The sequence below is a fragment of the Bidens hawaiensis genome, unplaced genomic scaffold, assembly GCF_021521415.1.
Source record: "Bidens hawaiensis isolate Kalapana, Puna unplaced genomic scaffold, B.hawaiensis_p1.1 tig00008877_1, whole genome shotgun sequence".
NCBI lineage: Eukaryota > Viridiplantae > Streptophyta > Magnoliopsida > Asterales > Asteraceae > Bidens > Bidens hawaiensis.
In genome coordinates, this window is record NW_027491642.1 from 57622 (window position 1) to 129710 (window position 72089).

The window sequence follows — 72089 nt, forward strand, 5'->3', positions numbered from 1 at the left end:
AGACAGGAGAGAGAAATGGCTTAGGAGAGAGAAATAAACATGACTGACGGAAACATAGAGTACTTTTGTAAAATGACACTACTACCATTTTCAACCTTTATCATGATATTTGAAATAACTTAAAATTTAATTAATTAATCTTTCAATCTCAACCACTAATCAAACAAGATCAATGGTTGATATAGGGTTTTAATGATTTTCGCAACTAGAGTGGGTTTTTATTTTAATCATGCACTATATGTGTGTGTGTGTGTATACGTATACACGGAAAATTTAACGTACAAATGAAATTAGCATGCTAATTGTGAGAATCAAGTAGAATTAATTATATATACAAGTAGAGTAGTTATGTAATTACATCTGACTATCCTCTATTGGGGGGGGGGGCATTGATACCCCACCCAATGATGCCTCTCTATAGTGATGGGGTATCGATGGCCCTTTAAACTTTTGTTTTTTTATAACACAAAACAACCAACAAAATATATAAAATACAATAATAATAATAATAATAAACTAAATTAAATTTAAAACATAAAATTAAAAAAAATGTGCAAATAAAAAAAATAAAAATAAAAACCAAAAAAAATATTGCTAATATTCATCATCCTCGTCCTCATTTGCGCATTTGGCCATTACCCTTGCTTTTTTTCTCTCCAAAAACGCCCGCGTAAACGAATATAGATGCGAGAAATCCTTTGCGAGGAGATTGAAATCCTTTTCTCGTTGCCGCTCTGAGTTAGCGTTCTTTCTTTCTTCATGCGTGGCTTTTTATTCCGCATGCATCACTTTTCTTTCTTCATGCATGCCTTTGTATTCCTGATGTGCTGTGCGTGGGGTGTATAATTTGTAGATGAAATGATTTGCTTTTGCACAAGATCGTGTTTTAAATTTATAAAAATGATTTCTACAAAGACTAAACACACACAAAATAGGCAAGTGTACCTATCGTATATGTAGAATAGTATTGGTAAGAACCAAGTATCGATCCGTGGACACAAATGTTTCTAATGATAAATCGTTGTTTTACTTTAATCGGAGGTTTTACTCATTTTGGGGTTAATTTTTTTGAACTTTTAATAAAATATAAATACTTATATTTAATATATAGGTGACCAAGACGAGAGATTCTAAACGAGTTGTCAATTATGTGAAGGTTACCATCTAAGATCAAGAATCCACTCCATTTTAGCATTGATAAATAATATTCAAACATGTGGTAAACTTGACATAACAATATATGATAGATAGCTCCTTAAACCTTAAGTAAGCATCTTTGGCACTAAGGAGGTAACGTGCGCATTTTAAAGTCCACCATTTCCTAATGTCATGCCACCTCAATGATGTCAATTTAAGTTGGCAAGTAGTTTCGTAAAGTAGAAAGATTAGGATTGACTCCGATTTCTCAAATAACAATTCTAACAACTTCGAGTGGTTGTATTTTAGTCACACAACCTCCCCTTGGTTGATTTACGTAGGTTATGATTACACATTCAATTAACATATGATTTCTTTAACTAGCATGATATCCTAAGCAAAGCCATTTTGGATTACCAAGACTTAAAAAAATACACCATAACTTATATCTCATCATTTCTAAGTACAATATAAGGATCCGTGTTTCGATAATATATCAAAGTATTTCTATCTTTCAAGAACATGAATCGATCATGAACGATTGCCAATAGAATTGACAACCACCAACTTTGAATTAGTGATTTAAGATGGTGAAACATTTCTCATCAAGAGATAATTGTAATATAACCATGAACTTTACTAGACTACACCACATGTTTTATATAATTATCAAGTAAAACAAAGCTTCTTCATAGATTTTAGATGGTAAAAGGAGTTTAGCTCATAATGAGCATGATGATAAACATTAAGATGAATGATGATAACAAATACATGATTAAACTTGGAACAATCTAACCAAATGTAGATGAATCTTCTTTCTTAATGATGATGATGATGGTTGATGGTGATAACCTCCAAGCCTTTAAACTCTTCACTAAATCTTTTATGTGAGTGTTAGTGTGTGTTTTTATATGAGAAAACCGGATAGAATTCTTTTCAAGGAACACCAAATGAGTGCAACATTAGCCACTATTTATAGGCAATCTAGAGTAAGAAACACGGCCCCGTGCTTACTTGGGCATGCCCCCGTGTTTTATAGTGACATGTGCTAAATTCATTTTGTCTTTTCTGGCAGATATCCACGGCCCCGTGCTTTTGTTTCCAGATTTTGTCTTTTCTGGTGTTCAGAAGCATGAGGGCATGTTTCTTGAGGCATGGGGATGTGTTTCTTTGTTTTTCTTGTGTTTTCTTCTGTTTTTCTTTGTCTTTTCGTTTGTTTCTCCGTTTGGGGCTTGATTTTACCTGAAATTACATTTTATTATGATAAGTAGCTTTTTATACTATGTTATTTGAAAGAAATTGCAGTTTTTAGAGATTATTTGATGTCGAAAGGATGTATATTTTTATGTACATCAAACATCCCCACACTTGAACATTGCTTGTCCTCAAGCAATCTTCTTATAAATATTCTCTAAAAACAGCAAGCTTAGATTATAATCATCCTTAAGTGAGCTCCAAGAAGATGGAAACAAAATAACCAATCTTAAATTGTATTAGTGATAGATAAAAAGGAACTTTTGTTTTTATGAGCTTCCGTTTATGCAAAACGTCACATTCTCACAATGTTCACTCACACTCGGTTTTATATCTGATCATACCTATGATGTATGTACGTGAACGCTCTTAGTCATAATGCAACAAGTGATAAATAAGCTTGTAACAAGTTCAAATCCTCCACCTTTGTGAAGGGTTGCATAGATCAGAAGGTAATACGGGTTGGTTTTGTGTGAGTTGGGATTTTTGGTATTTTGTAGTGGATAGGGGCTCTTGATTGAGGATGGTGAATACAACTTCTCTGGTCATCGGGGATTATGAGATGTCTGCGATTTTTAGCTTTTCATCCCGAGATATAAACATTTTTTTATTTTTTTATAAACCTAGTGACTCTTTTAAGGTCAGATCGTCAAGACCAGTTTTATCGAGGATGTGGATGAGTTCGAATCCTGTTCTGAACATAACTTCCAATTCTAATGGATCGTTCGGCTTTGAGCCTAATAGCCCCCATCCTCATTAGTTCGGTATATTCATGCTGAGACTGAGTTTGACTTTTTCTACATCTTCCTTCGTGGGACCAGTTTCCGCAACCTAAGCATCGTTCGTATCTTCTTGCTCTTCTCTTCATTGCGTTTTTGGAAATTCCACAAAATGGTGGCTTTTGTTCGTCTTGATGCCACTTTTTCCTCACCTCATTGCTGAAAAAAGATTCTCTCCCTAAATTTTAGAGGCAACCTAGGTTTTGTGAAGTGTATCCAGCAAAGGAAATTGAAATCGAAAGAATGCATTTTTAGTTCTTTAGGGCCTGCCGGTAAAAGACCAGTGTTGTATTTTACCGGTGAGATGGATAAAGTGATAGGGTTTTTTGGTTAAGGTTTTTGGTTTTTGTAATTTGGCAAATGGTTTGATGGAATTGTGACAACATTACCTTCTTCCTTATACAACGCTTCGTGCGGTCTTGAAATGAATAATTGCGACAAGTTCTAAATAATATGAAACATATGACTCACTCAAAGCTTCCGAAAAATATTTATATGGCATGAGGTTTATCTCACACTAACAGAGGAATTGGGTATTAACACCATATTTTGCATAAATTTATTCTCAATATTACAACACTTCTTTTTCCTTTTTCACTTTCCATTAGTAATGATTGGTTATTTGCGAAAATATTTTCTTGGATTTCTCTTTAGGTTTTAAAATAATCTTTGTTTGCTGCAAAAATATTTGTTGATTTAGAGAATTTTTATAATTATTTGAACAATCAATTGGTCAAGTAATTCCTCTCCCCACACTTGAATCTCACATTGTCCTCAATGTGAAAAGATTCATAAAAAGATAAAAATTCTAATTGAGTATTATGGGTTAAAATGGAGAGTTACTTCCCTACGGGTTAACAAAATTTCGACAGAGCGTCCCCTGTTTATCGTCCGTTTTCCTGTTTTTGTACCTGTATAATATAAAACTGCAAACAACCACAAACAACTAAGCATAAACTGCTGAAAATTGGGTATGGAATCATCCATCCCTTGCCCTATCGGGCTAAATTAGTTCCTACTATAATGTCTTTGGCACCCACGGCCATAAAATCATTCAAACCAACCAATAAACAAACAAACAAGTACGAAAAAAAGTAGATTGTTTAAAACACACATAATAATGTCATAAATTACTACCAACCCATGCCCATGCCCATGGCCGACTTACCAGTCCCACCAGTCATCAGTTCCCCGTATCCTGGTCAAATGGTCCCCACTGCATGTCCATGCGATAGCCCAATCGATCAATCTCTCGCCTCGTTTCTTCATACTCGGCTGCTCGCTGTGCATCTGAGGCAGCCATCTGCTCTGTGATCATGTTAAATGAGGTGGTAGTGTTAGCTGAGAATTGATCAATAAGTCCATATATACCCTCGAAAGAGTATCGGCTGTCGTGTGACAAGCTGGGGCCGGCCCTTGATGAAGATGGGCCTCCTCGCTGATGGTAGGTGCGGCGGCACGACTGTCTGGGTGGTGACTCTCGTCTCTCAGGCACATCCTGGAGCATCATCTCTGCAGGGTCTTCTGGATCCCAAACCTAGTTATTCTTGTCACAAAATCTCCACACATCGGGGTTTCATCCTATTCGCTGAATCATTTTGCATGCTTTCACAATAGTCAAGGCTGAGGGCTATCGGATCTGGGCTTCAGGTCCCTTCTGTATCCACATAATAAGCTACATAGAGGTTGTAGATCCATGGTCCGCCGAAGATCGGTGTGTTTCCTCTGGTTTTTGCATTTGTTGTGAACAGCTTGCAGAATAGATACGTGATGTTGAACGGGACGTCATTCTTTATGTAGTAAAGTGCCCAAAGATCCCTTAAATTAACAACCCCCTCGTTGACCTCTGGCAGTGACACTGTGACTGAGCAATGGGTGAATTTATCTCATCAGTGGGTCTCGTAGTGCAGTGCTCTTTGAAACACTCACATTGTAGTTATTGGTTCCGTAGCTTAGCTGTTCCCAAGCCTCTAAACGTGTGTTTCCAGCCTCATCATCGTCATCCTCGTCTTCATCTACAAAAGTTGTTCCAGCCTTAAACCAAATATCTTGGTCCGTTTATTCTTCTGTGTAAATGCCCAGATCGATTCCGAGTTGAGTGAAAGAAGTAGTATACCACTCACCCCCACATCTAAATTCAATGGCGTCCTCATCCCACATGTCCGGTTTCTTGGTCTTAATTTGGAACTAAGCTAAAAATTCTTTTGTTAGTTCCGTTACTACTTCTCCCCTTTGACCCAGAACCCGTCTCCATGGTCCTCTCACAATGTTTTCGTAACGGTTCCATTGGTTGACGTGTCTCAGAGTGTCTTCGCATGCATAGAAGTTGGCTTCTAGATGTCTTCGGATAAGATAAGTTAGCCTTGCCTGGGCCCTTCTGTTTCTTGCATCGCGTCCGGTGAAGACTAGAAATGCATGAATATCTTCTCCATACTCGGTTATCTGCAATTTATACCCAAATTAGTCAAAAGCCATCCAAAATTTTCAATTTGCTGGAACAGAGAGCAAAGCACGGTGGCGTGCTTTCAAAAGCACGGTGCCGTGCTGTTGCTACTGCTCAGTTTCTTTTGATTTTGCCTTTTTGGTTAACCACGATTCGTGTTGTTTTATACACGACCGTTTTTTTTTTTTGTTTTTTTTATACTAATTTCAACCCTACTTAGATTCGAACCCTCGTTATCAACTAGTTATAAGAATCGGGTTTATTTAGTTTGTCGGGTGTTCATCTCAAAATCCAAAACCCGATTTGTTTCTTTCAATTGAACCTTAACAACCAAACTTTCCACAATCCATTCGTCCTATACTAGAATAACCCATATTATTTTCGGGTTTAGACCCGATTTGGTCAATTCGAGAGATTTTAGGGTTAAACTAGACCTAGAATGATGAATTTGAACAAAACAATTGTTAAATTAACATACCTTTGGTTCAAAATTGGAGAATAGATGAAGGAATTAGTGAAATTAGGTTTGTTCGGTGGTTTTATCGTCAAAAACGATGTGGGTGTAGGGTTGGTGTTTGGGAAAGTTGTTTTTATGTTTTAAAATTGTAACTGTTATGGGTTAAAAAGCACGGTACCGTGCTGCTTTGTGCAGACAGTATTTCTTTTGATTTTTGTTTATTTGTTGAGCTGGTTTGTTTATAACTGGTTTTATTTGCTGGTTAGTTTTAAGATAGTAATTAAAAGTCCAAAATTTCATTAAACATAAAACATAAAAGCATGGTTAAACATAATAGAAATAAAAGGTACAACAACAATCCTAGATTCTAAAACACAACACTAGCGGTAGCAACTTCAACGCGAAACAAAGTCGGGACTTTAACGACCACCATTTCCGAACAAGTCCTGGATGTGTGGTGGTGCTCGTTTGGCTTCCAAGAGCTCGTCAAGCTTTTTGTCGAGCTTAGCGATTTCTCGGTTGAGAAAGTTGATCTTGGAAGCCACATCTTTGTGGTGGCCATCCACAACATAGGAATTTTCGAACCTAAGCTGTTCGACTTTGTTAATTAACTCGAATACGCGAGCTTCGGTTTGAATGTTGCTTTCAACTTGATCTCTTATGATGCATTGGAGCCTCATATCCTCCTCCTCAAGGTATGAGGAGGATTCATGTTGCTTTCCCTTACTTACTGGCCTCCATTCAACCTTTTTGCCTTCCATTTCCGTAATGTTGTTTTTGGTGTGAATGGAATAGTGAGTTTATACATGCATTATATAGAGACTGGAAAGTTGAACACAGCCCCGTGGTGCTAGGGGAATAAATGTTTCTGAGTCAGAGAATTATACGGAGTCAGCGTGTATCATGCTGAAGATTCTAGGGTGACCACGGCCTCGTGCTTAGGGAAGCACGACTCGTGCTTTTTGTCCCGGGTAATTTTCTTGTAATTTTCAGCAAGATGCGAGAGCTGAAATTCTTCGAATGACGTTTAGTATGATAATTTAGGAGTTTGGTCATCTAAAAATTACTTTTCATTAAAATTAAAAGGTCCTAAGACAAATACGGGATAAGCTCGTTTTTCCTAAAAATAAGAAAATATTCGGGTAAGCTCGAAATCCTAACACATTGTAAGTAACGCACTTGTTAACACATAAAAGCAGAAAATTAAGTTTCCTAGATTTCCCCGAAAGGCTCTCCTCCTCCGAATGGTCCTGGTAGTGGAAAGTACGTGAAACTGAGAACTTGAAACTGAAGTTGTTCATTGATGTCTCGGAGTTCCATATTCATATTTTCCACTGATTCGGTGAGTTGAACGAGACGCATCTCAGCAAGGAGATTCATTTCGGTGAGTTCTTTGACGAGTACTTGAAGTTTCAAGAGAAGCTCGGTTTTGGATACATGACGGGCATCGTTTCTCGGGTGTCGGAAAATGGGGATTGCTTCACTCATCTCAGTTGGCATGTTGAATTTTCAGAGACTATTGGTTTGGTTTTAGTTGGTGCAAGGAATGCAATGACACAATGTGCCTTTTACAGCCAACCAGTAACCTAAGCACGGCCCCATGCTTTTGGAAGCACGGCCCGTGTTTTTGTTCTGGCAATTCTGTTACAAACCAGTCTGACTGAGATTTTTGCAGCGAAGATTCCGGTCCGCTATTTTTGGCACGGGACCGTGCTTTTGGAAGCACGCCCCCGTGTTTTTAGCTTTTTAGTTTTATTATTATTATTATTATTATTATTATTATTATTATTATTATTATTATTATTATTATTATTATTATTATTTATTAATTATTAGAAGGCCTAGTTTTGTGAAGGTCTTGGCTAGACCTTGGTTTCTTTGATTTCTTATTCAGTGAGTTGGAGGGTTAATACCTCCAGAATTTCTTCAAATGGTCCATCGATATATGGCTTTAATCGATGTCCATTTACTTTGAACTTTTAGCCATTTGCATTTAAGATCTCAACTGTCCCATAGTCAAAAACTTATTCAACTACGTATGGACCTGTCCATCGAGATTTCAATTTTCCTGGAAAAAGACGTAAACGAGCGTTGTATAACAGTACACGGTCGACAGTTTGAAATTTTTTGTTTCCTTTCAAATGGGCGTCGTGCAGGCGTTTAGTCTTTTCCTTGTAAGACCAGGAATTTTCATAGGCCAATGTGTTGGTTCCCGGATTAACAGTCGATAACAATAAACAGATCTCAGATCTGTGAATATCCGATTACCACTATTAAAGATCTAGCTCATAGTTTACCTTGATTTAACGTTATGTATGTATATATATTGTCAATAGATTAAACGAATAATGTTAAGGTGAAGCTTGAGAGAGAGCAATTACTCAAAATTCCTTTTGAAAACTTTTCTCCAAAAACTTACATTAAAGTGAACAGTAGTACACTATATATAGAAGGCGACCTGGTTCGCTAACATCCCCTAGCGAACCAGCTTCCCCTTCGTTACATAATTTAACATAGCGAACCACCCCCTGATTCGTTAACATCCCCTAACGAATCAGGAGGGAATACATTATAATGTCTTAGTTCGCTAACATCCCTAGCGAACTAGACTTAACTTTAACGAACTAGTCAATAATAAACATTAAATATTACATTAATTAATAAATAAAACATTAACGATAAATACAAAGACTCTAGACGTAAAACCGTGCACTAACAGACACCCCCTCGTCTTGAGCTCTTTGTGTTTAACTTATTTAAAGCGCTTGGACTGCCAGTCTCTGCAACTATGAATTCCATGTTCGTGACACACACGAACGACTCGTTGGAATTTCATAGCCAGGTCGTAATCTTCTTGGCGTTGAAACAAAATCTGCTTCCTGTGTAGCACGTCGTTGTCTGTCTCTGATAAATTAACCAACCACATCGGGTCGATTATCTTGATGAGCTCGGTCTGCAGTCCTCGACCACGAACAATAACGGCCTCGCCAGTACGATTGTCATAGTACCAACGGTTGAAAGACAGATAAATATCTTGAGGCATTGTCTTCACAGGAACCTTTTTCATTGTCTTTGGCGGCTTCACTTTCAAGACAAGTTTCTTCCAGCCGGTCCTTGGATCAATCTCATCAATGCGCTACGTCTTAGGACCTGGGGCTTGAAGAATTTGAAGCCATGATTGACCTCGAACAGTAAGTGTTGATGAAACCACTCAGCCGTTCGGTGACCCCCACGATTGATAAATGGACGTATCGCGAGGGCACGTACATCCCAACGCGGTAGAGTTAAAACATCCATTATCCTCTCGTAATATTGGACACCCTTTTCCCACTTGACTATACATACTTTAAGGTCAGAGTCATAAGCCCATGAAACAATATCACCATGTACCTTTGAAACAGTCTTGAAGGTAGTCACCTGATTAGTCTCAATCCAAGCAGCAGCAGTATCTTTTCTTTCTTGATCTACATAACGATAAGCACTGATAATTTTACCCACTTTATGACGTTTGAACCATCTTTCTACATCATCATCAGTCACTTCTTTAAGTGAAGGAACTGTTCGCTGCACAACCTTTTCCAGTTCATCCTCAGTCTCTTTAATTACATCTTTATGAAATACCGGAGCACCATGATCAACGTTTGCGTGTTGATACAAGTTCGGGTACTCTTTAGCTGTCACATCCTCCATCTCAATCTCTTCATCCTCATAAATAAAATCCGTATCCATATACAACGGATCAACTTTCAATTATTCCTCAGTGATCACTTCGACATCAGGCTCAGTCTCTAAAGAAGTCAACTGATCGTCATTCAGCCTAAGCAGAATCGAAATCTGCTCCCGTGTCAAGGAACTAAACACAAACTCACCAACCTCTATCTCATCTCTGTTTACCACACTACGAACCACCCCTGATCCATCAACAAAAATCACTGTGTTGCAATCATTTCAATTGGCTTGGCAACTGTTGGATCTTGATAGGTAATTATCTACTTGCTCGAATCCTCACCGCCACTAACACCAGCACCAGAGGATGAACCATGCGATTGTTTAGGCTCACCTCCTGCATCAGATTCGTCACGATCATCATCGTCATTCTTAAGTTTCTTGTGGGCATCTTCTTTACAAGTTAATTGTAAAATCAACTCTTCTTGTTCCTTTAATTTCACCCCTGAGACTCAACAATCGTACGCAACGATTTAGTACCCCTAACCAATGTCCTGTCAAATTCACTCGGGTTATCCTCATTATCGTCAAATTGAAGTACCCGACGAATGACCTCAACATCAATCGTAATTGGAATCTGATTAATTGTTGCTCGAACCCAATTATCTTCCTCAACATATTCCGCCGTGTTCCAAAACTGCCTGATTATACTAAGATGCACTTTAGGTTTAGCAGTGATTGCATAGTGTATCTTTGAACGTCGTAAGAAAGTCAACATAGCTCCAAACGTTCTCAAATCAGTCACATCTTGATCAACATAAGCACAAATGTTGTGCTTCTTATCGAACGGCAATAAGATCACTTCAGCTTGTTGATCTTGTTGTTGTGGTTGTCCTTGTGGAGGTTGTTCTTGTGGCGGTTGATTTTTTTGTTCTTGATCAGCCATGTTTTACTGTATAAATAAAACCGAATATGAGAATAGATATCAGAATATATAATCAAAAGATATGTGTAATTAATCTATTTACGTATTAGACGATTTAAATCCTATAATTAAAATAAATGAATATTGAAATTAATTTAGATTAATTAATTTAATTTTTTTTTTAAATTGTCATTCGTTGGGAATCACACTAATTCGTTATAATAAGATAACGAATCAGGCGATTCGCTATCAAGTAAATGTTTTAACGAACTGAACATAGCGAATTACTATTTAATTTTAACGAACTACACGCTAGTTCGTTATATTTTAAGCGAATTCAAATCTGATTCGTGTAACATCTTATTCGCTTAGCTAGTTCGTGTAAAATCTTAACGAATTGGACACGAAACAGTTCCAATTCGCTAAGACTAACGAATGGTCATAATTAAGATTTGTTCTTTGACTTCACAAAGTCAATGTCAAAATTAGGATGAACACAGATAGTCAACAATATGAACCCGGGGACGATTAGGCCATAACTATCGTCGAATCATCACAATAATGAGCTCGTTGTACTCGGAATTACATACATAATCGAAGATGTATGAGATTAAGACTCAAAATCTCTAAGTACATAGGTTAGACGAACCCACAGTAAACACCAATAACACGAAACAATAATTAACCCGGCAAACAACAATCAAAACATGATTGAAGCCCACCAAGGGTATTGGAATATGATTCCGATCACAATGACATCAAAAACATACAATTATTAATATAAATTACACACAAATAGGTTTCAAAACTTCGGAAACCATTAAACTCTTAAAAGTTTATAATTTAACTATCAACTCTTAGCCATTTTTGACGAAAATTATATCGCCAGGATCGGCTATACCTTAGATACCCAAATATATCTTTGAAATATCCAAACAAGAAAGTCAAGATTTCAGAGAAAATTTGAACAGGGTTTCTTAAAAATGAAGGAAGAAGGCGAACAGTGAACGCCTGTTCATTTTCTTGTCTTATATAACATAGCACGCAACCCAAGGTACAACTTGGACGAATCAGACGATTCGTTTAAATTAAAGTTAACGAATTGGCCCATTCGCTAACTCAATTCGTTACCTTATGTTGGCGAATCGCTACTTGATTCGTTAAATTAAAGTAGCGAATCAAGTCTTGATTCGTGACACGATTCGTTAAATATACATAACGAAGGGATGATTCTTTACAGAGTGCGGAAGCGAATTAGGTTAGCTAACCAGAAGCTAGTTCGCTAAAGAATCACCTAGTTCGTTATCCATAAATAACGAATTGGATTTTAATGAAATAAACTCTTTTATTTAATTTTAAATTAAATAATTAAATGAATTAATTAAAGAATTAAATAAATAAATAAATTAGGTTATCGGGAAACCCTTTTATCCCGACAATCAAATACGTTAAGAATGTTTCAGATTTCCGAAACATAACTTAAAATTATTTATGTATTTTGTACAAAGAAGACGAAAATATTTTTGGTATTTTGCAAAAAATTAAAGAATGTATTTTAAAAAAAATATCAGGTCCGCTAAAAAATAGATAATCTTTTTGTATTTTTCAATGATTTTATCAAAAACAGTACATATTTTTGTATTTTTGTTGAGTTTGAGCAGAGAATCATATTGACCAAATTGCCCCTCCATCACAGTTTTATATTTCAGCGATATTATGACTGGCGATAAGTCGGTCATTGGTATTGTTATCCACATAAATCTAATAACACACATTCAAGTATTTTTGTGATATGATTAAATAGTTCAATTAAAGCACAGAATATCAGAAACTATCAGCCTCTAATCTCGGTTCAAGCTTAATTTGATTTTTGCCAAATCACCCCAACTTGACTTAAACCATTATATTTTTTATCAAAATTTTGATACCTATTTTGAAATTTTGAGCAATGCATCAAGTTTCCTTTACTGTAAGTGAGTATGCACGAGTCCATCTGTCGGCTTACATACATTGTATCCCCTGGGGTCCATTTCTTAATGGTATTAAGACGCACGCAAGAGAGGAAAAATTGTATGACTAACAGCGGATTTTGATCAAGTCAGTAATTTAAATTGTACGAAGTACAGCGGTGATCAAGTTTAATGACTTTGGGTTTGCTCTAGAAGGCGAGTGAAATATTCATGCTTATGAATACCCAGATGGTTAAGCCGCATAAAGACTCACAGTGTCCAGAATCTTAACGCTTGTTATTTGCTTTATTTTATTTTTGGGTGATCAACAAATATAAGGCTTGAGTATGACTGGTTATTACATTTCTGCCATCCTCACCGAGACTTTTGCTAGAGACTAACACCCCTTTCAATTTGTCGTTTCTTTATGTTTATATCACATACTTTACTCTACTAGGTTGTTTTAAGAGCTACCAATGCACCAATGCAATTAAGCACACAGTCTTTTAAGCTTACTTTTTGCTGAATTTGGGGTCAAGGTAATCAATGTACTATCATGTTCTCTTTTTGCTTCAAAAACTCAAAATTTTGAGGAGCATAAAATAAAGAAAAGATAAATTTAATCGCCCCAGTTAACTTAAGTTTATAAATAAATGGCTAACCATCAATTCACAAGTGAATCATAGGACAAAGACATGCAAGCATGCTTCACAAACTTAAATAAACGACGTAATTTTCAGCGAGAAAATAATCTAAAAACGTCAGCAAAAATCTTTTTGGTTTTTCTCTGTACAAACTTTAAAAACACAAAATAATTTTTTTTTTGTTTTCCAAATTTTAAAATGTTTTTGGGTTTTCTAAATATTTGAAGAGAAAAACATTAAAGAACAAAAATCACAATATTTTTAAATTTTGGAATTTTTTAATGTTTTAGGATTTTATCTAAACAAACGAAAACACACTCTTTTTGTATTTTCTAGATTTTCACCCCCTAAAACCAAAATAAATTTTAAAAGAAAGATATGACAGAAAATAAAGATAGTCATCCTTGTTTAAGGATATCAGCGAGGGTCTTCAATCCGTTTAAATCAAGCAAAAATTTAAAACGCGTTTTGTCAAAAGCTTTAGTAAACAGATCAGCTTTCTGAAAATCAATATGTACTTTCTCAAGATCGATTAGTTTCTTTTCATAGCAATCCCGTATAAAATGATATCGAATTTCGATATGTTTCGTTTTAGAATGTTGTACGAGATTCTTGGTGATACTAATAGCAGCAGAATTATCAATCAAAATAGGAGTAGTAAGAAACTTCAACCCGTAGTCGCGAAGATGTTGTTGTATCCACAAAACCTGGGAACAGCAACTCGAGGCTGAAACATACTCAGCTTCGGCGGTTGAAGTGGAGACCGTTGTCTGCTTCTTACACTGCCAGGAAACAAGTCGGTTTCCTAAAAATTGACATCCTGCAGTCATTGATTTGAAGTTGATCTTGCATCCTCCATAATCTGAGTCTGAGTAGGCAGTAAGAACGAAAGTATCATCCTTGGGGTACCACAACCCGATGTCTGGATTTCCCCTCAAATACTGAAGAATTCTCTTGACTGCAGCTAGGTGAGTCACTCGTAGACTTGCTTGATACCTAGCACAAAGACAAACAGCAAACATAATATCAGGGCGAGAAGCCGTTAAATACATTAAAGAACCAATCATGGCACGATAGAGGGTAGGATCAACGGAATCCTCCAATTCATCCGGTGATAAATTGTGCCCTACTGGAAGAGGAGTTGAAGGGATTTTTCCGGCAGAAATCTTGAATCGGCTCAAGACGTCATTCACATATTTAGTCTGGTGAATAAAAATTCCATGAGCAGACTGGTGAACCTGCAACCCTAAAAAGAAATTCATCTCTCGCATCGAGCTCATCTCGAACTTTGTTTGCATGGACTTCTCGAACTCCTTACACAATGTGTCGTTTGTAGACCCAAAAATAATATCGTCAACATAAATCTGGACTAGAAGAAGATCATCACCAACAGTTTTATGAAATAAAGTGCAGTCAACAGTTCCTCGTTTGAAGCCATTATCAGTCAGATGGTCGGCGAGCATGCCATACCAAGCTCTCGGGGCTTGATGTAGACCATACAGGGCCTTGTTTAATCGGTAAACACAGTCTGGATAATCAGGATCTTCAAAACCAGGTGGTTGTTGGACAAACACTTCCTCGTGTAATTCACCATTGAGAAAAGCACTTTTAACATCCATTTGATAGACCTTGATATTCTTATAAGCTGCATAAGCCAGGAAGATTCGAATCGACTCTAATCTTGCAACTGGAGCATATACCTCTGTGTAATCAATACCCTCTTGCTGATGAAAACCTTGCACCACTAGACGTGCTTTGTTTCTGACAATCACCCCTCGATCATCCTTCTTACACTTAAATACCCACTTAGTCGGAATGGCTTTCTTGACTCTAGCAGGTTTGCCTATTAAATCCCAAACACCCAAACGTGCAAACTGCTGTAATTCTTCTTGCATAGCTTCTACCCAAGAAGGATCTTCAAGTGCCTTATGAGGTGTCGTTGGCTCAACTTGAGATAGAAAGCAATTGAATTTAACAATATTCACAATTCCCGAAGAATGTAAGTTAGTGTAAGCACACAATATGTTATTATCACTTGACGAAGCAACTTGATGACGTGTACGAACGCCCACATCAAGTTCTTCAATGATATTTTCCTGTGGATGATATCCATGAATCCGAAGAGTGGGATTCTCAGGAACAACAACATTATCAAATAAGTTAGTGTAATGTTCACCCAACTCGGGAGATGAAACATTATCACTGTCAAGATCAATAACTTGAATTTCAGCTTGATCATCATTAGAAAAAGTAGAAACATTATCAATAGCAACTGGAGTAACAACTTGAGATTCTTCAGTTGGAGCATCTGGTTGAGCTTCAACTTCATTAGAACTTGAAGATCTTGGAGTGGTCAAATGATCTTCAAAGTATGCTCGAACCAGATCTTCATCGATGTGTTCAGTCGAAGGAGTAAAAGAATTAAATAAACTATCGTAGTCAAACATCCAGTTTGGACCTTTCTCTTGAGGAGGAGTTGTGTACTTTTGACAGTCCACATGGTACCATTCTTCAACACAACCAGATGTGAAATTAAAAACCCTTTTCTTTGGAGATGCATATCCCAAGAAATACCCTTCGATAGCTTTTTCTTCAAATTTACCCGAATCTTTCTTCAACATTGTACACGGACACCCAAATGGTTCCAGGTACTTTAAATTAGGTTTTCTATTATTTAAGATCTCGTAGCTTGTCTTCTTGAGTCGTTTCACTGTTAGAACTCGATTAAGCGTATAACAAGCTGTATTCACTGCCTCATTCCAAAATTGGACAAGAAGCTTTGAATCAGCGAGCATTGTGCGTGCAGCTTCAATCAGAGTTCTATTTTTCCTTTCAGCAACACCATTTTGTTGAGGTACATAAGGTGCACTATATTCTCGGTGAATTCCCTTTTGAATACAAAAGAAATCCAATATAGTGTTTTTAAATTCAGTACCATTATCACTACGAATTCTCCTCACCTTTTGTTTATACAGTGATTCGATCTTAGTAATAAGATTTTGTACCAAAACCGGTGTTTGATCTTTTGAACTCATAAATAACACCCATGAATATCTTGAATAATCATCTGTCACTACAAGACAATACCAGTCTCCAGAAATACTCGCACGATTCACTGGACCAATTAAATCCATATGAAGTCGTTCAAGAGGAGTAGCAATGGAATTCAATAACTTAGAGGGATGTGTCTTCTTCTTCTGCTTGCCCTTTTTTCATGCAATGCAGTGATCAGATAACTTAAAATTCCTGAACGAGACACCCTCAACTAAGTCATTTGCCATTAAATAATTCATCTTTCTGACATGTATGTGACCCATTCTACGATGCCATAGAATCGAGTCTTTCTCGGTTGCTTTCGAGACAAAACATGTTTTGATCGATGTGGATACCTTAGATCTCATATTTAAGACATAAATATCATTTGATCGTGGTGATCGCATGACAACCATGTCCTCGGGGATAACATAACCCGGTTTCAAGATAAGACATTCTTTGTCAGTAATATCGTAGTGTATTTTTTGTCACAAATCTGCGATACACTCAATAAATTATGATCAACCTTGTCGCAATAATTCACTTTCTCAAACATAATGTGACCATTTGAAACTTCACCCTCTTGTGTGATCATGCCCCCGGAATTCCCAGCAAACGCTACATAACCCCCTTGAATATTTCTTACGTTGGTTAATAGGTCGAAATTCCTAGTGATATGACGAGAACATCTGCTATCCATGATCCAGTTTTCACCAGAAATGGTCTTGGATGAACCCTACACACAAACAAAAGTGATTAGTTCAAAAGGGCAGCCCAGGCCTCAGTCTTGGGCACCTTTTGGTTTTCTCTTTGATCATTAACTTTAACAGATTTCAATTGTTGTTCAACCACTTGTGAATAAGTTACCGACTTCCTAGACTTTCGTCTTAAGTAAGCTACCTGAACAATGTTTGAATTCTTGTTTTGACATATAGGTTCAGTTGGAATGAATTTTGGTTTCACTTGACCGTGTGTCTCATTGACATGAAGAACCTTCCGAGGATTCACATCAGAGAACAAAATATGAGTATCATCAGCATACGACACAGGTCGTTTCATGATCTCGTTGGCCAATGGAATTGGCTTAGATTTGTCCTTGATAAAAGGATGAAGATTCTGATAGTTCTGCTGACTACAAGTTCTCACAACATGACCTTGTTGACCGCATAAAAAACAAGTTCGCATGTCTACATGATGATGTTTAGATGTAATTGGAATAAATGATGCAGATGGTTGATGATGACTCACATTTTTAGTCATGCTCTTAGCAAACTCATCAGATAATTCAGATTTATTCTTTAAATAAAAATCTAAATTAGAACAGTTCGAAAAGCTTTTTAGTGTATCTGTCCCAGTTGACTTCACAAAGTTAATCTTCTTAGCTTGTTTTAAAAATTGTTTTGCCTTATTCAATGGATCAGATTGAACTGATGTTTTTGTTTGAGCATACACACGTTCAAGTTCTTGAATTTTTGAAGCTTCTTTGACAAAAACACTCTCAATAAGTTCAGGTTTGATAATACTTATTGGAATATCTTTTTTAGTGAACATCGTATCCATTCCCTTTAACTTAAAAACTCTAGCCAATGAATACTTAGAACTCGGAGGATTAATGAAACGCATTAAGTCCTCGTCAGAAATCTTTGGTTTAACTGACTTCTTTGTCCTCACTAGTTTGGTTTTCACAGTTTCTTCCTTGTTCATTTGAGATTTGAATGAACCATACACAGCTTCCTCAAACTCTTGAGGTTCGCAAAAAAAATGATTAGAACTAGGAATGTTCTTATTCTTGTGTATTATCTCAGGTTCAAACACATCTTCAATAATCACTTTATCAACATTTTCAACAAAGACCTTTTTACTTTCCACATGAGGTTTTTGAGGAGCAACTTGGGGTCTGACAATTTCAGGTTTAACCAATTTAGGTTTTTCAGAAATCACAGATTCTTTTTGAATCAAATCCTCTTCTTTTCATGCAAAAGAATTAATTTTATAATCATTATGAAAAGGTGGTGGAATTTCAACAAAACCAATACCTTTCTTAGAATCATTTTGTTTTCTAGATACTTCAATAATTTCATTCAACGGAAAAGATGAATTCCTAAATTTTCCCAATTTGTTCTTCAATTCAAGAACCTCATTCTCAAGCTCAGTTATCTTAGAACGATGTTTCAAAATTTCCTGAAACTTTTGGTCATTAATGGTCATTTTCACAGATAACTCAGCTTTGAGATCGTGGTTACTTGTCGACAATGCTTCAATCTTTTCTCGAGATCTCCTTTGAGATTCAAGAGATTGTCAATAAGTATCCTTAAGAGAAGCAATTTCTCTTATAAGATTATCATTTTGATTTTTCAATGCTTCTAACTTAGATTTGTTAGATTCACAGTTAACACATGATGCTTTAACAAATGAAGTAGTAGAAATAGAATTACTAACCTCATTGATCTTGGCCATGCAAGCAAACATTGATTCAGAAGGCTTGTCGCAAGAGTCGTCAGAATCAGATCCAGAATCATTATCGGAAGACATCTCACTACCAGTAGCATCTTGACAATCTTTATGTAACCCAAACATAGCCAAATTTGCTTGAACATCATTGCATAGTAACCGTTGTGACCAATCAGTTCCATCTGCTAACATTGCTTGTGTTGTAGAAGAAGATGGTTTCTTTTCAGCATCACTTCCTCGTGGTGTAGAAGCATTTTGACTTTGACCACGAGGTCCAGTGTATTCTTTCCTTGGTTTGTCACATTCCTTCGCGAAATGCCCAAATTCTTGACAATTATAACACTTTACTTTTAATTTGTCAAAACCCAACTTCTTGTTTAAAGCTGGAAGATCTTTTCCAGTTCTCTGCATGAATCTTTTAACTTTACGAACGATCATAGCCATGTTCCATTTCAAATCCATGATTTCTAGATCATCTGGATCTATCTGATCATAGTCCTCATCTGTTAAATCACTTGTGGCAATTTTACTACTCACTAAGTTTTCATATGAAGACATAAAAGCCGTCAGAAAAGCAAAGTTTTGCTCAGCTTCCTTCATATTAACACTAGGTGGTGTAGCAATTGGATTGGTATTAGTTGAATTTTCAGAACCTCCCGAATTACCAGCAGAGTAAAAACAAACTTTTGGATCATTAAACATAGTTGATTCTTTTTCACTTGCCGCATGAGTAAGAAAAGCAGTGATTGGAGAGATTGTTGAACTAAGAGGCATACTTCCACCATAGAAAGCTGAATCTTGATTTTCTTTGGAGGATTTTTGACACTTAAGATCATATTCTCTAGCTTCGATATTTTGTAGAAATTCAAGTGCCGTCAAGTCTTCATTCAGAAAATAATCATTCTCTTTCAAAACCATTAGAAATGTTGAGTAGGAACTTGGAAGCACACTTTTAATAGTGTCAATTTTATCTCTTTCAGAAATTTCCATTTTCATCTTGTCCATTTCAGCAATTAAATGACTAAATCTTGTAGTCATCTCTTCAACTGTTTCTCCTTTCAATAAATTAAAGTTTCGAAACTGAAACTTGAGCATCATTTTCTTACTCTCAGTTGTGTTTCCCATGCTTCTCATACGCAGATGTTGAAATAAAGACGCACATCTCTTGATACTATCAACTTTGATGAAAGATATTTTCTGGTAATGCCATAGTCAAGGTAGAATATGCTTTTATCTCAATTTCTAAAGCTTTCTTCTCTTCTTGTGAGTATTGAGAAACAGCTTTAGGAGTATATCCAATAGTATCATCACCAATCATTGGTGCAACATAAACTTCATCAAGACAATATGAGCAGTCAGTATGAACAGATCCCAAATGTGCACGAAACCGAGGTTCCCACTTGGCAAAGTCACTGAACTTCATCAATCTTGGACATTTAGAATGTGAACCTATCTCGGTATCAAGTTGCAACATCTGTTGTATCAACATGTTTTGAGACGCTAATGCATACATACCAGCCATTTTTTGAAAATTTAAGAATTTAACGAATCAAAGAGTGAAATAGCTTAACGAATCAGTGAACAGTTATAGCAAATTATGAACAGTTATAGCAAACTATAAACAGTTATAGCGAACTATGAACAGTTATAGCGAATCAACTCTTAACGAAGTTAAGACTGATCAGCAACGAAGTACCTTAACGAATGAGATGAGTGTTTTAGCGAATCAACAGTCAACCTAACGAATTAACCAAACGAAGCACAAATGATTAGTTTAGCGAAGCACAAAGATAATCAGTAACGAATCACTAAGAAATGCTTAGCGAATTAATATAACGAATCAGCTACAGTTGATTAGCGAATCACACTATAGCGAATCAGGTTGTTACAACCGTTTGTAACAAACTCTGACACCTTATGCCACGTGGCAAAGGTTGTTATGACACAAATCCCAAGAAGAACACGTGTCACACGAATCGGTTAATCTAGTTAACGAACTAGATAACACAAACCAATAACTCACACAAATTGATTAAAGAACTAGGTAGCGAAGTAACACTGTTGATAACGAATCACCAAGAAACATATAGCGAATCACCAGGAAGAAGATAACGAATTACATTTATCTTCAAATCTTCAAAACATCAAACGATTTTTCCAGAAATTTTGAAGATCAAACCCAGAAACTCAACAATACCAGATTTGTAATACAACCTCGTTACTCAAATCCGAATCCAATACTCAAAACCTCGTAACCAATTAACACCTTAAACCAAATCAATTTGACCAACAACACACCCCTGTTTCGGACTTCAACCGAATCCAAATCCAAAACACACAAATCCAATCCACACCTCAATTCCTTTAATCCACACCTATCCAATACCTTAACCAACACAACCTCAATTCAAATTATCCATAATTCAATCAATTCAAATCAAAATTGATTCAAAACCAAACAAAACTGAAAAACTTAATAAACATAACAATTAAAACACCAAATCAAGTGTAAAGAGCACCAACAGCTCTGATACCACTTGTTGGTTCCCGGATTAACAGTCGATAACAATAAACAGATCTCAGATCTGTGAATATCCGATTACCACTATTAAAGATCTAGCTCATAGTTTACCTTGATTTAATGTTATGTATGTATATATATTGTCAATAGATTAAACGAATAATGTTAAGGTGAAGCTTGAGAGAGAGCAATTACTCAAAATTCCTTTTGAAAACTTTTCTCCAAAAACTTACATTAAAGTGAACAGTAGTTCACTATATATTGAAGGCGACCTGGTTCGCTAACATCCCCTAGCGAACCAGCTTCCCCTTCGTTGCATAATTTAACATAGCGAACCACCCCCTGATTCGTTAACATCCCCTAACGAATCAGGAGGGAATACATTATAATGTCTTAGTTCGCTAACATCCCTAGCGAACTAGACTTAACTTTAACGAACTAGTCAATAATAAATATTAAATATTACATTAATTAATAAATAAAACATTAACGATAAATACAAAGACTCTAGACGCAAAATCGTGCACTAACACAATGTTCTCAGTTCCTCGAGCTCATGAATTTGATCTTCCCGGTTTACGCCAGCGGACGTTATATCAAAGTTTACTGCTCTAAGAGCCCAGTAGGCTTTGTGTTTTAATTCTACTGGTAAATGACATGCTTTCCCGTAAACTAGTTTGAAGGGTGTCGTTCCTATGGGGGTTTTGTAAGCCGTCCTGAGGGCCCACAAGGCGTCATCTAACTTTTCCGCCCAATTCTTGCGGTTCATTCCGACAGTTCTTTCTAAAATTCTTTTAATTCCTCGATTTGAGACCTCCACTTGCCCACTAGTCTGAGGGTAATATGGTGTTGCCAGTCGGTGGTGAACCCCATATCGTGCTAAGACTTTGTTCATTAGAGTGTTACACAAGTGGGTACCTCTGTCGCTAATTAGGGTCTTTGGAGTGCCAAATCGTGAAAATAACCTTTTTCAGAAATCTTACAACTACTCGAGCATCGTTAGTGGGAAGGGCTTGTGCCTCTACCCATTTAGATACGTAATCGACTTCTACAATGATGTATTTATTTCCGAATGAGTTAGGAAATGGGCCCATGAAATCTATTCCCCATACATCAAAGATTTCACAAATTTGAATGCCCTTTTGAGCCATCTCATTTTTGGATGAGATGTTCCCGGCTCTTTAACAAGCATCGCATGCTTGGATCAAAGTATGTGTATCTTTATATATGGTGGGCCAAAAAATCCTGCATCAAACACTTTTCTAAGGCTTCCTTGCCTGCTACGCACCTACGAATAACTTGATTAGCGCCTATCCTAAACAAGTATGGATCTTTCCTGAAGTAAAACTTAAGGTCGGAGAAGAATTTCTTCCGCTGTTGATGAGTAAGTCCTTTTCTTAGTATTCTACAAGCTAGGTAGTTTGCGAAGTCGGTATACCAAGGACTTTCGTCTCTCTCTTCTATGACGGCTTGAATGCACATGAGAATTTCATGTGGGAAATTATCGTTGATAATTTCTTTGTGAAGTGCTTCAAGAGCTGGGCATTTTAAGCGTGAAAGGAGGTATGCGGCGAAATTCTCTGCTCCCTTTTTGTCTTTAACTTCTATGTCAAATTCTTGGAGTAGTAAGATCCATCGGATAAGTCGGGGTTTGGCATCTTGTTTGTTAAAGAGGTAACGTATTGTGGCATGGTCGGTGTAGACTATGGTTTTGGAAAGAACTAGGTAGGATCTAAACTTTTCAAAAGCAAAAACTACTCCTAGTAACTCTTTTTCAGTCGTGGTGTAATTTTCGTGTGCATCAATCAGAGTTGTACTGCATAGTAAATTGGGTGAAAGTGTTTTTCTTTGCGTTGTCCGAGTACGGCTCCGACTACATAGTCATTTGCATCGCACATGATTTCGAATGGAAGGGTCCAATCGGGTGTAGTCATGATTGGTGCGTTGACAAGTCTGTCTTTTAATGTGTTAAATGATTCAACACATTCTTCAGAGAAGATGAATGGTGCATCTTTCTCCAGAAGTTTGGTCATAGGTCTAGCAATTTTTGAGAAGTCTTTTATGAAGCGGCGGTAGAAACCTACGTGACCTAAAAAACTTCTGATGGATTTGAATGAATTTTGCGGTGGAAGTTTGGATATGGTTTCTATTTTGGCCCTATCAACTTCTAGTCCTTCTTGAGAAATCTTGTGACCGAAAAAAATGCCTTCCTTCACCATAAAGTAGCATTTTTCCTAGTTGAGTACTAACTTCACTTCTTCACACCTAGCTAACATTTTGTCTAGGTTTTTCAGAAAATGATCGAAGGAGTCTCCAAAAGAAGTTGTCCATGAAGACTTCCATAGAGTTTTCGATCATTTCATGAAATATGGCCACCATACAACGTTGGAAGGTGGCTGGAGCATTACATAATCCAAATGACATTCTTCGGTAGGCGAGGGTTCCATACGGACATGTAAAGGTGGTTTTCTCCTGATCTTCAGGAGAAATGGGAATTTGGAAATATCCGGAAAATCCGTCAAGAAAACAGTAGAACATTTTTCCAGATAATCGCTCAAGCATTTGATCGATGAAAGGAAGTGGAAAGTGATCTTTTCTTGTGGCGTCATTAAGTTTCCGGTAATCAATGCAAACTCGCCAACCTGTAATGGTCCTCATTGGTATTAGTTCGTCCTTCTCATTCATACGACCGTCATTCCTCCCTTCTTGGGTACTACTTGAACGGGGCTTACCCAAGGTGATTCCGAGATCGGGTTGATTAATCCGGCATCAAGTAGTTTGATTACTTCCTTCTTCACCACATCTTGCATGTTGGGATTGAGACGTCTTTGATGTTGGACCACGGGTTTATATTCTTCTTCCATGAGAATTTTGTGAGTACAAAAGGAGGGACTGATGCCCTTGATATCCATGATCTTCCATGCGATGGCCTTCTCATGGTCCTTGAGGACCTTAAGAAGTTCTTCTTTCTCTTCTTTAGAAAGGTGAGATGAAATAATCACTGGGAGTTGAGAGTCTTTTTCTAGAAAGGCGTATTCGAGATGTTTTGGTAGTTCTTTTAACTCTAAGGCTGGTGATTCTTCGATTGATGGTTTTGATTTTTCATTACGTTCGGTGATTTCACATACTACTTCTGATGCTTCCTGATGATAATTGAAATTTTCGTTCTCTAACATGGGTATGTTGAGTGTTTTGTCTAAGACTTGTGTTTCTAGCGGTGTATTAATGGAGGAATCTCGCATATAGCAACTTACGATGGATCTATGATGTCAACACAATATAATGTGTCATCGTGCTATTGCGGATATTGCATATATTTTCCTATGTCAAAAGTGATTACCTCGTCATTGACCCTGAGAGTGAGCTTGCCGGTGCAAACGTCAATAATAGCATTTGCGGTGGCTAAAAAGGGTCTTCCTAAAATCAGAGGTACACTTTTGTCTTCCTCCATGTCAAGAATCACAAAATCTACTCGGAAAACAAATTTGTCAATTTTGACATGCATGCTTTCAACAATGTCCCGAGGATATTTAACAGATCGGTCAGCTAATTGAATGCTCATGCGGGTGGGCTTTGGTTCTCCTATCCCTAGTTTTGCAAAAACCGCATAAGGCATTAAATTAATACTAGCTCCTAGCTCAGCCAGGGCATTGCTAACAGACAAATTTCCTATAAGACAAGGGATAGTAAAGCTCCCTGGATCGGTCATTTTTGTTGGTAGCTTGCTTTGGAGGACTGCTGAACATTCCTCACTTAAGGTGACATGTGAGAGTTCCTCCAACTTCCTTTTGTTTGTCAGCACTTCTTTGAGAAACTTGGCATATTTTGGCATCTGAGCGATGGCTTCGACAAAAGGGATGTTGTTATGGAGTTGTTTGAAGAGTTCTAAAAACTTCCCGTACTGAGCTTCCAATCGTTCCTGCTTCAGCCTTCCAGGGTATGGAATAGGTGGAACATAAGTTCGGACTGGCTTCTTGGGCTGTACGGTGCTTGTTGGGGCCAGTCTTTCCTGTGTTTCATTAGGAGACTTCTTCTCAATAACTGGTTCTGAAGTTGGTGAGACAACAGTGGTCGTACCGCTTCTGAGTGTAACAGCGTTGGCTGTTGCATTCGGGTTAGTGATCGTGTTGCTTGGAAGAGTGTCAGGTGGTCTTTCGGATAATTGTCAGGCAATTTTTCCGATTTGAGTTTCTAGATTCTGAAGTGATGCTTGTTGACTTTTGAGATCGGCTTCATGTTTTAATAATACTCCGCTGATATCAACGGCTCTTGAGTCGGCCTTCTTTTCTGCTTCATTTGTTTTAGTCATGAGTTGGATTAACATTTCTTCGATCTTTGAGTAGCTTGGGTTTTGATGGCTACTAGAACTTTGATCTTGAAATTGAGTTTTAGGCTGGAAGGGTTGATTTATCGGTCTTTTTTCGAATCCTGGTAAGGGTTGAGTGTTACCTCCGTCTTTTCAGCTGAAATTCGGGTGGTTTCTCCATCCTGGATTGTAGTTATTGCTGAAAGCGTTGTTCTGTCGAGCGATGAAATCGACTTCTTTCATGGCCATGATGACTTGTTTACAGTCACTCGTCTTATGATTTCCTCCACAAGTGTCAAATGTGAGTCTGGTTTTTGATACCTCGACTTGAAGTTGTTCGAATTTTTTAGAAAGGGCTTCAAGCTGTGCTGTGACAAGAGTGTTGGAATCGACGTGGTGTATTCCTTTATGGGTAGGTGTAGATCTTGGTGGGTTGTAAGCGAAACTCTTCTTTGCGGCTTTCTCTAGGACTTCAAATGCTTCATTGGGCGATTTGGATCCCAAGTCTCCACCAGCGATCTGGTCGATGACCTGTTTGTTTTGACTGAATTGTGCGTCAAAGAAAGTTTGTACTTGTAACCATACGCTTAGTCCATGGTGTGGGCATTTTCTTAGAAGACTTTTGTATCTTTCCCATGCTGCGTGTAACGACTCATCATCATCGGTCCAGAATCCGGTAATGCTGGCTCGGTATTTGGCAGTTTTATCGGGCGGAAAATATTGAGGAGACACTGTTCAACCATCTGATCCCAAGTGGTAATGGAACCAGAGGAAATAGATTCTATCCATCCTAGGGCTTGGCCTCTTAGAGAGAAAGGAAAGAGTTTAAGCTTGATTTGATCGTCTGAACAGTTTTGAATTTTAAAGGTTCCGCAGATTCATAGGAATCGAGATATGTGAGAAAGAGGGTCTTCGTCGAGGAGACCATGAAATTGAATTGAATTTTCCACCATATGAATGGTTCTTGATTTGATTTCGAAATTTTTGGTGATTTCGGGTGGAGCCACTCCATTGCCGTAGCCTTCAAGAGTTGGCTTGGCATACTGGCTCATGTTCAGCTCATTGTTTTGGTCCGCCATCATTTCTTCTGTTTGATTTTCTCTTGATGTGGTGGCGTCTACTGATTCGTCTTTGATTGCTTCGGCGGTTTCTGCTGTCCGTTTACGTGCTCGTCGACGAAAGAGTCGTTCCGGTTCAGAAATTGGAGAAACAAGCTCAGGCTTAAAAGTAGAGGACATACATGGGACTAAATCAAAATTAAACACTAAAGTAAAAGTTAGCTAAAGTTAGTAGAAGTTAAACTCGAGTTAGGCTAAGCTATTTAAAACCTAAACTACGGTCTTAATTAATTAAGCTAAAGTAAAGGTAAGGTAAATAAAAGTTAAAATTAGGCTAGCCGTAAAACTATATAATTAGTAATTAATAAAAACAAAATAAAATGAAAGTTAAAATTTTTTTTTACAATTATAAACAATGATTAAATTAAAACTTGGATCGTTCTTAGAAACGTACCGTGTCCCCGGCAATGACGCCAAAAACTTGATGTGCTGTGCGTGGGGTGTATAATTTGATAGAGGAAAGGATTTGCTTTTGCACAAGATCGTGTTTTAAATTTATAAAAATGATTTCTAGAAAGACTAAACACACACAAAATAGGCAAGTGTACCTATCGTATATGTAGAATAGTATTGGTAAGAACCAAGTATCGATCCGTGGACACAAATGTTTCTAATGATAACTCGTTGTTTTACTTTAATCGGAGGTTTTAATCATTTTGGGGTTAATTTTTTTGAACTTTTAATAAAATATAAATACTTATATTTAATATCTAGGTGACCAAGACAAGAGATTCTAAACGAGTTGTCAATTATGCGAAGGTTACCATCTAAGATCAAGAATCCACTCCATTTTAGCATTGATAAATAATATTCAAACATGTGGTAAACTTTCCATAGCAATATATGATAGATATCTCCTTAAACCTTAAGTGAGCATATTTGGCACTAAGGAGGTAACGTGCGAATTTTAAAATCCACCCTTTCCTAATGTCATGGCACCTCAATGATGTCAATTTAAGTTGGCAAGTAGTTTCGTAAAGTAGAAAGATTAGGATTGACTCCGATTTCTCAAATACCAATTCTAACAACTTCGAGTGGTTGTAGTTTAGTCACACAACCTCCCCTTGGTTGATTTATGTAGGTTATGATTACACATTCAATTAACATATGATTTCTTTAACTAGCATGATATCCTAAGCAAAGCCATTTTCGGATTACCAAGACTTAGAAAAATACATTATAACTTATATCTCATCATTTCTAAGTACAATATAAGGATCCGTGTTTCGATAATATATCAAAGTATTTCTATCTTTCAGGAACTTGGGTTTTGGGTATTTGGTTTTGGGGTGTTTGGGTTTGGTGTGTTTGCATTTCAGTTACTTGCGGAGGCATAAACGGCATTGGCATTCGATAGATGCTGGTAAACGGTTGCATGGTTGGAGGCATTACGGGAAGAAGTTGGTTGGCAGAAATGATTGTTAGGGTCATTGTTGTTTGCGAGCACACTAGCCCACCACTTTTGAACCAGATCCCACGGGTTCAGGTTTGGGTTCGGCTTTGAGCTCGAGCTTGTGTTCAGGTTTGAGGTCGAGCTTGTGTTCGGGTTTGGGTTTGAGAAAGGATCCATAGTTGTAGAAAGTTGAGAGAATTTAGAGTGAAATTTGAGAGTTGTTTGAGTGAAATTTGAGATTTGTTTGAGTAAAAATTGGAAATATTGTTTGTATTATACAGAAAAAAAATTAAATTAATTTTTTTAAAGTTTATGTTAAACTAGCCATTGAGAGGGGACCCACCTCCACACCCCTAACGTGCCCATTGTTGGAACGGTCTTAGCATCAGCGCCCTACCACCAAGGGCGCCACTTGGTGGTGTTCCGCGCCCAACGGCGCCCTGTTATCCTCTCTTCCGCGCCCATATTATCAAGTCTCATAGAGTAATTATATGTAATTAAATAATTACTCTACTTGTATATTTACTCTACTTGATTCTCACAATTAGCATGTTACATTCATTTGTATTTGATCAAAACCCTATATATATATATATGTATATATATATATATATGTATGTATATATTATTAGGGTCTGATCCCTTCTTTCCATACAACCATACATACATTTCTTTACATATACATTTTATTATATGCTCTCATTCATACTCTTAACCTCATACATATATAATTCATACGCATTCATATAGCATACATTTACCACTTAAGGTAAGTTTATTAACTAATCACATTGAGTATGCACACAGCATCAAAAACATAACAAACAAATGGGGCTAGAAACTCACATGTGTCATGTACTTCTCAGAGTTAATTGTAATACACCTCCGTAGCTGTGCACGGCTAACTATGTAATAATTATAAGTAAATTGGCTATCTCTAAATATATCATACTTTGATGCTTGTGTAACCCCTAGCTAATAGGGTTCCGAGGGCAGCGGGATCTTGGGGCAGCAACCCATAGCAAGGTACAAGGAGCAGAGCCCCTGGCTGGGGTCGAATGCTGAAGTTTGAACCAATCTAATCGAATCACAATTCTAATTGAATGACCATTCCAATCAAATGACCATTCTAATCGAATGACAGATTCTAATCAAATGGCATATTTTAATCCAATGGCAAATTCTAATCTGATTCGATTACTTTGTCCATTCGATTCGATTACTTTGCCCATTCGATTTGATTACTTTTCTCATTAGATTCGATTACTTTTCCCACTCAATTCGATTACTTTATCCATTCGATTCGATTACTTTACCCACTCGATTGAATTATTTGTCCATTCGATTAGATTACTTTTCGTTTGAATCTGATTTTATTCTCATCATTTTCCAGCCTTTCTTTTTTACTCGTTTTGCCCGACTTGCATAATAAATGAGTCTAGGACTTTAACCATATTGTTTCCTTGAACTAACTTGATTCAAATGTTACCCGTTTGTCTAGTTTCATTTAAAACATCTCGTTTACATTCAAGTTTACATTTTTCTTACATAATGAGGCCCGATTTTCCTTAATATCAATTCCTAGGGCAAAACAACCTAAAAAACGTAACCATTACTCTAAAACGTACCTTTGGGGTTTGGTTTTGCTTTGGCTCGGATTCAACTCGTGAATCTGGACGTGTTTCTCTTGTTGTTTAGTGATGTTGAACACGAAACCCAACCTTTCTTCAGCTCGGATCTAGGTCCGAAACGATGAGAGTGTGTGTTTTTGAGTGGGTTATGGAGGCTAGAAGATGGAAATTAGGGTTTTAGGGAGGTTTAAGTCGGTTTATACACCCTTAAACCCATGGACCTAAGGCCCATCACCATCCTTTATTCTATCTTTTATTGTCCATGCCCACACTCTATTATTTTTATCTAACTAAAATAAATAATAAGACACTATAAGTAAATGAAATTCTTTTATTCGTTATTATCAAAAGTAGGATGTTACAGTAAACTAAATGTGGTGTTAAGCGTTTTATAATTCCGGTTGCTATTCCTCACACCTTGTTTTGTTGTATGTATGTGATTCAGTTGTTGAAAACAACAAGCCTGATAAAGATAAGGATCCATATGAGAAGAGAAATCAAGTTAAAGGTAACAAGCCAGGTGAGAAAAAGAATGATGTTAAAAGAAAGACTATTGATATGAAAACTAAACAACTTTAGGAATAATATCATTCCTTTAACAGGTTTGTAAGAATAAGAAACTTCAACAATAATATCATTTCCTTGATGTTCTGCTAAAATACTTGCATCATCTGCAAAATAAAAAAATACTTCTAGACGCTCATTAAATGCTCATACAAATACTATCATGTTAACTACGCTCGTAAAACGCTCATAAACTAAACCAAAATTACTTCGTGTTAAATACGCTCGTAAAACGCTCAGAAACTAAGCTAAATATACTATCATGTTATATACGCTCATAAATGCTCAATAATCTAAACTCACAAATAATCAAAATTAACATGTTATAATCTAAACTAGAACACTAACATGTACAAGCATGTCCGATTATTTATGAAAACAAAAACATGATTAACAAGAAAAAGGAGCATCAATAATCGAAACTAAATTATCATACTGTACAAATAAAATCAATTATTTCAAACAGAACAAACTTACGTTCACGATCGTCCTCTATTTCAAAACCCTAGGTCAAAAATAGTTAAAAACTGGTTCGTAAACTCAATTGATTTCATTAAGATATAAATCGCTTGGCTCGTAAAAATAAATTGATTCGATTTAGATATAAATCATGATATGTGTAACCGCTTATACACAAATAACTTAATTTTGATTACGTATCAAAAGACACTCGTACCCTTCTCGCTTGAAATAAAACTGAATCTGATCAACTAAAATGTAACATTGAAATCGACGCTTTATATAGTCCCGTACGTTTTGTATAATATGTTATATTGTATTCTATATTTTCTATATATATATATATATATATATATATATATAGTTAGGTTTAAAAGGGAATTTAAAAAATTGGGAACTTGGGAACACCCTTCTCAACCCTTGATCAATGTCCCAAAGTCTTATGTTGCAATCTCAATAACCTACATCAACTTATTTTTGTAAGGGAAAAAAACCTAAAAAAATAAATAAAAAATAATTAAAAAAATTATAGAAGAAAAAAATATAAAACCAAAATGTTCATCTAGCATCCCCAGTAAAAAAACCCCTTCAAAAAAAATTGAAAAATTAATTAAAAAAATGAAAAACTAAACAAAGTAAAAAAAAACAAAAAAAATCTAGCATCCCTGTAAGGCCCCGGTCTCGGTACCCTACATTGACGTTGAATTTACTCATAAACACAGTTCTATTTATCAGAGTGAATTAAACTTTCGCGGAATAATAATATAGGTCAACCATTCATTACAAAAATTCTTAACTTGTCCTTTTAAAACATAACAAAAACATAGTATCAAAACATCAAGACAAATCTTCATATGACAGCCTCTTCAATTTTGTCATGTGTCCACCTCAAGCCAGCTGTCTCAGTCGATTAATCTGCGTGCATACTAAAACTTAGCTACGCTGAGTGAGTTCTAGTTAATCAGGAAACATACAATGTATTCACATACTTACATACATACGTATCTGAAGATACATATCTTCACCTTTCCTTACATACTTGCATACATGCGTACTTTCATCTTTCTTTTATACTTACATATATACTATCATTCATACATATACGTTTTAAAAAAGCATTCTGCACTATAACCTTCGCATATATTATTAGGGTTTGTTCCCTACATTCGGAGATATTATTAGGGTATGTTCCCTACATTCGTAGATATAATTAGGGTCTGTTCTCTACATTCGCATATATTATTAGTGTATGTTCCCCTTTTTAACCATGCCTTCCATCCGTTCTATAACCATACATACCTTTCTTTATATAATCATACTTTCATACATACTTATTTCATTATGTACTTTCATACATGCATATTTTATACTAGGCATACTACACATTACTTTCCATGTCGATACGTGCAATATCCGAAGATCGTTCACGCACCGACAAGCATTCAATCATAACATTCATACATACTATCACATCAATCATTATAGCATACAGTTAACATTTAAGGTAAGTGTATTAACATTCACATTGAGTATGCACACAGCCCCAAAACATAACAAGGAAATGGAGCTAGAAACTCACATGTGTCCTGTTACGTTCACCGTTAATGGTTATTCCTTTATTTACCTGTGCATGACTAACTGTTTAATAAACACAATATCAAATACTGCTCTAGTCATTCTTAACTGCCTGCTTAACTAGTCTTAAGCGTCTAATCCGGTTTTACTTCATTAATTTTTAACCATTTAGTTAATTGTTATTCATTGACCCTTTAAGGTATCTTTCATTAATTAATAAAGTCCAAGGGCTTCTATGTAATTAAATCTATTCATTCTAAGTCCAGGGACCTTTCTGTCATATTATCAAACTTCATTCGTCCTTTGACCCTTAACGAATAGGGGCTTATTCATTGACTGGACTATCGGATGAGCATCTAACGAATGTGAGCTCATTCGTTTGTCTGGTCTAACGAATGACCTACAGAGAATGAAGGTTATATAAAGAATGAGGTACTCATAACGAGTGGATCTTTCATAGCGAATGGACTCTTTCGTTTGATCTGGCTAACGAACGAACCCCCCAACGAATGAGGTTCATTCGTCTGGCTCACTCAACGAATGGCCCAGCGAATGGTCCTAACGAATGAGGGCTCATTCGTCAGTTCTCCGTAACGAAGGGGAAAGGGTTCTAACATTACGTCAGACGTCACATTAGGACATTCCCTGAGGTGAGATAACCTCCGGCGCTGCCTTCCGGCGAAGCCATTGCCTGAAAAACGGGATCTTGCCGCAAAAACGGGATCTCGCCGGAAAAATGATATTTTCTCGTTTTTCCACCGTTTTTCGTCCTGTTTGATCCGGATCCGAGCTAGGGTGACCTCTAAGCTCATCATTTGATCGGCTTATACGGGATTCCACCTCGTGGTTTTTACGGTTTAGGGTGCTAGCTCGTCATTTCGCGACTAGATCTAGCGGGTTGGGATCCATATAAGATCATACTATCATTACCTTGGGTCATTTCTAGTTTTACTTCTTGGCTTCGGCTAGAGAAAGAGAGAGGGAGAGAGAGAGAGAGAGAGAGAGAGAGAGAGAGTGTGTTTTTTTTGATGTTGTATGGAATGGGTTGAACTGAATGGATTAATGAATAATTATGGTTTATATATTATGGGTCACGGGCTTAAGCCCATGGTCTTTCTTCCTTCCTTATTAATCCAAGTTAATTACCCACATTTATTTAACCCAACACAAGCCCAACTCATAATATTAATATTATTATTTTATTAACCGGAACGGGATGTTACAAGTCTTCCCTCCTTAAAGAGGTTTTGTCCTCGAAACCTAACTATTACTTAAACAATCTCGGGTAAAACTTGTGCATCTCTTCTTCAACTTCCCAAGTGGCATGCATCTGATCCTTTATGGTGCTTCCATATCACCTTCACCAAAGGGATAACCTTATGACGAAGCTACTTTTCCTTGCGGTCGACTATCTCTACAGGCTGTTCAATGTAGTTTAACTGTTCATCAACCTCGATGTCTACTAATGGAACATGTAACGTGTCATCAGCTAGACATTTTCTCATATGGGAAACATGAAAAAAGAATGAATTCCTTCCAACTCTTCAGGTAAATCCAGCTTGTAAGCCACCTCTCCCACACGATCTACAATCTTAAACGGTCCAATGTACCTCGGACTTAACTTTCCTCTCTTCATAAAACGAATAATTCCCTTCCAAGGCGAGACCTTGAGCATCACATTGTCGCCAATGTTAAACTCGATCGGTCGTCGTCGCTTATCAGCATACGACTTTTGTCGGTCTTGAGAAACTTTCATTGATCTGATCGAACCTTGACGAGGTTTCTTGCACAACTTCTAGGCTTCCAATCTCCTTCTGGCCAATCTCTCCCCAACATACTGGAGTTCTACAACGTCTACCATACAACATCTCAAACGGTGGCATACCGATACTCGAATGGTAGCTGTTGTTGTAGGAGAACTCTACCAGATGCAGATGATCATCCCAACTTCCTCCAAAGTCTAAAACACAAGCACGTAGCATATCCTCAACGGTTTGGATAGTCCTTTCAGACAGGCCATCTTTTTGAGGATGATACATTGTACTGATGTTCAGTCTTGTCCCCATATCTTCATGGAATTTCTTCCAGAATCTTGAAGTAAAGCGAGTGTCTCTATCAGACACGATCGATAGTAGCACTCCGTGTTTAGCCACAACCTCTTTTATGAACACATTTTATAACGTTTCTAACGAGATGGCCTCTCGTATAGGTAGAAAGTGAGCACTTTTCGTTAAATGGTCCACAATCACTCAAATGGTATCATGACGTTTAGTTGTACGAGGTAGCTTAGTTATGAAATCCATGGTGATGTGTTCTCATTTCCATTCAGGTATCTCCAAAGGCTGCATCTTACGATAAGGTTTCTGGTGTTCTGCTTTGACTTGCAAGCAAGTTAAGCATTTACTAACATAATCTACTACATCATTTTTCATACCCGGCCGTCTCTTTTCAGATCCTAATACATCTTGGTGGATCCCTGATGAATCGAGAGTCTTAACTTATGAGCTTCATCTTCATTCTTGCCTTGATCTGATCGAACCTTGACGAGGTTTCTTGCACAACTTCTAGGCTTCTAATCTCCTTCTGGCCATTCTCTCCCCAACATACAGGAGTTCTACAATGTCTACCATACAACATCTCAAACGGTGGCATACCGATACTCGAATGGTAGCTTTTGTTGTAGGAGAACTCTGCCAGATGCAGATGATCATCCCAACTTCCTCCAAAGTCTAAAAGATAAGCATGTAGCATATCCTCAAGGGTTTGGATAGTCCTTTCAGACTGCTCATCTGTTTGAGGATGATACAATGTACTGATGTTCAGTCTTGTCCCCATAGCTTCATGGAACTTCTTCCAGAATATTGAAGTAAAGAAAGTGTCTCTATCAGACACGATCGATAGCGGCACTCCGTATTTAGCCACAACCTCTTTTATGAACACATTTGATAACGTTTCTGACGAGATGGCCTCTCGTATAGGCAGAAAGTGAGCAGTTTTTGTTAAACGGTCCACAATCACCCAAAGGGTATCATGATGTTTACCTGTACGAGGTAGCTTAGTTATGAAATCCATGGTGATGCGTTCCCATTTCCATTCAGGTATCTCCAAAGGCTGCATCTTACCATAAGGTTTCTGGTGTTCTACTTTGACTTGCAATCAAGATAAGCATTTACTGACATAATCTACTACATCATTTTTCATATCCGGCCACCAGTAGTCTCTCTTCAGATCCTGATACATCTTGGTGGATCCCGGATGAATCAAGTATCTCAACTTATGAGCTTCATCTAGGATTCAACCTCTAAGATTTCCATGGTGTGGAATCCACATACGGTCAAACCTAGTCTTCACACCATGAGTGTTATCTATCATCTTGTCTTGCTGTCCGAAAATTCTCTATTTCTTCATTAGCCTTTCATCTGCAAGTACCTCAGACTGCACCTTGATGATTCCTTCAAAGAGATCTGAGTTAATGATCACTTTATAAGACTTCATTTTTGCAATGACTTCTTCGTTCTTACGGCTTAGCGCGTCAGCAACCACATTAGCCTTGCCAGGGTAGTACTTGATATCACGGTCATAGTCCTTTATCAACTCTAACCATCTCCTCTGTCTCATGTTTAACTCCTTCTGCTCGAAAAAGTACTTTAACCTCTTATGATCGGTGTAAATAGTATACTTGGTACCATACAAGTAGTGTATCCATATCTTGAGGGCATGCACTACTGCTGCTAGCTCTAAATCATGCGTAGGGTAGGTACTCTCATGGACCTTCAACTGTCTGGACGCATAAGCTATCACTTTTCCTCATTGCATCAACACGCAACCTAACCCATGATGCGAGGCATCGGTACAAACAACCAAATCCTCATCACCATCAGTAGAGCAAGGATTGGAGCTTGTGTGAGTCTTTTCTTCAATTCCTCAAAAGCTTCTTCCTGAAACTTACCCCAACTGAATACCACAGACTTTCGGGTCATTCTGGTCAACGGTGCGACTATCTTGGATAAACCTTCAATGAATCTCCTATAATAACCAGCCAACCCTAAGAAGTTGCGTATATCAGTCGGGTTCTGCGAGGTCTTCCACTTCGTTATTGCATCAATATTAGCCGGGTTCATGGTAATCCCTTCAGGAACCGTTGTTTAACATTTAAATGTTAATAAGATTTGTTGTTTTACGTGTAAAATGTTAATGAAAAGTGTTATTTTACATGTAAAATATTAATTTATACATGTAAAATTTAAAAAACTGTTGTTTTACATGAAAACCGTTAATGAGAATTGTTATTTTATGTGTAAAATGTTAATTAAAAGTGTTATGTTACATGTAAAATCTTAATAAAATATTGTTTTACATGTAAAATGTTAATAAGATTAGTTGCTTTAGTGTAAAATGTTAATAAAAAGTTGCCCCCCCCCCAGCTAAAAAACTTAAACCCGCTAAAAGTTAAACTAAACACGAAGGCTAAACTAAGTTTGAGTTTGTTTTTGTTTTTTGAAACAGGGATGCTTGATAAACATTTTGGTAATTTTATTTTTTCGTTTCTTATATATTTTTTTAATTATTTTTTTGATTTATTTGAAGGTTGTTTTTTCTTTATTTTTTCTGGATCGGGGATGCAGAAAAATTATTTTTGTTTTTTTTTTCTTTTTTTATTTATTTAGTTTTACAATTTTTTAAGTATTTTTTTGATTTGTTTTTTAGGGGTTTGTTTTTCTTTTACAAAAATGATGTGATGTAGATTTTGAGGGTAAACTGATCAAGGGTTGGTAATGGTGTTCCCTAGTTTCCCATTTTTTAGAGTTTCCCAATGAACTCACCCACACATATATATATATAGAGAGAGAGAGAGAGAGTTAAGTTCAAAAGAAAACTTCAAAAAAGTAGGGAACAGAGGAAGACCCTTCCGAATCCTTGATCAATTTCCCACATCCTTATGGTGCACCCTAGTCACATATATCACGTAATTTTTGTAAGAGAAAAAAAATCCCTAAAATAAATCAAAAAAATAATTAAAAAAACTATAGAACAAAAAAAAAGAAAAATAAAAAAATATATATATAAAACCAAAATGTGTATTTAACATCCCCGGTTAAAAAAAAGGAAATAAAGGAAAAAAAACTCGCATTATCTTGTACATGCGTATAAACATAACTTGAAAATGTTCATGAACACTAAATTTCGTGAGATAACCGTAGGTTGGTTTTTAATATGTATATAACTGTTGAATATACATTAAATTATAACAAAACATGTTGTTTTACATGTAAAATTTTAAAAACTGTTGTTTTACATGTAAAATTTTATTAAGATTTATTGTTTTACGTGTAAAATGTTAATGAAAAATGTTATTTTACATGTAAAATGTTAAATTTTTACATGTAAAATCTTAAAAAACTGTTGTTTTACTTGTAAACTATTAATGAGATTTATTATTTTACGTATAAAATTTTAATAAAAAGTGTTACTGTTTATGTAAGATATTAATTTTTACATGTAAAATCTTAAAGAACTTTTGTTTTACGTGTAAAATTTTAATTAAAAGTTTATTTTACATATAAAATCTTAATGAACTATTATTTTGCATATAAAGTGTTAATGATAATTTGTTGTTTTACGTGTAAAATGTTAATGAAAAGTGTTTAACCCCCCCCCCCCCCCCCCCCCACCCCCAAGCTAAAAAACTTGAACCCACTAAAAGCTAAACTCAACCCGAAGGCTAAACTGAGTTTTTAATTTTTGGTTTTTTTAGTTTTTTTTATTTTTGTAGGTTTTTTTTTCTCCCTTACAAAAGTGATGTGATGTATTAGGTAATTGAGGGTGCACCATAAGAATGTGTGGAATTGATCAAGGGTTGGAAAAGGTGTTCCCCAGTTTCCCGCCTTTTTGAAGTTTCTCAATGAACTCACTTTTATATATAGTTGGTTTCCTTTAAAATCTATAACAAATATAAAAACTTTAATAACTCTTAGCAACCACTAACTTTTAAAAAAAATTATCTATTAATGTCATTTGAGATAACTTTATCATCTTGTTGTATGAATATTTAAGATTAAACGTATGACTCACAGTGTGTAAATGAACAAATCATATATAATTTGCATATGTATAAACAAATTTTTTATGTGTGAAAATTCATTTCTCTCTCTCTCTTTCACATAAATTCATTTCTTGCATTGCATCTTTCAGTTAGGTATTATCTCCTCCTAATTTATATATATATTTTTTTTCTTTTCAAAAAGTGGTTGCTTTCTGCATGTTCCCTGTGATTGGTCCTAATATCAATGCCTTCAATAATAAGCCCTATAAAATCCCTCCTCTTCCTTTGATAAATAGATTCTAACGAAAAATTCATATCAATCCTTTTGGGGGTCACAGGGGATCGGAATTCCAAAAGTTGTACTTCAATCCAACCATCATTTTTCTGTTGTGGAAGGCATGTATTTATCAACCAACTAGGTGGGTTGTGGGTCCATTGCTCATCATTTGGTTCAATAATTGGGATTTGAGGACCTAACAAATAGATATACCAGGGATTATTCTTTTTTGGGTATTCATAAGATGAATAATTCTGCACTATCATAGGAGCCTCAAATCCAGATTGGTCTTCTGATAATGTGTAGACTAGGTAAATCGCGTATGTTGTTTCAGATGATGCCAATTCGGACAGGACACCGTAATCCAGATAAATTGTACTATTATTTTGCATAGTGGCTTCTCCAAATCTGAATATTCATCATCATACATGCAAGATATTTTATAAATTTGTTAATTCACACATGGAGGACATATGACAGTAACTTCTAGAAGAAAGCTAACATGAAGATATAAAAGCACCTTGATCCCGGTAAAGGAAGCTTCGTCCCGCAATTCTTAATAACCACTCTCGCTGATAGCATATGGCATTTCTTCCCATTAACCACTATCAAACAATTATCATATAGACATGTTTAGCAATTCAATATATAATGTTTCCCTCTTGTGGTACCATGCTCATTGGCTCCACAACAACTACATGTAAGGAAAAAAAAGGACTTACAATGTTAACCCCCGACATGTTATAGATTGAAAACCCTTTTCTCATAATTGAGTATGCTTCCTCCTTGGTTGTCCATTGCAAGCGGTTTCTAGACCTTATCATAAAGTCTTCATAATCAGTTGGCAATTTTTCTTCCCAATTTCCAACCGAACTTGATATAGGTTGATTCTCATCCTCTTTATGTTCCACCTATAGAACAAACATCATTTGAATTTCACTTTATCTTATGACTAGTATAGGTTTTCCTACATTGAAAAAAACTGACATCATTTTGACGATCACTCAATCTCCAAGATGGTTTAAAACGCAAAAAAGGATATTAATTAATTAAAGATGCACATGAATAATTAAACTTTCATTTGTAATCTTACTTTCTCCAAGGGCCGAAATTCTATGCCATCTACTTCTATGGAATCATAAAAATCGAAACCTTCATACAGTATTCGAAGATCAACAGTTTTGTGGACACAAGTAAATTGATACAATTCACACATCAACCATCCATCTTCTCTCCCATACGCAAGGTATGCAGTCGAGCTCTCTGTCTCCCCTTCTATTTTGTACTTGAGGGATATGGGTGCACATTTTCTAGCATTCATCCCAGAATTAAGTTTGAACACAAGGTTGACCGTGTATCTGATTCCAGGTGACAAGAATTGAGTTTGTACTCGTGCTTTGAATTTCCCCTCCTTCATATTGTAGGCCCCCTCGGGAAATCTACGTCAATAGCACCTAGCGAAGAATCATGTATTTATTGATTTATAATTATCAAATAAATATTCTCAAAAGTTGGCTAAAAACATGTTACAAAATTAACACAAAGCATAAGCTAGCCGTAGGCAACATAATGTGATAGGGTCTAAGAGGGTGTGATGGGAGCAAACTCTACCTCTATCAAAAGAGATATAGAGGGTGAACCCACTAAGACCCTCTATTTCAAAAGTATCATTTATTTATTCTTCCTACTAAACTAATAGTAATAATAATAGTAATAATAATAATAATAATTATTATTATTATTATTATTATTATTATTATTATTATTATTATGTCTTAGAAATTGTAAATTACCGCAACATACAATGATCCGTGAATAATAAATGAAGAGCAATACAATAACACTAAGGCAAAATTAAGTTGGCTAGGTTTAGGGAAAGTTAAAACCCAAGGCAAATAAAAGACTTGACATATTTACTACCAAAAATGTCCAAAGGACCAAAACCCTAATCTGACATCTCAAAGAAGATCTATCAATCACTGATCCCTCCAAGAAGTTTAGGAAAAGCTACAAACAGGAATAGTCACCTTGAATTATGTTTTGAAATTGGCCACTTGGATTCTGAACCCAAGCAATCATCAATAGATATTATCTCGCAACGTTCTCCCCTCTTATTTAATGAAAACCACTGCAAGTTCATTAAACGAGTTCAAGTTAGTTTGTGAATGTTAAATTTACAACATCTTTTTCGGTCAATTTACTAATTAATATGCTACGCTTGATCATATACAAAGTTCAAGGACTGATCAAGTGATCGTGGCATTACCGTTTTTCTCCCGTTAAGGAGGACCCCTTTGGATAGAAGCATCGTCAATTCATTTTCAGATTTGTACTTCAAAGGAGGTTCTGCACTCTTCACTATATCTTGGTAGCAAGAACTTTCAAACTCTTGAATCTCAAATGCAGTCTCGAGTTTTGTCACAACATCAGCCATCTTAGGTCGATCTTCACGAGATTCTTTCAAACATCGATACGCTATGTCTGAAAATATCTTCAACGCACTCTGCTCCAGTGGTTGAATGGTCGGATGATTAAAGATGATATCATTTAACTTCTTCTGTTCATAGCATTCTTTCCAGGTGGGCACTAAATTATAACGAACAAAACCATTGCTATATGCATAGCATAATGCTCCACAGAAAACTTCAACTAAGACCACACCGAAAGAGTATACGTCCGACTCTTTTGTTAGGGTGTTAGTCATCCGATATAGTGGATCGATGTACCCCTGGGTACCTGCTGCTAAGGTGATAATAGTTGATTGCTGCTCGTTAGTTGGGCCCAATATTGAGAACCCAAAGTCAGCAACCTTAGCATTCCAATGGTCATCAAGTAGGATGTTGCCGCCTTTTACATCACAGTGGATAAGTCTTTGGTGTGTCTCCATTGGATCATGAAGGTGTCTTAGTCTCTTGGCGGCACCAAGGCATATCTTGAGACGTTGAGACCATGTGAGTTTAGGGGAGTTTATATGGCGGTCAAGGCTTCCACGAGATGCAAGCTCATACACGAGGATCGCCTCTTCCCCTTGGTAACAAAATCCCAGAAGAGAGATGATATTTCATGCTTGTAACGGGAAAGTGTATCGACCTCTTTCAAAAACTCAGCTTCTCCTTGTCCATGCCTACTATCGAGACGCTTAATAGCTGCCATACTTCGGCCCTTATAGTGAGACACTTCTCCTTTATAAACTTTCCCAAAACCACCACTTCCAATATAATTATTCTGGTAATCGAAGTTATTGGTAGCTGATGTTATCTCTTCTAATTGGATTTTAAGATGCTGATACTTCTGCAATAACCCCTCCATATTTATGGATCAAATATATTAATTACAATATCAAATCAAGCAATTGCAAATGTACAGTTTGACTTGAGAGTGCAAAGAACCAACACTAAAGGTGGTTGTAATTTCTAAAAGGGAACTAAAAGATGGTTAAGAATGAACAACACACAGGGTTAATTTTCAGTGACTATTTCAATGAAAAGCAATGCCTTAATATAGGACTTAGAGGTGAGAAATTAGGATATAATATAAAAATGAAATATAACTAAACGTACTAAGTGATTAGCTTCAAAGGCATAGAGGGTGTTCTACATTTGAACATAATGTTGGAACAAGATGCTCAAAGTCAAGCCTCCATTGCATATAAAAATTTAGTCTAAATAAACAAATTAGGGGTGGTTGTTATGTCTCTATAGTTTACTCAGCAAGATGCAAATCTAGACACTTTGATTAAAAAATATCAAAGCTAGTCTTTTTTTAATATCTTTGAACCACTTGTTCTTTAGGGTGGTTTTTATCGAGGACGGGGCACTAATATAGGTAAGGTTCAACAACAACAACAAACATACCCGGTAAGAAATCCCGTCAATAGCAAAGCTATTTGCAGGGTCTGAGAAGGGTGAGATGTAGGCAAACTGTACAACTATTTTAAAGAATAGAGAGGTTGCTTTCGAAGAGACCCCCAACTCCAAAACCGTATGTATAAAACCGAAAAACAAAATACAAGTTCAGCACTAGATCTTAATTAGATAGCGGCAAAAGGTTTAAAAAATACAATAAATCCCATGTAATATTAAAAATAACAATAACAATAGTCATAAATAATAAGTAGATAGATAAGGATAGTGATAATGGTAATTAATAAGAAAATATAGAATAATAATTTAGAATTTAAGTATTACAATAATATATCATTTAATCCTAAAATAATGTAAGGAAAAGCCTTTAAGATGCATTTCTAACCAAGAACTCTATATTCCTACTAAAAGTCATTCGTCTTCAAGAACTCTTATCTTCAATCATGTCCTCAGAGAGGTGCATGTATACCAGATCATGTCTAATCCTCTTATCCCAAGTCAATCTTGGTCGGTCTCTACCCCTCCTCCCCTCTGTAGTAATATTTTCTACGGATATAACGGGAGCTGTCGTCTCTATTCTCCTCACATGTCCAAACCATCTCAATCTTCCCTCTCTTATCTTTTCTGATATGTTGGCCAACCCTAATCTCTTACGAAAAACATTAATTTTTTATTCGTTCCAACCTTGTGTGCCCACACATCCGCCTTAACATTCTCATCTCTGTTACCTCTAGCTTACTCTCGTGTGTCTTCTTGATCGCCCAACAATTCGTTCCGTATAGCATCGCAGGTCTAACTACGACCCTATAAAATATGGGTAGGGTTCATGGTTTCCAAACCACATGGCAACACCGTCGCCACCTTATGTGGGTAGGGTGCATGGCTTCATTCCATGACGAAGGTAATTTGCCACACAAAATTGATTCAATATTTGACATCTATTTTACTTGGAGAACTAAAAACAAACAAAAAGTTCTATTGTACTTGTGGGTAAGTGTTGCCAGTGATTTTGCGGTTTGTGAGCACTTGAGGGTAGAAATAAGGTGGCAATGCAGGATTGGCAGTACGTGGGTAGTCCCCATGAGTGCCCGTCCCCCCTAAATCTTATGTCATTATAGTTGACCGACTCTAGAGGTTAATTGTGTGCGGTATGTGAATACTACTGGTCTTTCTTTACATTGGGGTTGGTAGCTCAGTGGCCGTTAATTACCTAAAGATTTTTTATTCGAGTTTAGTAGTAAAAGAAAATGTCTTGTCTAGAAATAAAATTTGTTAAAGAAGACTTTTGACCATATTTAGCATAAAATAATGCTAAACAAATAAAAATAGATTATATGAACCCTAATTAAATAAAATAAATAATGATACGTACAATAATTGTGGCTAAATGAGAATTGGTAAGCAAGGAGTTGAATACAAAGCTTTAATTGATAAAATTTAAAAAGAAGACTTCTAAAAGTTAATTAATAACTTCAAAAGTGGTGAATTTTAAACTAAATAACTTCAAGCAAAAAAGTGTGAACCAACCGACTTTATAGGCTACGCTTGCAAGTTTCAAAGACAGCTGGCTATTTGGTCAACTAATAGTTATTAAAGAAGACTTCTGACCAAAATCTACTTCAATAAAAGAAGATAAACAAATAGCGTTTGACAAAGTTGATTTTAGAAACGCCCAAACGTTGATATCAACACATAAGTTGTACTATTCTAAGACGCGGTTTAAAATATGGAAGAAAGCTATAAAAAAAAGAATTAGTTTTAGGTTTTGAAAACCTAAAACCCGGTGTTACCTTAACCACCGACGCTTGGTCGGCTCCACACGGTATACCGTTTTCGTATCTTTATGTGACCACGCATTGAGTTAATCCCGACACGTGGCAAATGATGATGCGTGCGATCGCGTTTGAGTTATTTAGTTATCCTCACACCGCCCAAAACTTGTTTTACATTTTAGATAGTGTTACACAAACTTATAAATTACAATAAAAGTTTCTTTCCATATCTTTTGATAACACGACAAATGATACACACGATAGATGTCCTTTCAAAAGAACTGCAAAACCTTGCCTTCATAAGTGCAACTGAAACTCCACTCTCTTCTCTTATACCCATACCTGCCCTAGACCGATTTTATGTCCTTAATCTCCACTCTCCACAACTCCAATGCAGCTAATTTCCTTATCAAAGCAAATAGAAAGCTTCACAGTAAATTAAAAAAGTCACTTTTTTTCTGCTGCAGATCAAATATGCCACCAACCAACCTTTTCATTCCTGTAAAGAGCTAGCCGGCCAGTTCTTTAGACATCGAACCAAGTGTGTGCTATGAGATTTAAATTAATCTTGTTAAACTGAACCAAAACATTGTCACCTCTTGTACAGGGCTGCCTAGGCGGAATGTGCAGTTGACATTGTGTTGAAACTTGAGGTGGTGGCTGAGTTTTAATGGGGTGTTGTTGCAAATGGAGTAGAGAGATCGTTGGTGCCCTGATTAGAGAACTGAAACAAGGTGTTAGAGAACTGAAACAAGGTACGTTATAAGTTAGCGAAGAGAGGAACACATGGTGGTGTTGTAGTCATTGGGGGTAGTTTGGTGAGGATGCATGTCATTGAGTAAGATCGTTGGGGTTGTTCATCTTGCTTTCGTAAGTAAGATACTTGGACAAAAAAGACCCAACCTCAGATATAAAACAGATAACAAGTTTAAAGACCATCACACAGCCATGACTCAAAAAAAGTCAGCCATGCCATACTATACATCATATATATATATTGAGATTTTAAAGCTTCAAATATTGAATCTGTATAGAGGAAGGGTACCAAAAAGACCCAAATACCCCTAAGAAACACCCGCGGGCCAATCAAAAGTCCTTCATAAGGCACCCGTGGGGCATATGAACCATCCGCATAATCATTTGAGGAAGAAACACTCTCATAACACATGCGGAAGCATCCTAGCACCCTCAAGAGTCATCCGCAAGAAGGAATACCCTTCCGCGTAAATAACCACGAGGTAATGCCCCGGGACAGCTGTCGATAACTAATTACCTTCTAGAAGATTGGCCAAGATGCTTTCTTAGGCAATACGTGATCCCTCGGCCAGTTAACAAGAGACACCTGGCAAGGCCGTTATAACCGTGCACATGGCCAATGTTGGCCATCAACCAATAATAAAGGGACGCGTGTCCAGGTGGTTATGCATGCACATGCAACGTATAAACCGAACCTATCAAAAGAGGACACGTGTCCATGTGGTTACGAGAGCATCTTCTAAAGGACAGCTGGCTCAATCATCCTTCCCACACTCTTCGGCTATAAATACCCTATCGATCACCATGAGGTATTCATTCACTCCCACTGTACTCTCTCAATTTACTTAAGTGCATTATCTTCGTCAGAATTGTACTTATTCTCACGCCGTAGGGTGGTTACGGGAAGACCCCCCCCCCCCTCTTGTCCTTCCCGTAACGAGCTCACGGTGTCTGTTTTGCAGGACTTCGTCACTGGACTTTAGGCAATCGGGTTAATATCGTATTGGCAGTTAACCGTATCCTACCCTATTGACTCATTGGATCTAGGACCCATTAGTGGGGAGTAGATCCGTGTTTCTTCAATCAGGATTCGTACATTACGTTTGGTTCACCGAATAGTTTGGAATTGGAACGAAATTTGTGTTGGAATTTGGAATTAAACATTCCTTTAGGAATGACGTGTTTGGTTGGCCAATGAATTGGACAAAAATATGATTGTCGAACGTTCGGGATCGAACCGTAAATAAGAGCATAAAATTCAAACATATTTTCTAAATAAGTAATTTGATGCATAATTATGGTCATTTAAATGCAACTCCAAAGACCATACAATTTTTTCGATTAAAGTCGGATTCAACGCGGAGGCACAAGTAAAAACCGTCGGCAATTCTTCAAAACATTTTTTCATTTTTAATTTCATTGGAGCTATCATACTATCGTACATCGGATCGACATATTCAAAATCGTTTATTTTGACACAAACTAACCAAACTTGGTGAAGCACCAACGGACTCATAGGGTAATAAACTCCCAATATATAAGTAGATTTTAAAAACTTTAAGCAAATCGCTTAACTTTGTAATCATTTCCCAACCGTTCGACAAAAATGTCTTAACTTTTCGTTTAAGAGAAAGATTGTCATGAAATAATTCCAAAGTTGGTATATGTCTTAACGCGCTATCAAGCATTTTCCAAGTCGAATTCCACCTGGTCTCTTTCGTTTTAGCTCTTCGGTCAGGGTAAAAGAGCTAAACCGAATATATACCTACTTCGATTTTGAAGCAGGCATCATATCAATTGCAATATAAAGGTTGCAATAAACTGAGCAAAAGTAGCTTATCAATTGCTTTCACTAATCATGCACACAAATGTTTGCTTAAATGCATGTATAACTTTTTGGCCGATTTTGTCCCGTTTCCAGCATTTATATAAAATAGACTTTGTAAAAAAACAATAAGTTTTGTCAACCAGATTATACCATAATGGGCACGGGTAAAAAAGAATTACAAATTATATTAGGGTGTTGCTAAACATAACCCCCTCTGGGGAACTTACTAATCAATTATTGTTAGCTTTTAACATTATTTATATACATATTAGTCCATACAACATTTTATTTCACTTAATAGTCTCCACTACATATATCGAATTAAAAACTATTAAGATATTACTATTAATTTATTTGTATAATAAAATATATTGTTTTATAAATATAATAATACAAATATATCATTTTATAATAATAATACATCGATAATAATAATATTTATTAAATATTATTATTATGATGAAAAATAATAAACAGAAAGTGAGAAAAAAAAAACTTTACAATTTTTAATTTAATATTTTAAAGAAAGACCATAAAATACAAAAAAAATGTTACATAAAAGTAATAGGAGTGATAGTTAAGAGATGATAAAAAATTAAAATAAAATAAAAAACTTTATAGTTTATAATTTAATATTTTTAATGGACACCATAAAATGTTATAAAGAAGTAATATGTCAAATAAAATTCTTAAAAGTAATGAAAGTTCAGAGAAGGGGGTACGTTTAGCTTAACCCTTATATTAAAGAAAAACAAAATTTGTATAAAGCAAACCCTACATGATAATACACCCCCACAACATGCATGTTATCCAGATACATTAAAGAAAAAAAGAATATCAAACCAGCCATATCCATTGAAATGATACAAAGTTAACAAACATAACTGCAAAAACTGTAATAGATCATGTTGAAGCAGGTGCCTTATTCTGTCTGGAGTATTTCCCATATCGTTTTGAAATGGCTGCATCCGATAGCGTGTCCCACAGCTGCAAGTAAAGGAATAAGGGATGAGATTATCCATAACCGGATTATATAAAAATACAAACAGGACAAAATCAGTAAATTAAGTTTTCAGTTACATGGTTAACAGATTTAACTGTTTTTAATGAACATTTCCAAACTTCAATCATACAAAGTAAATAAATACAACATAACTTTAAATCTAAAATTTAAAATCATCATTTTTGTAGCAAATGTGTGTTTAACTAAAAAGATTGTCAAAACGAAAAAAAGTCAACTAATATTTGTCCAAAGTCAACAAAAAATAATGGCAAACTTACCTCCATTTTTCCTTTAGAGCCCGCAAGCGCCAGCAAAAAGGGAGAATCTTCCGAGAACGATAAAGTAAATACAGATCCCTGACAAAGTCAAAACAAGAACACATCATCTTTAATTAGTCATATAAAAGGATTTTAAAGTAAATAATTCGGTAAATAAAGTCAAAGAAACATACAGCTTTCCGGTTCTGTGAAGCAATACAAGACGGTTGATTATTTGACAAATCCCATAGTTTAACCTGTAATTACATAAACAAAAAAGATTAACCAAATACACATGAAAAAACATTATTTAATACTACAAACTGTTGAATAACTAATTACCATTTTGTCTTCTGAACCGGTTGCAAGAAGCTGAAAAGAGACAACATAAAGTCAAACATGGTCCAAAAATAATACTTAAAAAGCTAAGTGCTAAGTTAGAAACTCGTGAGCTATATGGAATGGGTTCATTTAAAATCGATTCGAGCCAAGCTTAAATGAGATCCAGCCAGAGATAGTCTCTTATTAAGGCACATTTAATAAACAAGCCTAAAAGCTTTTATATAAAACTATCTTTGTTCAATATATTAATATAATAATCATTAACATATTTAATATATCATAAAAACAATTAAACAATATATTATATTTAAAAATTATAGTTAAACATGCATGTAAATAACTAAAAATATAAAAATAAAATAATTATATAATAATAAATGAGCCGAGCTCGAGCTTGGCAAACTAACCACAAGCCGAGCTCAAGCCCTCTAAACTAGAACGAGCCGAGCTCAAGTCTAAACAAACTCGAGCTCGACTCGTTTACACGACTAGAGCTAACCATAGACTTACATTTGGCACCAATGGGTTATAAGAAATAGCACAAACAGCTTTGTCATGTGCGTGAATTGTGAACTTTTTAACATCTGAAGATGAATCGGATGTTGCGGATCTGATATCAAAACCAACAACCGTACCATTCTCGAGACTCGCCTGGAAAAAAAATACAGTTAGCTTATAGATGTACAAAGTCATAAACTTCGTGTAAATTAAATTACTAACCACAAACAAGTGTTGGTCGTGTGGGTCCCATGCCAGGCTTTCCACGTCAGCACCAACTGACCACTTGAACCCGGAATGTGAAGGAACCCTTCCATCCCTCTGCAACATAATATTATAATATTATCAACCAAAAAAGGTTAATACTGAAAACATTCAGTTTATGAAACATAACAATTACCATGACTACAGTATGATCAAAGGATCCACTAAGAAGAACTTCATGTTCATGATGATTCCATGCAACTGCTTGAACCTGAAGAACACAAAGATGAGTATACGAACCGAATGAACACGATTGTTAAATAACATTATAAAAAGACGGTTCACAAACGTAACAGAGCGAGCATAACTAAACATAAACGAAAAGGCACAACTGAGTTAAAATCAATTAAAATTACATGTGAACAACAATGTATTTTGCCTAAAGACTTACTAAAACTAGACTAGAATATTATAGGCATAAAAAACTTAAAATGAATATATTAACAAGCGTAAACAAACAAAGTTAAACAAACGTAAACTAACAACCACTAATAACGTAGATGAATGAATATGAACGAAAGAGACTGTTCATGTTCGTTCTTTTAACTAAATGAACAAAACTTTTTGTTCATGTTCATGTTAACTAAATAAAACAAACATAAACGAGTTCAGTGAACATCGGTTCGTTTACAGTCCTACTTGCCTTATCAGTATGATGCTCCATTGTAAGCTTGCATTTGCCAGTTGACACATCCCAAATCTTAACTGTTTTGTCAGCACTACCACTCGCAAGAATATTCCTGTGAAACAAAGTGATGAAGACATCAGCATCACAAAAACCGTGTCTCAAAAGTTGTATGTATAAGACTTTAGCGTACCGAAAGCCCTTATTCCAAGCTAGTGCAAGCACAGGACCAGTGTGACTATCTTCTTTGTACTTTATTTTCTAAGAGGTTCACATAGATAATAATATTGTTTAGAAAAACAAAATAACTAAATATTTTAAATGAAAAATAAATACTTGATGAACTAATATTTACCTCGATTTTCTTCCCTGACTTCTTTTTCTTCGTCTTCTTTTCAATAATTCCACCTAACATGAGTGATGGTTGTACTTCATCAATCTGAAGACATTTGGGAGTACATATTTAACATTTGAACACATATATAAAAAATAAGAATTGATTATGAAAATCAAAGGCAACATACGATATCAAGATCCCAAATTTCAATTTCTGGTTCCATCGAGCCCACAGCTATAAAATTCCCTGCAATGCATACAATACTAGTGAGCTGTAACACAGTATGATAACAGTGTCTTTTGAGCCAGTAAACAACTAAACGTTCAGTGAACAGTTCGTGAACAGTTCGGCAGAAAGTTCATTTATTTAAGAAGCATACAAACATGAACAACAAAATCTGTTCATTTACTCAAACGAACGAACATGCCGATCATTTATGTTCGTAAACATTTCAAATTCATTTATGTTCATTCGTTAGTTTGTGATTGTTTAAGTTCGTTCGTTAATATATTCATTTAAAGTTTTTTGGCCCATTACAACTTAGTCTAGTTTTAATAACTTTTTGAGCCCAACACATTTTTCTTCACAATACTTTTAGCTAGTTTTAGCTTAGTTATGTCAATCATCAATGTTCAGTTATATTCGTCTGTTTACGTTCATGAACCATTCGCTTATAATGATAACTAACGAACACAAACATGTTCGCCTTCTTAACGAATGAACAAAACATGAAAGCCCCGTTCGTTTAACGGTTCGTGATCGATTGTTTGTTCGGTTAATGGTTATACGAACGAACAGAAACATAACGATTACCAAAATCATTAAAATAAATAAAAAACCACATGCGCGTTACCTTTTTCTCCACCTTTAATCGGACAATCAAGCCATGCGGTGCACAGAGGAAATGAAGGAATGAGAATTTCATGATGAACATACATGTTTGAATCACCATCTGGATCCTCTATAATACAAACCTGTTTCAACAATCAAATTAGCACATCAAGACAACACATATACATAAAGGTTAATAAAAATGTACATATGTTATGAAAATCACATACCAATAAATGATTCGTATCATGCTCGTGATGTGCACAAACTACAACAGCATCATCAGCTTTGATCATTATGTCTTCAAGCTCTTCAGAATCCTCATCCTAAATTACAAAACTTTACAAATTAGGGCTGCAAATTTAACTTCTAAAAATCAAAATAACGAACTACGTAACTTACATTTTTATCTTTAAGATAAGGATCTAATTCATTGCTTGGATAGTATGTGTCCCCAAGGCCCGAACCAAATATGTCAATAGCTGTTGACCACAAATAACTGATTATTGAGTAGAGGTGTCAATCGTGTCGGGTTGAAAGGTTGAAATGTGTAACCAACCCGACCAATATGATTATTCATGTCACATATTTCAGTCCTAACCCGCAAACACCTAAATTCAAGGCACCCTGAACACGACCTGCTTAACTCATTTTTTTTAACTTGAGCCGTACATGCTTTCGAGTTATAAGCGAGTTATCAGCAAGTGTGTTTGTCAAAAAAAATAATTTAAAATATTTCTTAAAACGACAAAATGGACAAAATTTAAGATTCGATAAAGTAAATAAGTAATATGAAAAGTTATTTTTTTAAATAATAAAATCTTAAAATAGATTGGAAATTGCACGTATATCTTCAAAAAAATGAAAAATGCTAAAAACAAAACTAAAACACATTTAGAAAAGTTTCGTTTAAATACTTAAACAGTTTAACGGACCAACCCAAACCCAACCCATTTTCAAATGGGTCGTGGTAGTCGACCAAAACCTTTTTTTTCATGCTGGGTTCATGTCATGTCAATTATCGCCGCCCCTAAACTTGAGCATCCAAACCATCTTAAAACAGAACAATATATAAAAAACAAGAATACCATCATCTTCTTCATCATAATCATCCATGTTAAGTTCATCCAACCCATCCACAATATCACAAACATTCGATCCACCTTTCCCGAGCGCACTCGCCGCACCCAACGCCTGCTCAATCTCATCCGGCTGTTTGGACACATCACCATCATCATCATCATCACTCATATCTTTCAACCCATCATCATCTTCCTCATTTTCAGTTCCAACATCCGAACTGTGAAAACATCAAATTAAATCAAACCCACATCCCAAATCACTCCAAACATCCTCACAATCAAAACCCAAGTAATTAAAAATAATATAAAAACGTACACTTTATCAATTAAGGCTAGCTTCTTAATCTCCTCAATTTCTTCTTTTGTGGGAGGATCAGCTACTGAAGGTACGGACTTTGAGGCTCCTTTTGGAACCCATGAGAGTGACGAAATCATTTCTCAAAACGGTGTTCTGTAAATAATCGATTAGTGTCACGTGTTTAAATTAATTAATTGAAGGTTAAAGTATGAGTGTTACCTTGTTGCTGGTCGGAGAGTGGCGGTGGTTGTTGATGGTCGGAGTGGTTTGGGGGCGGAAACCAGATGGTTTTATGTAGGAAATGAAGTTTTGGGAATTAGGGAGAAAAGGGTCTAGCTAAAACCCTATCTTTATGTTAGTGGTTCGGTTTTCGGGTTTAATTTGGTTTGTAGATGAGTCGAGCTCAAGTCAAGGTTGACTTGTTTTTTATTTTTATTTTTAATTGTAAATTTCTTTAAACCTTTTGGTACGTGAGACTTGAACTTAAGTGTTAGGCCCTTATCATTTCAAATTTAAGTGTTTAAAAATTTTGTCTTTTTCAATAAACCACTAATTCTATTATTTAAAAGTTTTAACTTATAATTATTATTCGATTCAGTTCACATCAAGACATTTTGTTTGTCTAAGTTTTGACAATTTAACCGATTTACACCCGGGAACTGAGTTGAGTGAAAGTTTTTAAAACAAAGTTAATCTAAGCTTGACCTCAAGTTTCCAACTTGGTTAAGAATCCAAGACGAGACGAACGAAGCTGATGAAACAACACAAATTTGGTATCAATATGTTCGAATACATGTCACATACAGACCCTAATCCACCGAGCATCAAAACATTACGTTTAAATGGTGCGTTTGATCGATATATATGTAAGGCCCCGTTACCGGTGCCCAACCTTGGACGTTGGATTTACTCATAAACACAGTTCTAAACATCAGGGTTAATTAAAACTTTCGCGGAATATAAAAACTTCAACCATAATATATTATATAACATTCAAATCTCTTCTTTATCAAACATTCATAGTCATTTAAACATAACACATAGTCTTTAAAACATCATAATATTTCCTTGAGATGCCAGTGCCTTCAATTACATGTCATGTGTCCTTATCAAGCGAGCTGCCTCATTCTACTCACATGCGTGCATACTAAAAGTCAGCTATGCTGAGTGAGTTCTAGTTAATCACACATCATACAATGCATACACTTATTTTCAATTACGCATCCGAAGATACATAATAAGTACTTTACTAATTTACTTTCATTACATATATTCATACATACGTCATACTTTATTACTTCTATACCATGTACTTACTATCCTTTTTATCTCATATTTTATTAGGGTCGGGTTCCTTCCTTTTCTATCTCAGATATTATTAGGGTATGATCCCTCTTTCCTTGTCTATCTCATATATTATTAGGGTCTGATCCCTTACTTGTCTATCTCAGATATTATTAGGGTCTGATTCCTCTTTCCTTGTCTATTTCAGATATTATTAAGGTCTGATCCCTTAATTGTCTATCTCATATATTATTAGGGTCTAATCATTTATCTCTCCATCTTCATACTTACTATCTTTACATACCGTAACATACATATACTTTTCCTTAATCAATCATACATACTCATATGACATACATATATCTATCGTATACAGTCATCTTTCATATACATACCTTCCTTGTCAATACGTGCAATATCCGAAGATCGTTCATGTACCGAGAAGTTTTCATTCACATTCAAGACATATATAAATAACATATAAATCATACATGGCATACACTTACCATTTAAGGTAAGTGTATTAACTATCACATTGAGTATGCATACAGCCCCAAAAATATTACAAGGAATGGGGGGGCTAGAAACTCACCTGGATTATGTTTCGTTCTTCGTTAATCGTTAATCCTTTTCTTAACTGAGCTCGACTGATTGTACTGATGTGGTCTAAATTATATATATTTTTTATATTAATATTTCATGCACTTTTAAATACTTTTGAGCTATGTTTATATTGAATATGATTCTTAAGTGGTTCATATGTGTGTAAGGCCCCGAACCCGGTAGCCCTACTTTAGCGTCGGATTTACTCATAAACACAGTTCTTACAAATCAGAGTTAATTAAAACTTTCGCGGAAACGTTTACTTGAAGCATTCGTTACAAAACATTCAATCTCTTCTTTGATACTATAAAACAAATCATTATATTTAAAACATCTTTTCTTCCATCTTAAGATGCCAGCCGTTCAATCCATTCCATGTGCCATCTTCATGCTATTTCTTTGGTCTGATCACCTGCGTGCATACTAAAAGTCAGCTACGCTGAGTGAGTTCTAGTTAATCAAGCAACTTATCATACAACCACTACATGCATCATATACGTATCCGAAGACACGTAGTCCACTATCTAACCTGCTTACCTTACCACTTAGCCCCTTATTTACACCTACCACCTTGCCACTTTGCCACTTTAATAACGTATAACGTTATGCCACTTTGCCACTTTGCCGCTTTAATAACGTATAACGTTATGCCACTTTGCCACTTTAATGACGTAGTCACGTATAGGCTTACCCTACCACGTACTATCGTCATGCCACTAACACTCTTACTACACTCTTGCCACTTCTAACACGCTCTACCTCTACTTGTCTACAACATGCTTCATATTATTTACATAATAAGCAAGTCACATCATAGCATTCATACACACTAATAACCACTTGGCAATCACTATCCTTGGCGATGGGTGCAATATCCGAAGATCGTTCACGCACCAACAAGTATTATATAATAGCTACCTCGTATAACATCTATAGCGTACACTTACCACTTAAGGTAAGTGTATTCACACTTCACATCGAGTATGCACACAGCCCCGAAAACATAACAAGGAAATGGGGCTAGAAACTCACATGAACACGGTTACGTTCACCGTTAATCGTAATCCCTTTCTTCAGTTGTGCACGGCTGACTGTATAACAAGTATACGTATCAATTAACTATCACTACTCATATCATCTTTCTAGTCTTAACTACTACCCACAACGAACGGGGGTCCGGGGGCAGCGCCCCTGGCAGCGGGGTCTAGGGGAGGCAGCCCCTAGCAGGGTCCAAGGGGCAGAGCCCCTGGCTGGGGTCGAGCTGCCAGGTCAGCTTGGAAAAATTTTATTTACATTAACTGTCTTAACACATTTTTCATTAGGTTTTTAATTTATTTTCTAATCGAACTTGGCTTTAGGCGAAGTTAAACCTTAGGCGAACTTAGCTTTAGGCGAAGTTAAACCTTAGGCGAACTTAGCTTTAGGTGAAGTTAAGCTTTGAAGGCGAAGTTAAACCTTAAGCGAACTTAGCTTTAGGCGAAGTTAAACCTTAGGCGAACTTAGCTTTAGGCGAAGTTAAACCTTAGGCGAACTTAGCTTTAGGCGAAATTAAACCTTAGGCGAACTTAGCTTTAGGCGAAGTTAAGCTTTGAAGGCGAAGTTAAACCTTAAGCGAACTTAGCTTTAGGCGAAGTTAAACCTTAGGCGAACTCAGCTTTAGGCGAAGTTAAACCTTAGGCGAACTCAGCTTTAGGCGAAGTTAAACCTTAGGCGAACTCAGCTTTAGGCGAAGTTAAACCTTAGGCGAACTCAGCTTTAGGCGAAGTTAAACCTTAGGCGAACTCAGCTTTAGGCGAAGTTAAACCTTAGGCGAACTCAGCTTTAGGCGAAGTTAAACCTTGGGCGAACTTAGCTTTAGGCGAAGTTATCAATCAGGCGAACTTGGCCGTAGGCGAAGTTATCAATTAGGCGAACTTAGCTTTGCAGGCGAAGTTCATCAGGCAAACTTAGCTTGCAGGCGAAGTTGTCGGCTGCAGCTACTGTTCAATCTTAAATCCCTTAATCATCTTCGTTTCTTAACCAAATAACTTGATTTATGTATCAACGGAATCGTCTGACCAGCGCCTACAAACCCCAACCATCAAATCGACCTAACATCGATGTTTAAAGGGTGCGATTTAGGCATATAGGTTACGGGTTCTTTTATCAATCGATTAACCCATCAAATCATAACCATTTTCAGTAAGTTTAGCTTTGTTGGATTCGTTTTTACCATACAAACACAGATCTATCATTTCTATACTAATCCAAACCTAAACGAACAAGTTCTCAATATAAACGTACCGTAAATGAGTCAAACTACGAACACGAGCTGGTCTTGTTGCTTTGGTTCGTCACGACGATCTAGCACCAACGAGCTCGGGTCCTCGCCTTTGGATCTTGGTTCGGGTCGTGTGTGTTTTGGGTGTGTAGAGATTAGGATGGATAAATGGATGGAAATGAAAGGATTGGGGTTCAAAGGGGTATTTATACTCCCTTAAGCCCATGGACCGAAGGCCCATATTTCCTTTTGGTCCCTATCTAATCCCATCTAATTATCCTACTAAGTCTTCATATTTTGCTATTATTATTATCATTCCACTAACTCGTTTATTTCACCCGACAAAATAATATATTAAATATTACTTTAGAAATTTCGGGATGTTACAATGTGGGCTTTGAAAGTTTGAAGATACAACGAGCTAAAACGAGTTAATTAACCTTAATATAGAAAATATATATGCTAATGGTTAAGCGTTCAATTATCAACCCATAAATATAGGGGTAAGCAAAAAACGGTTCGGAACCGTTAGAACCGAGGAACCGGAACCGCTAATGTGTGTACCGGTTCGGTTCTCGGTTCTCAGAATTTGCATTAAACGGTTCCCGGTTCGGTTCCGGGTAAAACCGGAGGTTCTAAGACTTGGAACCGAAGAACCGGAATATTCAAAACGTTTTAAATAAATTTACCAATCCCCATTTTTTATAGAGTAACTTATTAACCGTCATCCATTCAAACATTTTTTAGTTCAAATCTTCTTTCTTTACGTTCAAGAACTAGCAATCATGATCAATTTTGATTTAAGCTATCGAGGTAATTTAATATAAAATGATATGATCCTCCATTAATCTATCGTTGCTAATGATTTATTTAACTTCAACACTTAGGTTTTAATAAAAAATATAACGGATGATCATGTTGTAATCTAAATTAGTTTTAATGTGAAATAAGACATACAATTGTATAAACTTGTTTTACAATTTGCAAAGTTTGCATAACTCATTTAATAAATACATGATCGAACCGGTTCTAGCCAGAACCGATTAGCGAGAACCGGATTTAGCGGTTATGGAACCGAACCGGTTTATTATAATAGGTTCCGGTTCCGGTTCTATTTTTCACTCGTTATCAGTTCCGGTTCGGTTCGGTTCCAGTTCCGGTTCGGTTCTCGCGACACATCCCTGCATAAATATGAATGAATTAAAATTCAGTTATGTTACATAAGATAGAATTAATCAATTAACTTATTTTATGAATTAATATAGTGTACACTTAAATTGACATGACATAAATTAAGTGTTTCGTTCTGGGAGTTATGAACTTGAATGTGAATATCATCCTATAATTAAATAATTGATTGACCATTTGCTTCCAGGAACCGAAAATTTGTTGGCCCACAGGCAGTTTGTTAACAACTATTAATAAGCCCAACATAAGAAGTCGGTGGAAATAAAGATGTTCAACGAAACCGGTTCCTGGAACCGAACCGGTGGACCCGAACCGGACCCGAACCGGTTTCTACCCACCGGACCCTATCTGATTCAACCCGATGATCCGTGACCGGTTCTTGCATTTCTGAGTGGGGGCGGGTAGGAACCGGAACCGAACCGGAACCGGTTCTGGAACCGAACCATCCGGAACCGGTTCCTAACCGGTTCTAGCCGTTGGATCGAATATAGCCGTTGGAAATCGTTTTTTTGGCCGTTTTTTGACCGTTGGGGTCAAAAATAGCCGTTTTTTGGCTCCCCCAAGCACCCCACTACTAGTATAAATAGGTATTTGGTGTCATGGGTTCATCACAACACTCAAAACGCAAACCCGAACGCAAAAAAATACAAAAAAACGCTATTACAACGTTTTGAGTTCTCTAATATCTTGTTTTCTCTTCTTCTATATTCATATTTGTTGTTATGGCTACCTCACAATCATCGGTTGGTCAAGGTTCCAACGCCGAACCAAGTTTCGTTCGTATTGTACCTCATAATCGTAATCAAGAGATTTGGTGCAATTGGGATTTGGTTGAATTGAGTGACTATTCATTGAAGGCTCGGTGCAAGTTTTGTGGGATTTATTTAAACCCACTTTCGAATTCAAATTTGAAGAAATACATCGAAAAACCGTATTGCAAGGCGTTGAAAAAGAACGTCGATTCGCAACAAACGCAAATGGATAGTGAAGGCGGAATATTTACATACCAAATTGATCGAGTTCAAGATCGTATGGCGAAGTTTGTGATTCAAGAAGCTTTGCCGTTTAGCCACTTCGACAACCCTCGCTTAACCGCCATGATTCGAGATACGCTTCAACCACAATACACTCACGTAAGTCATCATACTCTTAAACGTTATTGTTTAAAATTGTGGAAGAAGGCCAAAGAGGTACTAATTGCATATTTTGAGTAGTTGTCTTCAGTGGCAACCTTCAGTAGTTGTCTTCAGTGGCAAACATCTTCAGTAGTTGTCTTTTCTTCATCAGTTAATTGTTTATTTTTATGTTAATTGTTTTTTTTTATTTTTCATGTTATACAAATACGAATCGTAGTTTAGAATCCAAATCGCAAACGAAAAACGAAAAAAAAAAAATTTTTTTACACTGTAACCGGTTGGAACCGGTTACAGTACATGAACCGGGTTAGGAACCGGTTAGATAGGTTAGGGGTCCGAGGGTGGGAGAACCGGTTCGGTTCCCTAACCGGTTCGAGCCTGGAACCGGTTTAAAAGGGGGTTTTGAATATAGGAACCGGTTAGGAACCGGTTCCGGTTCCTAGTCCCAAACCGTTTTGAACATGCCTAGGTGGAAAGATGATAAAAAGAGGGGCCGCAAGCTTTGAAAAGGAGATATATATTTTTTTACCCTACAGTACGTAGCCGAAAACACATTATTATTACTCTTGTAATAGCCAGGAGTCATTAACATTATTATTTGGAGCTATGCCCATGTGAAGAGGAGCAACCAAAATTTAAAGAGACTGGAGGCGGTTTAGTGTTCGGGTTTATTTCTACTTCAAGTTTGGTTTGATTTTATTATTTTTAATATGAACTCCACAATTCACCCTTTTAGTTATCTAGGCTTGTGATGATGTTTTGTTGATTGGTTTGGACTTGTCGGTTTTCGGGTTTTGTTTATGGGATTTTGATTAATTAAAAGTTTTGATTAGTTGTTTTGGATGTATCTCATGCGTATTTACTTTTGATTTGTGCTTGAATGAATGTTTCACATGTTACTTGATTGAATGTATTTCGATTATAGGTTGCATGTTAGGGTTGTTGACTGTGTGTTTCCAACTTGTTTATGGTTTATTGAGCTCATTCACCATAGAAACTGATTTTTGGCATATTATTAGAAGTTTATATTCTTACCTACTTAGATATCCGACGGGTGATAAGTTGTCGGGTTTGTCTGCGTTGTTAGGGTTTTAGGTTAAATTATCTGACAGGAGGTTTGCCTGTTTTTGTCTTAATTTTACTGTTTACCCGTGTCCTTTATACTGTTCAAAAACCACCCCGTGTACTTAGGTGCATTGAGATAGTAAAACCGACGGGTTAGCTGTTTTATAGGGTAATTAATCATAATTGGTGAACTGACAGGTGAACTAATAAGCCGATGTTTTTACATGATCTCTAAGATTTCTTTTTAGGCGATACCTTGAGAGTGATTAAGGATCCATTAAGTTTCCTAGAGCTTCATACCTTTAGATTCCCGGTTCCCATATCATTTACCCGTAACCGATAAAAGCCCGAGTCGTCACAATTCGGATTCCTTGCCTAGGTAACTCTTTCTCTCATTTGAATTTACTAAAGTCTTACTCGGTAATTTAATTTTCTAGTTTACTTTAATTTAATTAAGTAATTAGTTTAATTAATTATTAGTTTTTAAAATAAAATAAATAAAAATCCAAAAATATATATTTTCTTAATTATTACTTTAATTAGCTTTTAGAACTAGTTTCGTTAATATAATAAGTGTCTCTAGGGTTCGATATTTTCGGTCTTCCCATAGCTATTCTACACCCGATAGGTTCACTTGCCTGTTGCTAGTGGTTTGGTTTAAAGTATTCTAGGTTTTTATTACTCGTTGTGCTTGGTCATTATTTGTTAAAATTTTATATACCACTTTACGCACATCATGTACATTAGTTATACGTATCAATATATGTCATATTCATATTATTCAAATTTCAGCCAAAATGGCTAAGTCTGGTATGTTCTAATGGTCTTGTTTTAGAATACATTTTAGTTAGAATATTATACTCTTAATTTTAATGTATTTTAATACCTTTATCTTCAACCAGAATGCACTTTGTAAAATCTTCTTTTCTTTCTTTCTTTATAGGTTAATTAGGATACAATCTCCTGTGCAGCTTGGTATATTTGAATACATGGTACAATCGAATACACTGTGCATTCTAAGGTTTGGATGCATGTATGCGAACCATCATGCATTTGAATACATACTTATATGTATGCGAACCACCTGGTATTCAAACCTTCCATGTATTTGGGTAAGCATAATGTATGCTAGTTACCTATTGTAATCGAGTCAAACTTCGTATGCGAGCATGCAGGTGTATTCGAGTCTCATGATTATATGCGAGTCACATGTTGTAATCGAATGTACATGTAATCGAGTTATGTATTGTATGCGAGTTCATTAAATGTATTTGAGTCCTACAACTGTATTCGAATAGGGTCATGTATGCAAATCTATTTATGTATTCGAATCATGCTATTGTATTCGAATGTGAGCATGTATGCGAGTCTGTAAATTGTATTCGAGTTCTCCTTGTAGTCGAATATGTCCTTTGCAATCGAGTATTAACATGTAATCGAGTGCATGCTTTGTATGCAAGTCCACGCATGTAATCGAACATGTCAATGTATGCGAATTTATCAATGTAATCGAAATAGACCAATGTATTCGAACTCTTTTATTGTGATTGAATGAGCTTAATGTATTCGATTAAGACAATGTAATCGAGTTTAGCAGGTGTATTCGAACGACCTGTTGGTCCTTATTGTATTCGGACGGGCTGTTGGTTACGGCTTGGTCCCCTACTACCAATATCATTATGCGTTTTGTCATCTAGACTCATACTATGGTTCGGTATTAACCCATGAACGTTTCCCTAACCGTTTTCGTCCATATTTTGACCCGTGTATATGTAAAGTTTGAACCTTTAAGCATAAAAACGTTCTTTAAGCTAGATCTAGGGTTTTTTTTATGAACCATACTTATCCATCAGTTCTTTATGTCCATTTTAACATCAAGTTCATAACTTTATGGTTCATTTGGACCCGATCTACTCTAGGGTTTAGTTTTAGGGCAAACCGTTCATAAAAACATAACCTTTACTCGTTTTTAGGTTACGGGCTAGCTTGGTTATGAACTTTAATATTGTATCTTGCTTATATCCAAGATCTATCAATATTTGGCTTGATTTTGGTATTGGATGTCTTTCATTAGCTCACGGCCGTATGAGAGAGTTTATATGTGTGTGTGTTTTGAGTGTGTGTAGAGAATAAGATGAATAAGAATGCGGGTTTTAGGGAGGTTTAAGGGGGATATTTATACCCTCTCAAGTCCATGGACCTAAGGCCCATCCCATCCTTTATTCCATCTTTAATTATCTAAGTCCATACACTTTATTATATTAAACCTTAACTAAATATTGACACACGATAAACGAACATAAATTCTTTTATTTATTATTATTAAATTCAAGATGTTACAGTTTGAAATCCGAGTCTATCCGAGCAACTCAAATCGTTTAGGGTTAAAATTTACTAGTTGAGATTCAAATTATTATAAACTATATCTAAAACTCAGTAAAAGAAAATTATAACTGAAACTCAGTAAAGAAAACTTACTTCATATATGAGGCACTTGATATAAAACTATAAGAATTTTATATTTTAAATAGTTTAAGATTTTTAAAACTTGATAATTCTATTTTTTGAAAATTATATTTGAATCGGTTAGGCATATATAAGTTAATATCGTGTTTTGTCCCACTCACAAACTTGTTATAAACTTAATAACTAAATTCAAATATTTGTCCCTTGTCAACAAGATTAGCCACTTCTATCTTCTAGGATTAAGATATTCATTATGTATTTTGTAAGAAGAATTTAATTCACAAGCTCGAAGTAGTTTCGGGAAAGATGGAGGAGAGTAACAGGTCCCATATTAACCCAATCAACCTATTTTTTAGTTGATTGTGGGTGATTTGGGGTGTGAATTTTCAAAATAAAACAATAATGTCGCAAACTTAATATGAAATTTTGGGTTTGGACCAAGGGCAAATACCATAAAAGAAAAACCACAAAAATCTCTCAACCCAACTTTTCATATTGAAGTCCCTTGTTAGTTTTGAATAAAGTCGGGAATTTTTTTAAAATGAAAGCTGGAAAATTTTTCTCCGGTAAACACCTAAAAAGGTGTTGAGATATTCACTCTCTCTGAGTAATTAACGGGTGTTTGGCCTGGTTTTTTTTAACAAAGTTTTAGTTTTTTTAGTTTTTTTTACAAAATAAGCTTAATTTGGTGTTTGGTTTAGCGTTTTAAGCTTAAGTTTATTAGCTTATATAGGCTAATTTAAATAAGCTTGTTTAAAGTTGGTTTTTTAGCTTATTTATGTAAGAATATAAGCATAAGTCAAAAAATAAAAGCTAGGCCAAACACCCCCTTAGTCATCTGTATATCGAGCAAACTAAAGAACATAATCAAACTGGCCTTGCTTTCTATAATCATCAATAATGGCATCTTTTTCATGGGCGGACCTACATACATTCTTACGGGTTCACGGGAACCCATCGAGTTTCGAATTTTTAATAGATATTTTATATAACAACTCTGGAGTGAACCCATACATATATTACCAAGTGAACCTATTATCAAGTTGAATAAGTGTTCCAGTGCAAGAATCTTAATGTTTCATTGTTTCATGCAAGCAACCCGGGTTCGAAACCGTGCAGTGTTTCATGGTGTTCATTTATAACTTTTATTTAAATCTCTTTTTTTCCTTCTGCGTTGTTGTTTTTAGAACATTTACTAAAAACTCTTTTGTTTTCTTTTGCACTGTGTTCTTTTAGAACCTTTATCTAAAACTCATTTTTTATTTTGAATTCCATCATCGGCCAATTTGCTCAACACATCATTTGCACTGTAATCTTCGTATCAAAGTAAGTATTAGTATTATGGTGTCTTTTGGGTTTGCATATTCCGTGAACAAATTGGTTTAGACAAATGAAACAAAACTATAGTGTAGTTTATCTAGTTCTTCTTGAATTCAATTAAGGTATAGACAAGGGAGAGTATGAGAGGGAAACGGTTCACTGAACACCAAATGTTTTATTGGTAAAGTGAAAAACAATTGTGACTTAATGTCACAAAACTACAATGACTCCACCATGATGGACAATTCCATGAGCACATTGACGAACATGTTTCACTTGGTATGTATGATTAATAAACAGTTTGAACATTTCCTTAAAAAAAGTTAGAACATCTGCAAGTTTCATCTATCCTAAGTTCCTAACCAATTTGCTCATGCACAATTAAAATGAACATTACCCGACTCGAACCGTCGAACCAATCCGAAAATTTGTGTGTCCAGTTCTATGAAATTAGAGCATTAAAAGCAGTGAACCCACTGAGAAAAATTCCTAGATCCGCCACTGATCTTTTTCTACCCGCGTCCAGATTCGTTTGAGCCCCATATAACAATTGCGATTTGAGAAGTATGAAACAACTCAAACAAGCATATAAATTTCTTCTGTTTGGTTTGCGATTTGCCGTTCGGTGTTCAAGAGAAACAAACATCTATATCTATATAGGATTCAAAACTTGAATTTATTATCGCTGACTTGTTTTCTTATGTTTATCTTGTTTAGAGATAGGTAGGCTATCTCATTTCTTGTTATTTAAACTCCCCTGATGGTTTTCTTTTGAACGAATCAAATAATACAAAATCCTTCTCTTAACAAATCCAATCAAAAGTAGCAGTTTAGTTTTATGCTAGCATTTACCTCGTATGATGGTATGAGGGTTTATATAGGTTTTGTTTTTAATCGTTTTATTATTCTATTTTTGTAATGTTTTGTTTTATTTTTAACGAAGTTTTGGTTTAATTTAATATGTATATATTAGTTTGTTATATTCATTATATTTTTCAGGTAGCGTTTGATATGCAGCAATGGCGAAGGACTCTTACCCTGCCCCCTGTTTTTTACGCGGTAGTGTAAATTTACCAGTTTTCGTCCGAAATTTTTTATACGTAGTGTAAATTTAGCAGTTTTCGACTGAAATTTTATATATGTAGTGTAAAATTTAGCCGTTTTCAGCTGAAACTTTTTATACATAGTGTAAAATTTAGCCGTTTTCGCCCAAATTTTTTACATGTATTGTAAATTTAGCCGTTTTCGGCTGAAATTTTTTATACGTAGTGTAAAATTTAGCAGTTTTCGGCTGAAGTGTTTTATACGTAGTGTAACATTTAGCCGTTTTCCAAAATTTTCTATACGTAGTGTAAATTTAGCTGTTTTTGGCCTAAAATTTAAGTCCACCCCCTTTGTTTGTGAAATTTGTATACATTTTAAGTCTGGCCCCTCCGATGTCTTAGTCCAAGCTTCGCCACTGGTATGCAAGAATGAGATGTGGAATATAATTGGTCATTGTCAAGGAATGAAAAAAATGTTGTTTGGTTGGTTAATGGAATGAAATGATTCATTACCTAGTCCATTTCATTCCCTCTATAATACCTTAAGGGTCTGTTTGGTATGACGTGATGGAATGGGCGATGAAATGAAATGAGCAAGGAAATGGAGTGGCTCACTACTATTCCATTGACATGTTTAGTTACCATATGAGATGACATGAATTATTAGTTTTTATTTTTTTGGTAATCTAGAAAAAGATGGAATAAATGAAATGGTAGTGATCGGCGGTGGGATGGTGGTGGTGGCCGGTGAGCAGTAATGGTGGTGGTGGGTGGTGGCGGGTGTAGCAACTCGGACTTTTTTGGATTAACAATATATAAATACCCGACCCGTTTGGATGTCCGGGTTATTTTATTAATATATATATATATATATATATATATATATATATATATGATTGATTTCTTTTGAGAACCGCTTTGAGTTTTAAGAACTCGAAACAACTCAACGTAACAAATTTTTTTTTTTGAATTTTTTTTAGACATGTGTAATACGTATGTGTAAGTAATGTACAAAAAATTACAGTATTTTTTTACACACCGAATCGATTTATTACACATGTGTAACTAACATTTAAACTTGTGTAATAATCAAAAATACTTATTCTCTCTCCTGATTAATTTTTTAATCAGATTTATTATCATCCACATATTCCATACTCATTTAATTAAATGTGTGGTCCATATTGAGTTCTTAAAGTTTTTACAACTCACCATGGTTCTCAAAATATCTCTCCCATATATATATATATATATATATATATATATATATCGCGTATATCAGGAAGATTTATTATTATTATTATTGTATATATAAAAATTATATAAAATATATTATAATTTTCCTACTTTGCACTTTTACTTATTATTATTATAGTGTCTCAAAATTTGGTGATTTAGTCACTCAACCTTGTGTTGACAAATCTATTTTTATTTTTAACGCATATGCAGGTTGTCGTGTGATGTGATTCTCAAGTTTATTTTGAAGAGAACTTAGGGTTGCATGCTAGAGAAGAAGATACAAGAATTAGAATATTGAATTTTGTTTAATTTGATTAAATTTTAATTCATGCACTTTGGTTACTTTGATGTATGGTTATTTAATTAAATATAATAGATATTGTCACATTTAATATTGCATGATAGTACCTTGAGAGTTGTGGCAATCACTTCACGCCCCGGCATTTCCGCCGTAGGTTGGGGTGTGACAGATTGGTATCAGAGCCGAAGGTTTAAGATAGGTCATTAGTGGTGCCATAGTAACATGATTAAGAGCCCCACACATGCTTATTTGTTTGCCTTATGTGTTCAAATTAATTGTTTACAGCTTTCTTATATAATTAATTACTTATTATTTATTCTTGTACTGTTGTGCACACACACAAACTCCGAGGCTATGCCTCAACATTCTAAGAAAGGTTTTCGAAATTAGATTACTTTTATTTTCGGGAAATTCCTTAAGAATTCCCATCTGTTGTTTTTGCTCGTTCACCTTAGGGCTAGGTTATGTGGCATGTCCCTGTAATAAATGAAAGGGGAAGAAAAACTGTGAGTTGGGCCTTGGCAAAACGGTTTCGAGAACCAAAGGTAAGATACTATTCCTTACCTAGGGGATAACCTGACCACGGTACTCGACCCTATGGACCCGAGCGAGACCCAAAAATGCCATATGACTGGCACCCTAGGCTGTCAACCAAGACCACATTAGTTGTTGCATTCCTTATAATATTTTTAAACCGAATTCACGGTGGTTCGTGGCTTAAATTTGGTAACCCTTCCGATTATGGTTTTATGTTATTTTAAATGGTTAGTCGGGAATCCCGACTATCTATTTCTGAACTCGTTTTCGTATTTTTGTTGGAGTAATTAACGTGGTGATTCACACTTTACTCCAACTACCCAAATTGTTATTTCGATAGTTCGTTATTTAGTTTGGTGGGTTAAAACTCAATGTAACGCTCATCGGGCCGACAAACTTCATTACATTGTAAATTCGTTAATTAGTTGAGACAGTTAAAATGTCATGTAACTCTCATTGGCTGTCAAACTCAGTTGTTTATTCGTTAAATTTTGTTGGGCCATTCAAATTGCTATGGAAAGCTCATGGGAGGCCAACACACAAAGTTTGTTTGTTAAGTTAACTCAATAAATTAAATTTTAACTTTTAAACTGACATTCTCTAATTATCACGCATTAATTATTTTAATGCATCAACTCATAAATATCTACGCAATGTACACCTACCATACAATCTTTAACTTTTATCCCTTATGATATTTCTCTATTCATAAAAATTTCTTCTATTATTTAAATAATTTCCTCAACTTATCTTTCACCTTATAAGTCTTAATTTTTTATCCTTATAGAATGTTCTCACTAAGAAATCACCGTCGTCACCAACGTTCATCTGGTTCATGCGATCGCCGCTTGGCTGCTAGGATCACAAAAGAATTCGCTGCTGCCATGCCCACGATAGTCAATCAGATCTAAAGCCTCAACTCCAACGGATCCGCCTCCTCGACCACACCAAATAACTATGATTTTCGTAACTTTTTGAGCACCAAAACTCCATCCTTCCGTGGTGAGGAAAATTCCACTGCCTTGCTTCAATGGTTCGAGGAAATGGAAAACATCTTCATCCACTGCGAATGTCCGGATGCCAAATGGACCAAGTTCGCCTCGTGCCGATTCGAGAGTCGGGCTGTCATCTGGTGGAAAGCCCTAAGGAATGACCAAGGGTCTGACTTGGTCGTATCCAAGCCTTGAGAGGAACTTAAGGAAACAATGAAGAAAGAGTTTTTCTCGGAACATGAGCTGCACTGCTGCAGAGACTTGAAGCCGAATTTTGAGAACTCAAGAAAGATAGCGGGGATAACTCAACCTACTCGAACCGCTTCCGTGAACTTAGCCGAATCGTACACCACCTTGTAACCCCCGAACACCGCGACATTCAGAAATATATTCGCGGTTTGCCAAACATTTTCCGTGATTCTGTGGTGAGTCGTGACCTGTTAACCAATGGTGAGGCGATGGACCTAGATACCTCTCTCACCGACAATCATGTTAGGGATGGAACCTTGTCTCGCAAGGATTCCAAGCCTAATCCCAACAAGACCAAAACCGACTTATTCGCGGATGCTAAAGCTGAACCCAAGCCTGCTTCCAACAACAATCACCGCAACAACAACCATAACAACAAGCGTAAAGCCTATGCCGTTAACCAACCCAGTAACTAACCTCCTCCTAACCAAAAACAAAATACCCCGAACAAGAAGGCATATGCCGAACCTTATCCCCTATGTGTCAAATGTAACCATAACCACTCTACTCAATCTTCTTGCCGACTATGCACCAAATGCAATAGCTTTGGACACCTTGCTAGTGTTGTGTCCCGCCTAATGCACAAGCCGCCTCACTAGCTTAACCCAGTGTCCCTTACTCTCGTGCTTGCTACCAGTGTGGAGACCCAAATCACCTCCGTAATACGTGCCCTCAACTTATCCATGCCCATCAAGCCCAAACTATGACTCCACCCCACTACTTTACCCATGTTCACCAAATTCAAACCCATCAATCCCATATCCCTCAAGTTCCTCCCATCAACCAGGGTCAACCTTACTTAACCCAACTCTATCAAGCTCCGCACCCACAAACTCAAGTGTACCAAGCCTACTCTACTCAAGTCCCTACTATGCAACTTCAACTCATTCTAGCTATCCCAAGTCAATCTACCTAGACTATTCCAACCCCTATGAATGCAACTCCTCATGGTGCTCCAGTCACATCAATTAAGCTACTCAACGACAGTGAAGACTTTTGCCGTACCCTTTATCTATCTTAATTTATTTTGTCTTTTTCTTAATTACATATTGTAACGCCTCTTTATGGCCTTGGATTATTCCCATTTGAACTATTTATCTTTTACATCATTTACCCATGAATAAATTTCTTTTATTTAAATAGATTGTTTATTAAAGTCTACTTTTATCTAGTTGTCTATCCTCATCCAACACAACTCATTTTACTAGTCTCCACAAATAATAAATTATCTCTTCTCAACTTTAAATACTTATACTTTTACGTTTTAAAGGGGTATTAGAAATTTCCTTGCTTTATTAAAATTCACTGCAACTTTTGAAATGGTGTTATACGATGGTAATTTACTAATGTTATAACTAAAACTCCTTAAAATTTTGTTTTCTTAAAATCATGTTTTGTAACCCACACAATGGAACGAGTTATGTGGACCATCCGACGATCTAAGTAATTATGGGTTGACACGTAATTACCAAAGTCCTCGCATGGAAATCATAATTCGAATAAATTGTGTGTCATAATATAGGATCGAGATTAGTTGGGATAATGGTAAAAATGTAGAGATGATAAGGACATGGTGGATACGCCGCTGGTACATCCTATATATAAGTGCCCTTATCAGATTTTCATTTGAAGCATTGCTTCAACTATTCAAAGTTCTGTATTAGGATTTAAATAGTATTTGAAATTTTCTTTTAATTTTTCTTAAAAATTTAATGGTGTTGTTATAATATTCTTTAATTTCGGGACGAAATTCCCTGAAGTAGGAGAGCCTGTAACAACTCGGACTTTTTCGGATTAACAATTTATATAATTACCCGACCCGTTTGGATGTCCGAGTAATTTTATTAGAATATACATATATATACACATCGCGTTTATCGGGAAGATTTATTATTATTACTGTTTATATAAATTTATATAAAATATATTATAACTTTCCTACTTTGGCAAAAATCACCCAAACTTAAACTTTTATCCTTATATGTTTCCATCTCCAAACTCCAGGGTCTAAATGGTAAACTATATATATTATAACCCATCAAATATGGACTATCCAGAACCCAACCCTTAGATCCATACCCGTTTCTTCATAGACCCGGTTATAATCAAGCTTCTTGTACCAAAAGTTTAGCAATCAACTTGGAAATTTAATCTTTATACGTATTATACCTTCTTAATTCGGCCTACCGACATCAATGTTATGGTAAATCAATCAAAATTTATCTGTTTTCTTAACTTGCGGTAGCCGACTCAAATCTAGACTTGTTGAATAAGCAAACGTTGTAGGTTCCCTGGACGGATCACACGAGATATCCCGATATACACAGGTGCGGAATCCCTGTGTAGATCGTTACGGACGTAGAACACGAACACACGAATACGATACGAACAAACACACGTTATATTAATAACTCAACACGTGATATAATCACAGTTACAGACTCTCGACCTCACGTCACTTGACTCACACGAACTCTAACTGCTGAACTAACTCTAAAACCAACTTCCCAAACGATAATCCGAAACCTATATAAATACACGACAACTTCGCCTCAGGCGAAGTTGTCCATAACTTCGCTTGGTTAACAAGTTCGCCTAAGCGAACTTGTCAACAACTTCGCTCGGTTAACAAGTTCGCCTAAGCGAACTTGTCAACAACTTCGCTTCAAACAAACAAATACATAAACAATATTACAGACTCGATTACAGACACTAGACATATGAACTACTGACATTTATGCACCAACAGACTCCCCCTTGGCAGTAGCTTCATATCTTGATCTTTCAGCTCTTGTCTCGTAATCCTGTAACTTCAAGCGTGCACTCCTTCTCTAACACACACCGACACAACCCTTTGATATTTCCTTGCTTCATCCTTCCAAGCAGGAATATAAAAGATCTTTTTCTCGTTAAGCATCTTCAGATCAGCTTGCGATAAGTTAACAAGATGCATCGGATCGTAAACTCTAAGGATCTCTTGTTCATCCTCATCTTCCATCACTGCCTCCGCTGTCTCACAATCAACGAACCACCACTTTAGGTCTTTGAGCACATCCTTGGGCATAAGCTTCATCGGTACTTCTTTAAGGCACCGGATTGGTTTATACTTCATAACCATCCAAGGCTTTCCATCAGCTCTCAAACCTCTATCCCTGTCTTCAACAAGTTTCCCTTTCTGTGGTTTCAACAGCTCAAACTTCTTTTCCTTTATGCTCTCTTTCCATACGATTTTCCCTATGACTCTAGCCATATTATCATCACTTCGATTGATCAACCCCAATCTGGCTAAGTCTTTAACCTCACATTCAGGCAGTGTGTTTAACGATCTCAACATTCTTCTAAGGTACTGAACTCCATCAGATCGTTTAATCACGAAGAGCCGCAACTGCTCATCATAAATCCAGCATATAATCTCTTTCTTTGCTTCAGCATAGCCCTTAATATTGTAACTCTTTTTGAACATGGTAGGGACTGCCGGTTTCTTCGTTTTGACGAACCATTGAGCGTATCCTTCCTTCCACCTCGGCTGCTCTTCCCATTCAGTATCTTCAACTGCCGTCTGATCACCCATATCGGCCTTCTCAACCTCTGGAATGTCATGTTTGACATTTTCCTCCACTATCTCTCCTTCCTCAATCTCATTCTCAATCTCAATCTGCTCACCGATCTTCTCAATCACATCACTCGGCAGCACATCCTCATCAAATAACACATCGTCACTGAACATATCATCGTCAAGTTCCCTTAACGCATCAATCACGTCATCATCAACCAACACCACATCATCACCACCAGAACCACCAGCCGCGTCGGCAGACTCCCCCTGAGCTGTGGAAGTACCAAGAGCTTGAGAAGTTCTTGGCAGCTCACCACCTGCATCTTTCGATGCATTGGGATCATCGTCTTGGTCATTTCTTCTTTTCGTCCTTAGCTCGTCGCCCTTACAGCTCATCTCCCCCTGAGATGCCAAGAACTCCTTCAAGGCATCGATAATTTTCCCATGCTCAACCAGGAGGGATGACTGT

At 36.2% G+C, this 72089-nt stretch overlaps 2 protein-coding genes across 2 annotated transcripts; both read right to left on the reverse strand.

Annotated features, from left to right (window-relative positions):
* Positions 1–39269: 39269 nt before the first annotated feature.
* Positions 39270–41512, reverse strand: LOC143530243 (receptor-like protein kinase ANXUR2). Its single transcript, XM_077025834.1, has 3 exons — positions 40892–41512; positions 40653–40753; positions 39270–40079 (listed from the first exon to the last, which is right to left on the reverse strand). The coding sequence occupies exons 1-3, from the start codon at positions 41510–41512 to the stop codon at positions 40070–40072; spliced, it is 732 nt and encodes a 243-aa protein (XP_076881949.1). The 3' UTR covers positions 39270–40069.
* Positions 41513–47580: 6068 nt separating this feature from the next.
* LOC143530257 (uncharacterized) lies at positions 47581–52736 on the reverse strand. The gene is made up of 17 exons (XM_077025846.1): positions 52601–52736; positions 52400–52534; positions 52090–52301; positions 51404–51483; positions 51232–51327; positions 51024–51144; positions 50358–50416; positions 50189–50272; positions 50027–50094; positions 49852–49948; positions 49345–49419; positions 49167–49265; positions 48957–49097; positions 48447–48476; positions 48299–48361; positions 48126–48203; positions 47581–47831 (listed from the first exon to the last, which is right to left on the reverse strand). Exons 2-17 carry the CDS (start codon positions 52516–52518, stop codon positions 47748–47750), a joined length of 1506 nt encoding a protein of 501 aa, XP_076881961.1. The 5' UTR covers positions 52519–52534; positions 52601–52736; the 3' UTR covers positions 47581–47747.
* Positions 52737–72089: the final 19353 nt, after the last annotated feature.

Excerpts from the sequence above, each read along its gene's own strand:
- LOC143530257 (XM_077025846.1), bottom strand. The coding sequence starts at position 52,518 with ATGATTTCGTCACTCTCATGGGTTCCAAAAGGAGCCTCAAAGTCCGTA. Across the intron at positions 50,417-51,023 it reads GATTAAAGGTGGAGAAAAAG|GGAATTTTATAGCTGTGGGC; the intron begins GTAACGCGCATG and ends TATGCATTGCAG. Across the intron at positions 50,273-50,357 it reads AAATTTGGGATCTTGATATC|ATTGATGAAGTACAACCATC; the intron begins GTATGTTGCCTT and ends AAATGTCTTCAG.
- LOC143530243 (XM_077025834.1), bottom strand. The coding sequence starts at position 41,512 with ATGGAGACACACCAAAGACTTATCCACTGTGATGTAAAAGGCGGCAAC. Across the intron at positions 40,754-40,891 it reads TCCTTAACGGGAGAAAAACG|TGGTTTTCATTAAATAAGAG; the intron begins GTAATGCCACGA and ends ATGAACTTGCAG.